This window comes from Sarcophilus harrisii, chromosome 1, assembly GCF_902635505.1.
Source record: "Sarcophilus harrisii chromosome 1, mSarHar1.11, whole genome shotgun sequence".
NCBI lineage: Eukaryota > Metazoa > Chordata > Mammalia > Dasyuromorphia > Dasyuridae > Sarcophilus > Sarcophilus harrisii.
Window position 1 is genome coordinate 667,044,542 of NC_045426.1, and position 71,699 is coordinate 667,116,240.

Below are 71,699 nucleotides of genomic sequence, written 5' to 3' on the forward strand. Positions count from 1 at the left end.
AGGGACCGGATCGGGAGAGAAGGGAGGAGCGGGCGGCGACCGGAGAAGCCGAGCAGAAAAAGTGACAAAGAAACTTTGGTCGAAACTTTGCAGTCCTCCCCCGCCTCCCGATCCAAAGTGGAGCGCTCTCTCTGGGCGGCCGCAGGGCGGAGCCCGAGCTACCTGAAGGGGAGGGGGGCGGTAAGGGGAAGAGAGCTCAGGGTGCGGACCCAGGAAACTTAAGGCTGAAGTCCAGGGGGCGGGGAAGGAGTGGGCAGCCGCCACCGCTCCCGCCCCCGCCGCCGCCGCACCTGCCTCGGTGCACTCCGGCTTTGTCTCAGCTGTGGCTCGCTCTGGGTTTCTCTCTCAGTGTCTGTGAGAACCTCTCCCTCTCTCCCACTTCTAAAACAAAGTATAGACCTAGGAAGGCTATTAGAGACCGTCTTCTAATCCAATCATTCCACTTTATAAATGGGGAAACTGAGGCTCAGAGGTGCGCAGGTCACGATCGCACAATTGGTAAGTCGCAGTCTCCTGGGTCTGAGAAAGCTAGGATCTTCCCTTATTTCTCTGTGTAGGCATCCATTTCTATCTCCACTCTGGTGTCTCTTCCTCCTCTCCCTCTCTTCTATCTTTGAGTGTTCTCTGTATCCTCCTCAGTATTTCTCCCTCTGCATTTGCTTGCTTTCTTTTTCTCTCTTTGAGTCTCTCCCTATGGCTCTTAGTCTTACTATCTCGGTCAGTGCCTTTGGGGAGAGTGGCTTTCCCTCTATCTCAGTGTCTCAGTCTGTATTTCCTACCTCTATCTGTCTCTTTGAATCTCTGTCTCTTTCATTCTGTATCTGTTTCTTCTATGTCTGCATAGGCCCCAGTTTTCAAGGATTTTTCGTCAAATACGGGAGCAGGGCATGGGGGTTGAAACTGAGAAAGTAAAAAAAAAGCAAAAAACCTGACCCAGTTTCATTGATGTTTCACCAGACATCTGCAAGCTCACATCTCACTCTCCAGCATTCTCCAGAGGGAGGGAGGCTATAGCAGTTGTGAAGTCAGAATATTAGCTCATGCTTGAGTGCCCAGTCCCCTAGGGAAGGAGGAACTCAAGACTTCTTTTGAAAATCAGATTAGATGCCCATCAGCTGAAGAATTACTAAGCAAAATTGTGATTCGTGAGGCTATTATGAGTATGATTGCTCCAGAGTAGCTTGGGAAGACTTAAATGGGCTGATACAATTTGAAGTAAACTGAGCCGGGGAAACAATGTACACAGATTACAAAAGTGGCAAATGAGTTAAAACAACCAAAAAACCACAAAAAGAAATTGAAAGCTCTGTAATTATGTCCAAGCCTGATTCCCGAAAAGAATGAGGAAATGCACCCCTCCTTTTCTTGAAAAAAAAAAGGGGGACTATAGCCATGAATCATGGTATGGCCAGATTCAAGATGATGGTTCCCCAGATGGTTTTTTCCTTCTTTTTTATTTTGTTGTATCAGATGGTTTGATAGGTAGGAGGGCAAGGAAAGCTTTATTTAGAATCAAGGTGATGAAAAAAATTAATATTTTAAAAATGAACCATCTGAGATTTTGCTTCCTATCTTGCAGAAGGAAAAAGATTAAAAATCACAAAACATTCAGTTCCCAAAGATGGGAACAGTCAGTGTGGTAGAACTGTGAGAAGTCAGGCTTCACTGGTGCATTGTTGGTGGAGCTGTGCAGTTATCCAATTGTTCTGGATTTTGATTTGGAAGTATGTTTATGCCCAGCAATCTTATTGGACATACACTTCAAGAAAGTCAATGAAAGAAACAAAAGACCAATATTTACCAAAATATAAATAGTATTCTTTGTAGTAACAAAATGAGTCAGTCATCACGTTTTAAAATTTTATTTTTATTTATTATTTTCAACATTCATTTTGGTGAGATTTTGAATTTCAAATTTTTCTTTTTCCCTTCCCTCACCCCTCCCCAAGATGGCAGTCAATCTGATATGGGTTATGCATGTACAATCATATTAAACATATTTCAGTATTAGTCATATGAATGAAAAATCAGAACAAAAGGGAAAAATCAGGAGAAAGAAAAAAAGTGAAAGTAGTATGCTTTGATCTGCATTCCGTCTCCATAGTTCGTTCTTTGGATTACATGGCATTTTTCATCACAAGTCTATTGGAATTGTCTTAGGTCACTGCATTCCTGAGAAGAACTAAGTCTATTAAATGTTGCTATTTCTGTGTAAAGTATTCTCTTCGTTCTGCTCAATTGACTCAGGATCAATTAATTCATGTAGGTTTTTTCAGGCTTTTCTGAAATCCTCCTGCTTATCATTTCTTATAGAGTAATAACATTCCATTACATTCAAGTATCATAATTTTCAACAAGCATTTATGAAACACATTCTGTATGCCAGGTACCATGCTTAGTGCTGGGGATCCAAAGAAAAGCTAGAAGCAATTCCTGTCCTCAAGAAGTTGGCACTCTAACGTAGGAGACAATGTGCTAAAAATTACACATACAAGGTGCAAAACAAAGGTACTAGTATGGGGGTGGAGTGAAGGAAATCTAGGAAAAGTCTCCTAAAAAATTAGGATTTGAGCTGAATTCTAGAGATAACCCAGAGGAAAGGAGGGAGAGTATTCTAGGTTTGGAGGCAGCCACAGAAAAGGCCCGAATCAGGAAATGGAGTGTAGTATGGGAAGAACAAGCCAAGATGCCAATGTCTCTGGAAGATAGAATACATAAAAGGAAGAAAAGTTTAAAAAGCCCGGGAAGGGCCAGGTTATTGTTCAGTTGTGTCCTATTCTTTAGGACCCCATTTGGGACTTTCCTAACAATGATACTAGAATGGCTTATTTTTTTTCTTTTCTGGCTCATTTTATAGGTGAAGAAATTAAAGCCAACAGGATGAAATGACTTGCCTAGAGTTACTCAAATAGTAAGTATCTGAGGTTTAGGACAGGTAGGATTCATTACTGGTAGGGACAGAAGTGCAGATGTCTCACATATACATACATACATACATACACATATACATGTGTGTGTATCTGGGACTCTCAGGGTTTCTGGACAAAACAGAAACAATGACTATTTACATTTTCTCTGAGCCAACCAGGGCCTGAACAATGACCAAAGGAGACTTGGCCTGGGATAATCAAGGACAGACAGACAGAGTGATTTGGGTTTAAGGCATCGTTCTAGCCTGCAAGTTGCAAGACATCTTTCAAGGTTTCATCAACCAAATTTGGGTAGAACACCTGAATGTAAGGGTATGATACCCTATTCTGGACAGAGGGAAGGGGAGGAAAAGAAAAAAGAGAAAGGAAAGGAAGACAAGACCAAGGGAAGGAAAGGGAAAAAAGGGAAGGGAAAGAAAAAGAAGGGAAAGGAAGGGATAGAAAGTCATGATTCTCCTCAAGAACAAAAAACAAAATCAAAATGTATTACCTTTAACTGAATGAAGTTGTCTGGATGTAGTTTGCATTTAACAGAGTACAAAGGGATTCTCACCTCCTTATTCTGAGACACTATGCCTCGATAATATTTCATTTTAATAAATTCAGTCCAAGATTCTGGCATACTGAGATCTTTTGGGATCCTTATTGTCATTCATTAGGTTAGCTATTCCTCCCAACTTTATGTCATCTGCAAATCCCATAAGTGTGCCATTTCCACTTTTACCCAAATAATTTACTTCAGAAATGTTATAACAGGGCCAGGCACAGATCCCTGGGGCCCACACTGGAGGGAGGCCTCATTCCAAACTGGCATCAAACTATTAATAACCACTCTGTGTTTGGTCATTCAACCGGTTCCAAATCCACCTCATCATTACTATTTATTGTCTAGCTTATCCCATACTACCTTTCCACCAAATAGCAAGATAGAATTTGCTAAAGACTTGCCCAAAATCTAGATTAAATGCTTTCTACAACATTCTCCCATTATCAGTCCATTATTTCAGTTAAAAAAAAAAAGGTGGAGGATGGGAAATAGTGTGATGTAACTTGTGAATAGTCCCTCTTTCTAAATATTCAGTAGCAGTCCTTTTAGAAATAATGGTCTAGAATTTTGCCTGGAATTTTGAAGTTATGTAGAAAGGCCTATCATATGCAAATCTCCTCTTATTCACCAAAGCCCCTGAGGTGCAATCCTCAGCAGCAGCAGCAGCACCAGGAGATTTTTAGGTATCTAAGAATCAATTTTCCCCCTTTCGATTTAGAAAAATAGATATGTTGTTCTATTGGATTGCTTGCCATTCTAGGGGAAGGGGTGGGAGAAAGGGGGGGGGATTGAAAAATTATCCACGCATATGTTTTGTAAATAAAAAGCTTTTAAAAATAGATATGTTGTATGATAAACAATAATAATCTCAACCAAACTAAATTCAGGGATTTGTGTGATTTGTTCATCAGTGTGAATGCTCCCTAGGAAAACAAAGACTGGAGTTTTTCTACATCTTGGTAGAGAGTCCTAGGCCTGGAGAGTAGCCCTGGCTGAAATTCATCACCCTGGTGAGGAGCTTCTCCCGATCTGTGAAAGAAACCTTGCCCGTCTCTTCTGGTAGGGGCCGGCTCCTTATCTGTCTTGGCAGCCCGAGCCCTGGCCGCGATCCCAGAGGAAGGCAGTTGGTCTTGGATGCTCCGGTAGGCAGTGCCCCCCACCCCGCCCCCATTTGCCCTCCCCACCTCCTCCCCTTCTTTTTGTGCTCTCTCTGGGCCAGACTTGGGGAGGGGGAGAAGAACGATCACAGACCGGATTCTAGGATCCGGAGGGTCTCGGATGGGCAGCTGGAGAGCCGGACTTGCCGCAGATGGGCAGCTCTGGGATAAGGGAGGGCCGGATTGGGAGGCATGAAGGCCCCAGTACAAGTCAGACCCCTACTAGCGGAGTGACCCTGGGCAAGGCAACTCATCCGCTCGTTCCTCAGTGTCCGGACGGGTTAAAAGAACGGATTGTTCTCCTGGACGTCCAGTGTTAGGAGAGGCAGAGTCGGGAAGGGGGGCGGGAGAATCGGGCCCCGACCCACTGTCTCGCCAGGGTCCCAAGGGGCGCCCCTGCCTTCGCGTGACCCTCCGCAGGCTGCCTCCGCTCTTCCCTCTCACGGTTCCTATGGAGACCCTGGCACAGGTCCGGAGGGAGGGCGGGGCACGGAGGAGAAGAGAGGGGCGGAGCCGGGGAGGCGGCCCCGCTGAGCGTCCTCCCCCGACTAGGACACCGGGAGGCGCTGCTTCACCGCGGATCTTCGGAGCGCTGGGAGGGCAGCCCAAAGCGGGATTGAAAAAATAAAACCCAGCTGCCCAGCGAAACTGCTCAGCGAGCCGGGGGCGGGGCTCATTGGCATATTATTTGCATGCCGGGATGCCGCCAGGTGCGCTGGAAAGAGGTCTGTACCTGAGGTTGTCCCACAATCACAGCGAGCCAGCATTGGAAGCCGGCGTGGAGGGGACCGAGATCTCGCGTCCTCAGAGCCTGGGCCGGCGCTTCTTCCTTCTAAGGCTCAGACCCCTTCTCCTCCGGAATCCTCGCTCGTTCCCTGGCAGCACGGAATGGGGGAGCGTGTCTCCCCCTCCCAGCTACCCCTCTGCGCCCGCTGTCTCCCACAGGGGGCCCTTATTTCGCATCCACTTTCCCTAAAGGCACCGTCGGCTGTTCCCTCGGCCCTTTTCCTCCCTGCCGAGGGCGTCGGGGCCAAGTTGTCCGTCCGTTTGTCAGGCGGCCTCCAAACGGCACCAGAGGGAACCCGAGCTCAGCAGAGGCGGCCCGGGAGGCCGGAGGATGGAGGACTGGGAATCTGGGAGACTGGGCAGAGTGGGAAGCTGAGGCAGGGAAGCTGGGGGGGGGGGGCTGAGAGATGTAGAGGCTAGGAGGCAGCCCCCCAGCACTCAGACCCGCAGCACAGACACAGTCACACAACCACAACGTAAAGACTCAGGGGGTTACATGGCTGTCATGCTTACAATCGCTCTGTCTCTCTCTCTCCCCCTTCCCTCCCTCTTTCCCTCCCTCTTTGTCTCTATCTCTCTCTGTCTGTCTATCTCTGTCTCTCTCTCTCTCTCCCCCTTCCCTCCCTCTTTTCCTCCCTCTTTGTCTCTATCTCTCTCTGTCTCTGTCTCTCTCTCTCTCTCTTCCCCTCCCTCCCTCCCTTCCTGTCTCTGTCCCTCTGTCTCTTTCTGTTTCTCTCCCCTCTGCCCCACCTCTCCCTCTCTCCTTTATGTTATTCTGAATGTATTGTGGATTTGTGCCCATGTTATATTTCACCCACACAAGACAATAGTCTCAATCCCACTAAAGTGTGAACATTCAAAGGAGACACTGAGACATCTAGCTACATGTCACGTCAGACACCACCGGATAAAGACATATAGAATCCCATATACAGAGTGTAATTATGCTGACACACATTTGGATAACACAGAGACAGTCATATAGACACATAAGGAATAGACAAGTCCCACATGAGCCAGATACAACCAGACAGATATAACAGAGATACAGGCAGACATCCAGTCAGATACACATACATACAGTCACCCATACATACACAAAGATATAACAAATGCCCAGGCAGATGGCAGGTACATAGGGGATAGGCAGCTGGGGCTTAATGGAAAATGCTGAAGTCGTCATCATAAAAATCTAAGTTCAAATTCAGATACTTTCTAGTTGTGTGGCTTTAGGTAAGTCACCTAATCTCTCAGCCTTGGTTTCCACATTTGTAAAACAGAAATGATATCATCTATCTCACAAGATGGTTGTGAGGATCAATAAGACGCAGGATGCATTTTGCAAACTTCGGAATGTTATAGTCACATATGGGGGGGGATATCTGGGAGCACTAAGATATTAAGTAAATTGGCCAAAGTCACATAGCCAGGTTATGTCAGAGATGGGATTGGAACCTGCTTCTTCCCTATCTAAGGTCAAATTGGATGCCCAAGGGCCACCTTCTTCTCTCTAAAATGTTGTTTAAAAGTTCATATGGAAAAACAAAAGGTCAAGAATTTCAAGGGAACTAATGGGAAAAAAAAATCGAATGAAGGTAGCCTAGCTGTACCAAATCTAAAATTATATTATAAAGCAGTGGTCACCAAAACCATTTGGTATTGGCTAAGAAATAGGCTAGTTGATCAGTGGAATAGCTTAGGTTTAAAGGACAAAACAGTCAATAACTTTAATAATCTAGTATTTGACAAACCCAAAGACCCCAGCTTTTGGGATAAGAACTCACTGTTTGACAAAAACTGCTGGGAAAATTGGAAATTAGTATGGCAGAAACTAGGCATTGATCCACACTTAACACCATATACCAAGATAAGGTCAAAATGGGTTCATGACCTAGGCATAAAGAATGAGATTATAAATAAATTAGAACATAGGATAGTTTACCTCTCAGACCTGTGGAAGAGGAAGGAATTTATGACCAAAGAAGAACTAGAGATCATTATAGATCACAAAATAGAAAATTTTTATTATATCAAATTGAAAAATTTTTGTACAAACAAAACTAATGCAGAGAAGATTAGAAGGGAAGCAACAAACTGGGAAAACATTTTTGCAGCCAAAGGTTCTGATAAAGGCCTCATTTCCAAAATATGTAGAGAATTGACTCTAATTTATAAAAAATCAAGCCATTCTCCAATTGATAAATGGTCACAGGATATGAACAGACAATTCTCAGATGAAGAAATTGCTAGCCATATGAAAAGATGCTCCAAGTCATTATTAATCAGAGAAATGCAAATTAAGAAAACTTAATTTTCTTAAGGGGGGAGATACCACTACACACTGGCCAGATTGGCTAGAATGACAGGGAAAGATAATGTTGGAGGGGATGTGGGAAAACTGGGATACTAATACATTGCTGGTGGAACTGTGAATACATCCAACTATTCTGGAGAGCGATTTGGAACTATGCTCAAAAAGTCATCAAATTGTGCATACCCTTTGACCCAGCAGTGTTACTACTGGGCTTATATCGCAAAGAGATTTTAAAGAAGGGAAAGGGACCTGTATGTGCAAGAATGTTTGTGGCAGGTATCTTTGTAGTGGCCAGAAACTGGAAACTGAGTGGATGCCCATCAATTGGAGAATGGCTGAATAAATTGTGGTATATGAATATTATGGAATATTATTGTTGTGTAAGAAATGACCAACAGAATGATTTCAGAAAGGCCTGGAGAGACTTACAGGAACTGATGCTGAGTGAAATGAGCAGGACCAGGAGATCATCATATACTTTAACAATAATACTATATGATGATCAATTCTGATGGACGTGATCCACTTCAACAAGGAGATGAACCAAATCAGTAATGAATTGAACCAGCTACACCCAGCAAAAGAACTCTGGGAAATGAGTGTGAACCACTACACAGAATTCCCAATCCCTCTATTTTTTGTCCGCCTGTATTTTTGATTTCCTTCACAGGCTAACTATACACTATTTCAAAGTCTGATTCTTTTTGTACAGCAAAATAACTGTATGGACAAATATATTGTATTTAACTTATACTTTAACATATTTAACATGTATTGATCAACCTGTCATCTGAGGGAGGGGATGAAGGGAAGGAGGGGAAAAATTGGAACAAAAGCTTTGGCAATTGTCAATGCTGTGAAATTACCCATGCATATAATTTGTAAATAAAAAGCTATAATTTAAAAAAAAAGAATGAGTAAAGATGAAAACAAAAAGTCTTTTACAACTGAAAAAAGAAACCATGTATTGGTCAACCTGCCATCTGGGAGAGGGGGTGGGGAGAAGGAGGGAAAAATTGGAACAAAAGGTTTTGCAAGGGTCAGTGCTGAAAAATTACCCATGCATATAACTTGTAAATAAAAAGCTTTAATAAAAAAAAATAAAATATTGTTTAAATGTCAGTTGTTACTTACACAGAGCAGCCAGGCGCTCTCCAATGTTTCATGTAAAACTTAACATTGAACATCTATAAAACCAACTAAAACTGCTTGGTAATAATTCACATCTAAATTAAATATAAATTAGAGAGAGAGTGCAAGAGAGAGCACACTCACTACTGTTGAGGGATCTTTTTCTTCTTCTACTCTTCTCTTCTCCTTTTCTTCTTCTCTTCTTCCCTTCATCTTTTTTTTTCTTGTCATAAAGTATAATTGTTATTCTTCTTCTTCTTCTTCTTCTTCTTTTTTTGATGAGGCAATTGAGATTGACTTGCCCAGAGTTACACAGCTAAGAAGTGCAGTATAATTTTTTTAGTAACTTTTACTGCATACTTTTCTATATTGCTTTCCAGAAAGACTATGATTATGATTTTACAAATTTGCCAGCAACTAAAAGTACTTATTTCTCCATCAGCAGGATCACATTGAGTTTCATAGGTATTAATTATTTTTTTTGCCAATTTAATAGATGAGAGGTGGTACCTCAAAATGGCTTAATTTGTATCTTTTTGTTTATTATTGGTGAAGTTGAGTCATTTTCCCAAGTGACTATTAAGAATTTATCTTTTCGTTCTTGAAAAATGTTGATTGATGCCCTTTGACCTTTTGTTGGTCATATGCCCCCACCCTGGGGGTCTGGTTTCCAGACCCATCCCCTTCTCTGGAGAGCATTTCTCCTGCATCCCCACAATTCTAAGTTTATCCCTCTCTGCTGGCCCTTATAACACCTGCCATTCATCCAATTTAGGTGAGTATGACTATCATCTCCCTGCAGGCTGTAAGGAATTCATTAAGGGCAGGAACTGGTTTCCATCCATTTACATCTCTCTGGATGGAATAACCCAGGACAGCCCCTTCCGACTCTGACACTTGGGGAGTCTGCATGAGTCACATTCTAGAAGACAGCTATCAGAACTAACTCTGAATAGGGAAGGGAGGAATGACTCCCTAGAAAGCCCATTCCATTTTTGGATAGCTTGGAAATGACCAAGTTTAGTTGCCGTAAGTAGCTGCCTCTGTCGCTAGTTGGTTCCTCCCAATCCTCCCCTCTGGGGCCAAGCAGAATATCCATGGAGATCCTATCAGTACTTGGAACCAGGTATCATGTGCCTTCTCTTCGGACTGAATCATCCCTTGTTCAGTTAATCCATCAACACAGGTTTTTGAAGAGCTTTTTATGTACATTTTAACAGAGTGCATGGAAGGTTATCTTAGAAGGAAAAGTTCTAGCAACCGAGGGGGACAGTATACCCAATTTTTGAATGGCACAAAAACACAGGCCTCTCTCTCAAAGGCACAATGATAAAATGGTTTTCTAAGATCTGTCCCAACTCTAAATAGTTTCATGATTTTATTAAGTGTTACTTGGATATTTCCTTATACACAAGACCTTTCTAGACCTCTCAGTTGCATTAGTGCTCTCCCACCTTTTCTCCCTCCTTCCATCCCTTCTCCTTCTCCTTCTTCTCTTCCTCTTCCTTCTCTCTCTCTGTCTCTGTTTCTCTTTTTTTCTCTGTCTTTTTCTCTCTTTCTCTCTCTGTCTCTGTCTCTATCTCTCTGTCTCTGTCTGTCCATCTCTCTCTTTGTCTCTCTTTCTCTGTCTCTCTATTTTTTTCTGTCTCTGTCTCTCTTTTTTGTCTCTCTCTGTCTCTCTTCATTTCTGTCTCTGTCTCTGTCTCTGTCTCTGTCTCTGTCTCTCTCTGTCTCTCTCTCTCTTTCACACACACACACACACACACACACACACACACACACCCCTGTATGCTCCTTGAGGACAGAGACTGTTTTGAGTTTTTATATCTTTAAAATCTAGTAGTGTAGTTGGCACATAAATTTTCTTCTTCCCTGTCTGATCTTTCTGTTTTGATTTCTTTTTCTGGACTATCTTCAAGTCATATCTATTAACTTTGGGTACCCTCTTTTCTTCTCCTAATATCTTCTTTCTTTTGATGATCTCATCAGCTTACAAAATTCATTCTCTCTCAGATCTTTATGTAGATCTTATGTAGAGTCGGACACAGATGCCTGTCTACTGGACGTGTCTAAAACAGAATTCAGAGTTCTTGATTTTCCCCCAAATCTCCTCTCTTCTTCCCAACTTCCCTGTTTCTTTGACTTTTCACTTACAGTCACAGAGTCTCTTCTCTCCTATGATGCTAATACTACCCTGAGACAGGCTCTCATCCCCTCACATCTGGATGATTGCAGTTGCCTTTTGGTTGGTCTCCCTGCTTAAAAACTTCCAATTCTAGTGTGTCCTCCATTCAGGTGTCAAATGTTCTTCCTAAAGCACAGATCACACTACCAACAAACTCTAGTGGCTCCCTATTATCTCCAGAATCAAATATAAAATCTTGTTTGGCTTTTAAAGCTCTTCCTACTTTTCCATCTTCTTACACCTCCCTCCCCTTTCAATAATCTGCCATTCAGTGATCCTGATCTCCTGCTATTTCTTAGGACAAGACACCCCATCCATTTTATTCTCATAGTCTGTTCACCATTCCTGGAATGTACCTCTCCTTTCTTATCTCTTCCATTTTGGCTTTCTTCTTAGAATTTTTTTAATCTTTATTTTTAAATGATTAAAATTATATTTGATTTCCTCCAGTTACATGTAAAGACAATTATTTAACATTCATTATATAGGTATACATATGTATGTGTGTGTGTATATATATATATATATATATATATATATATATATTTGTGTGTGTGTATATATATATATATATATATATATATATATATATATATATTTACTATCCAGCTTTCTTCAAGAATCCTCAAATCCCATTTTCTATCAGAAGTCTTTCCTGATCTTTCCCATTTCAAAAAAGAAAAAGAAAATCAACAATAATAAAACCTTCACTGCTAGTGATTTCTTTCTGAGATTATCTTCAATTTATCATGTGCATATTTTATCTACTTATTGTTGTTTGCCCATTGTCTCCTGGAAGTTCCTTGAGGACAGGGTCTGATTTTTGCCTTTTCCTGTATTTCCAGTGTCTGGCATATATTAAGTTTAGTCAGTAATATAATATTTAATATGTAATATATGCCTGGCATATAGGAAGCTGAATAAATACTAACCTAATAGTTATTCATATGTACTTATTGTGTTGAACTGAATTGAAATGTCAATAATAATAGAAGAGAAACAATAGAAGTAATATAATCATCATGCATATTTCCATGGGACCACAATTTATGAAGAACTTTTCCTTTTTGAACGAAAATTTATTTTATATCTATTTTATACATAAATATTGCATATAAATATATTTTATATATTTATATTCAAATGAAGATCTGCCTTTTGTCCTTCTCATTTCCCCTTCCAATTCCTCCCCTATTGTATAGTCCTGCATTGACCTTGTCCAAAAAAAATTGTTTCTAAAGCACTTTCTGAAGAATGACTATATTATTATCCCTACATCACAGATGACAAAATAGAAATCCAGAGGAGGGAAATGTCTTGTCCAGAGTCACGCAGAGGGTTACAATTAAGGCTCTTCCTTACGTCCTAATGTGATCTCCTATCATTCTATCTCTCTCTGTGGCTTTCCTCCATGCTTGGAACACTCTCCCTTTCCACCTCTGCCTTTAAAAATCCTTACTTTCCTTTAAGTCTCAAATTCAGTGCTTCTTTCCTGATTTCTCTAGCTGCTAGTGCTTCCCCACTGCCTCCAAAATGTTTTCTTATATTTGTTATATTGGTTAAATATATAAATTATGTAGCCTAGTAAATATATCGCTATTTTAATAGCTTATTTAATCTTATTTTTTATTTTTTAGTCTAAGGTCTATTTTAATTTTTTATCTATTTTAATAGCTTAAAATAAGGCTAAGACTTCTGGGACACCCATATATACCTGTGTCACTAAACTAGAATGTAAGTCACCTCAGAAGAAGAGAGTTTTCCCTTTTGTCTTCATACTCCCAGTATTTTGAATTGTCTGCCACATAGTAGATGCTTATTAATATTTATTGATTGACTAATCGATTGCCCTTCAGTCTAGGGCTCTTCCCACCTTTTCTAATAACAATAGTAAAAAAGAGCTGGTATTTATTTATATTAGGTTTAAGATATATGATGTTGTAAGACATTGCGCCATTTAATCCTTTTGGTAGCCCTATGAGGTAAGGTAGGAATAGGTACCATTAGCTTCATTTAACAGATGAAAAAACTATCTCAGAGGGATAAATAGATTCATGCAGAATTATATTTCTAGTAAATGTTAAAGATTGGATTTGAATCCTGATTTCTCTTGATCCTATGACCAGGGCTTTATGCATCCTGCTGTACCTCCTCTCAGTAATCCTAAACCAGGGAGGTCACAGGGTGGCTTTTGGTCTTCCCAACCCCATTAACCCAAGGGAACATCCTCGGGTCCTTAAATTCCTCTCCCTCTAACTTTTAAAACAAAGGCAATAGTTGACTCCAGATTTTCATCTGGGAACTGTCCTCTCTGGTTTATTTCACTGGTATGGAATTTCATCTCATTGGAGAGTTTGAGGGTCCTCCATCTTGAAGTCCACAAGGAAGAAAGGTCATGAAAAAGGACTGCCCCAGAAAATACTAAGAAAATTCAAAGGAACTCTTTGGCTCTGAGCCAAAAGGGCCACATCCCACTGTGCCTGGTGGGGAAAAGATTCCAGCCTGGGCTCTCTGGGGTCTAGAAGAGAGACCCTAAATCCCACTTCCATTTCCCTCCCCCTCCTTCTCCAGGGGCCAAATCAAGAGAAGAGGAGAAGAGAGAGGATTGGGGAGGAGGTTATGAGGGAAGAAAAAAGGCAGGGACAATAGGGCTAGAGGGCCCAGGAAGAAGGTAGAAGGAAAGAAGCTTGAGGAAGAAGATGGGAGCTTGGCTAAAAGAAGAAGAAGGGGGGAAGGGAAATAGGGAGAAATGAATGAAAAAAGAGGAAAGTGGGAGGAAGTTTGAAGGGAAAGAAAAAGAGAAAGAAGGACTAAAGTGAAAGGAATTGAGTGGAGTGACGTGGGAGTGAGGACAAAGAAGACTAGATAGAGCCATAACTAGCAAGGGACAAAAAGAGTTTAGTACCAGGATGCTGCTGGGGATTGGGGCTTGTTTCTTCCCTCTATTTATGAATGGTGCACAAGGTTTTTGAGGAGTCTGACCCACTCTGTACTTCAGGATTCCATTCTTGGGACAATCTTCTCCCAGATCCATCTTCACCATCCAAGTGGAAAAGGATAAAGGAGAAAAGGAAGCAGAACTGGGAAGGGGGAGGAAGAGTGGTAAAGGGGGAAGAAATAGAATTGGGAGCCTCCCTTTCCAATGAAGGCAGAAAAGACTTAGGGTAATGGGGTGATGGAGGGGTGAGGGACTGTAAGCAAAGTGGAGAATCTGTGCTGGGGCCTTTTTCCCTACCTGGCCCTTCACAATCAAGTCCCCCAGCTGGTCCCTGGGCCTCTCCATCTGCCGCCCTCATGTAACCAGAGCCTGTGGGTTGCATCAGAGCCCTGTGCTGTGGGAGGTAAACACCAGAGTTCCCTGGGGTCTGCACTCATTCCCCAGTCCCAACTCCAGCTCCAGCCAGCTTATCCTAACTCCCTCCGTTCTCCCTCCGCCCTCAGAATCAGAGATTCTCAGAGCCAGAGGTGACTCTCAGAGGTCATTCCTCCTCTGCAGGAATCCCCTCTCCAGCCTCTCTGACGGAGGGTCACCAGCCTCTGCTGGGCCAACTCCCTAAGGGTGACCTTATTCTCCATTATTGGAAGAGGTCAGGTCAAAAGCTAGAGGACCCCCTACAGAAAAACCATGAAGGGGATTCTTGCATGGATGGGGATGCTGACTACTGAGCTATCTTTCAGCTCTGAAGTCCTATGATTCTGGGGTGAGGGCACAGAGATTGGACACAGGTTATGCACAGATGGAGTTCTAGAAATGCTAGTGAAAACAAGAAGACAAGGAAAGGAAATTAAGGGGCTAAGCTTAGGCAAAGAAAAGACAAAATCATCTCTACTTGAAGACAATATCACAGTTTGTTTAAAGAATCCCAGAAATACATTTTGCTGATGAGGAAACAGCCTCAGAGAAATCAAGTGATTTGCCAAAGATCACATAGTTTATAAATTTTGAACCTAGATTGAGGAGAGAATGAAGTACTGAACTTGGCCTAGTTTGGTAGTTTTATCAGAAACTAGAATTAGAATTGGGTGGAAGGCAGTATAGGGGGAAAAATTAGACTAACAAGAAAACTGGGTTGGAGTGTTGGTTGTCATAAACTAGTTCCATGACCTTGGCTAAAGTCATTATAATATGGGAGCTAGGACTCCTCTCTATTCCAGTCCACTATCCTCCTCAAAGCTTCAATAACTGTCTAGGGCTCCTCCTTCTCCTGTTATTACAGCCCCTCTCCCTCCCCTTTGCTGTAATTAACCTCTAGTTAAATAGTGGTTAAATAATTTCACCTTTCTGAACCTCATTTTCCCAATCTGTAAAATACAGAAGGTCTTTCAAAGGTCTCATTCTAACCTTGATAATCTATATTTTAAGGCCATTCTCAACCCTTAATACAGAATTTAAGAAGAGCTGGAAGATCCCTGAGAGCAAAGAACACAGAATGTCAGAGATGGAAGAGACCTTAGAACTAATTTATTCCACCTTCTAATTTTTAGATGGAAAAATTAAACTCTCTTAAGGAGAAGTGATTTGTTCAAAGTCACAAAATAAAAGGCAGGATGAGGACATTCAGAATTAGCCTTTGATTGATTATATTTGTAATTAAGGTCAGGTCTTTGGGTAGAAGCAAGGTTAGAGTTAAGGTTGATTTTGATTTGATGACACTAAAACATTGAGTTTGACCCCAAAGTGAACTAGGTTAGGGTCAATTTTTTGAGGGGGGGATGGGGTTATTGTGGAATTTAGCTAGGGATTAGTATTAGGACTTGATATTAGCCCTGTATTATTTTTAGGATTCATTTTAGGATTTTATTTAAGCATAAAGTAACTGATAGGATTTATGTTTAGGATTAAAACCATCTTTTGGATTCAATTTCAATTTTACTAATAGAAGTAACAGGACTTGAGTAAGTGTTCAGTGGAGTTAGATTTAACTTTAGGGATAAGGACAGAGTTGCATTAGTGTTAATCCAATGGTTAGTGCTAGGGTGATAAAGAAAGTGAAAAGCCAGGGTTAAAATGAGGATAAGGGTCACATTTAGCTCAAGGAATAAGGTTGACGGTCAAGTTAGTTTTAGGTTTACTGACTAGTTATAGGAAAATTAAAGATTAAATTTAGAATTTAGGGTCAGTCTTTATGATGTGAGTCGTTTTAGGGCTGGCTTTAGGGATAAAGTCAGAGGTGTGTATAAGATTAGCCTTCAGGTCAGAATTAGCTGTAGAGCTAGTGTTTAAAATAGAGGTGAATTACAGTAAGGTGGGGGAAGGGGTGTAGTAGTGAGAGGGAGGAGTCCTAGACAGTTATTGAAGCTTTGAGGGGGATAGCGGACTGGTGCCTGGAAATCCCACTACGAGGTCTTTTCAGACTCTTTAAAAGGAAAAGGATGAGAAGAGGGTGAGAAGCCTATTTGGAAAAACTCCCTCAGAAAGGATGGGGAGAGCCTGGAGACAAGAGAGAGAAGAGAGACCAAGCGGCCTTGGTGGTGGAGGGGCGAGTGAGTGAAAGTGGGGAGAGGTCCCCAGAGGGGTCACCATGACGGTGCCGTTGTCGGAAGCAGCCTCCACTTTGGGCTTCAATGTCTTTATCCTTTAAGACAATAGATTCATAGAATAGATTCGAGATCTCCAAGTTCTCCCCTTTTCTAGCGGTTCGAAGGTCCCTTCCAGCTCTGATACCTTGGGATTTACAGCTGAATGGGACTTGTGTCAGCCCCTCCCCGTCTGTTTTACAGAGGAGGAAACTGAGGCCGGAGGGAGAAGTCTTGCCTAAGGTCACGCAGGAAGAAGTAGTGGATTTTGGCTTTGAACGTGCGTCCTTTGACGTGGAGGCCAGAGCTTCCTACTCCCGCCGGTCCCGGACCTGCTGGGCCCCTTTCTCCCTTTTGAATCTAAAGGGTTAACAGAATCCCTCAGCCCCGAGTCCGCTTCCTTCGCATCTCCGGGATCCCTTCCCGAAACTCCCCTTTCCCCTTAACTCCGAGCCCAGACGCCCGTCCTGCTTCACCTTTCCCAGCCTCCCGTTCTCTGATTCTGCGGCCCTGAGAGTCAGGGCCAGTTTTCCAGGCCAGGCTTCTGGCCGCCAGCCGTTCCCGGGGCCCTGGGGTCCTGCCCGAGTCCACCCCGGGACAGAGGCCAGGGCCCGGAGCGGCGATTTCGCAAACTCCGCCTCTTTAGAATGAGTGGGCGGTGGGAGGGCCGAGCTCCGCCCGGGAGCTGACCAACCGTAGGCCGGAGGAGTAACTCTTATGCAAATCAGACCCGGAGATCCGACCCAATCTGCGCCCGGAGGGGGTGTGGTCATGCAAATAGCGGCAGGCTGCTATGAATGCACCTGGCGGTGGCCGGCGCGGCTCCCGGAATCTGGATCGCCCCGAGACTTCGCTGAGCTCCCGGAGCCTTGACGCAGCCTCTGAGCCCTGGCCCCGGACCAGAGCCGCGTCCCCGGGAAGCCCCGTTCCCTGAGCCTGAAGCCGGGGAGTTTCCGGACCGGGCAGCGCCGAGCAGGTGCGTTTGTGTGTTGGGGGGCGCGCCGGTGTCTGCGTCTGTCTGAGAACACGTGCGCCCCGCCGGGTCGGGCTGGGAGCCGGGGGTCCGGACAAGGACTGGGGGGTCCCAGCCACGGGCAAGGGTCCGCGGGCTCCCGGGATGAGTGTGCTCCGAGTGCTTTAATTGGGAAAACCCCACACCTGCAGGCGCTGGTGAGACCACATGACACCTCCTACCCCACCCCAGCCCCAGTCCAGATGGCCTGAGAGGCTTCCGGCAGCCCCTGGGAGACTGAGGAAGGGGGTTCTTCCCCTCTGCAGCTCCGGGCCCCTTAGGAGGAGTCCGGAGAAGATGACGATAAGGGTCTAGGAGGAGGCAGCCCCGCCGGCACTCGGTCCGGGATGGAGAGACCGGGGTCCTCCAGGCGGGTGCGCAGGGACCGAGGCTGCAGTTGGTTCACAGCCTCCAGTAACTCGGGCCAAGCACAAAGTGGCCCGAGGGGGGACGGGATCCAAAGCCTGTGAGGGCAAGAACCCAGGAGGGGCTTCTCCTTGGCTGCTAATGCCAGGGTGTGGGTAGAGTACGGAGGAGCTCAGCGCGGCTGTGCCCTCCTGCCGCCAGGCTCGTGGTGGAGAAGTTGGGGCAAAGGGAGGGCCAGCTGGAGGCCAGGAGATTGCCTGGAGAAGGGGCAGAATCCCAGATCTGAGAAACTCGGAGTTGGGAGGCGCCTCCCTCCCGGGAGCAATGTTTGCACAAGAGTACACCCCCGGCAACCCAGACCTTGAGGACAGGCAGCCTCGGCCTGTGATCCCCCCAGCTCTGTGCCAGCCATTCCACTTCGGGCCACTTCTATGTGTGGAGAAGCTTTTGCTGGTATTGAACCAGAACCTACCCCTCTATAACTGATCACCCATCTGGGGCCAAGCAGAATACCCCCACTCTCTTTGTCTCACGAAGGCCCTTCAGAGACAGGGAAAGACAGCAACTATGTCAGTTTGGGCCTCTCCTATTCCCAAAGCCTCTACCCTTCAATCATCTGGGGAGCAGGTGGGACCTGGGTCCCCCAGTAAAGGGACATGGAATCGGGGTCGGGGCAGGGGACTTGGTCAATACGGAGGGAAGTAGAGCCTCAGCCCCTGGCCCAGGATTGAATAGAGTCAAATTAGACTTTTTCTTCTTAAGAAAAAGTGTATGTTCTTGAGATGTTGACAAGTGCTGTTGGGTAACAAGAAATTCAGAAGGCCTGGGGTCTGCTGTGACAATGGGCAGAGTCACTTCCCTAGCTTGGCCTCCATCCATAAGATAAAAAGTGTCATGCTAGATTCATCAATCATTTATTGAGTGCTTACTGTATGCATTGTCTTTTGCTGGGGCCCCGGGATACAAAGACAAAGATAAACTGTTCCATCCTCAAGGAGCTTCTATCTTTCCAAAAAAGTTATTTTATAGAGGGAGAAAACATTAATAATTTCAAGGATCAGAGAAAACTTCATGGAGGAGGTGGAAGCTGATCTTGAAGGAAGGAATGGATTCTGAGAGGTTGAGATTAGAAGGAAGGGCATCCTAGGCATTGAGACCAGCTTGTGCAAATGCCTGGAGGAGGGCATTTGCCAGATGGCACATCCTGTTCAGAAAATAGCTAATAGTCTGGTTTGGTTTGAACATGGAGTGCGTCAAGCAAGTAAGGTGAAATAGGAGTTTGGAGACAGAGTACGGAGAGCTTTGAATGCTAGGCTGAAGAGTGTATTTCGACCCACAACCAATAAGTGACCATTGAAAGTGCTTGAACAGGGGAGAAGCACGGCCAGGATTGGGCCTTGATAGCTGCACAAAGGAGGGGTTAGGAAGGCTCTGTGGAATGCAGTTACAAGGTGAACGCAGGCCAGGTGGGAAGCAAGAAGGGCTTTGTCTAGCAAAGGGCTTCTAAACATTTCCGCCTCTCCACTCTTTTCACCCCAGAAATTTTTACACAATCTCTGGTATATAAAATAAGTATACAAACCAAACATTTACTGATAATAAATCATGATTTTGTGGCCCCCAATTCAATTACATGACCCATATGGGTCACGATTCACAGTTTAAGAAGCTTTGACCTAGAGGAGCCGCTGGGAATATCTAGGAGATGGACTCAGAGCTGTTGTGTTGATGGAAGGCGTAAGACCTGGCAATTAATGGTTATGTTAGGGGGAAGGGGGAAGAGAGAAGGGAGAAGGGAGAAACCTTTCTAGGATAGCTAGAGTCTGTAACCTGGCTTTCTGGAAGTTTAGTCCTGCCCTCAGCAGACTAGAAAGTTGGGAAGAGGGAAGGATTTAGCAGAAAAGATGATGTTTTCCAATTTAGACACATTAAGTTTTAGAAGTCACTGATCTTTGAGGTCCTTTCAAGCTCTGACATCTCATGTTCTAAATTCCTTCCCAGTCCTGACATTCTCTATTATTAGGGTCCTCTCAGCATCCTGTGTGCAAAAGGCCCTCCCAGAACATTCTCTGTTCTAAGAGCTCTCCTAGCTCTGACATTCTGGGCTCTAAGAGCTCTCCTAGTTCTGACATCTTGTGGTTTTCAGTTTGGTGCAGAGTGCAAAAGACTGGGATAAGAACAGATTAAGAAAGGTGGGACTCCTTGTCCAACCCAAGGTTTCTGTCAATAGGAGAGGCTCCGGGTCAAGTCTGTGAGAGCCAACATTGTGGTCATTGTCACAGCGCACAGACTCTTGTAAAGGGACGCTTTTTCTGCCTCCAGCCAAAACCGTTATATAGATGAGATAAAGTGATAACAGAGGAAAGAGTCCTATTGGTGGAACAAGAGTACCATGGCTCCAGATCTAGTTCAGACACTTACTGGCCACTGACCACTGGTAGGTTACTTTGTCTCTGTGAGTCTCAGGGGCTTCACCTGTAAAATGGTCAGATATAATACCTATACCGACGATGTCCCAGGATTTTTGAGAGGAAATCAAATTGTAAATCATGAAAGGCTGTGGGAATGTGGTTCTGATGGGGTCAAAAGACTCAGGAAAAGGCAGAGAATGAAATCTTTAATGATGAGAGCTAATCAAAGAACATATCGAGGCAGAAGACAGAGCCATATGCAGGAATTAATCAGAGAATCATTAAATGCTAAAACATGTGGAGAGAGCTGGAGCCATTCCAGGAGGCCAGAGAACCACAGATCAGGACATTTAGAGCTGGAGGGACCCCTCATTTTATAGAGAAAGAAATGGAGGAGAGACAGCACTGTGTGTTGGAATGAACATAGGGGGCTTCCTGGAAGAAGAGGGAGTTGAAAGTTGGGTAGAACTATTTCAAAGTCCAATTCTTTTTGTACAGCAAAATAACTGTATGGACATGTATCCGTATATTGTACTTAACTTATACTTTAACTATTTAATATGTATTGGTCAACCTGCCATCTGGGAGATGGGGTGGGGGGAAGGAGGGGAAAAGTTGGAACAGAAGGCTTTGCAATTGTCAATGCTGAAAAATTACCCATGCGTATATCTTGTAAATAAAAAGCTATAAAAATAAAAAAATTTAAATTTAAATTAAAAAAAAAGTTGGATAGAAATTTGGAGAAGACAGGATCATACCTGCTGTTGTCAGTGACATAGGATCAACGATTCAGAGCTAGAAGGGATTTTACAGATGAGGAAACTGAGGCAAAATGAAGTAAGGTGACCTGCCCAAAGTCACACTTGGTGGCAGAATCAAAATGGGAACTTAAATCAAGTACTATTTCTACAAAGGCAGTGAAGAGCCCGGTTTATCGGGGAAGATCAAGAATGTTATAGGACATCAGAGCTGACAGAGACCTTAGGGAATCATCCAGTCCAGTTTGGCAGAGTCCAGTTAACGCTACAAAGGCAACTTTACAAAAAAGGAAACTGAGGCCGAGAGAAGGGAAAGAGCTTCCTCCAGGTCAGTGTCAGCTTCTGGATTAGAAGCCAGGGCTCTTGACTCATAGGGAAGGCTTTTTTGGACTATCCAATAGGACATAAGCTTCATGAGGTCAAAGCCAGCTTCATCTGTATCTTTGTAACCTGGGGACATCAAAAAGTAGCTGGTACACAGATGACATTTTTTGATTGAATGACTAATTCACTCTCTGTCCTGAGGGAAAAGAAGGCTAAAGTACAGAATTAGAAGGATAGGAAAAAATCAAAACCAGCATCAGCGACAGGGGGATGGACTTGATGACCCTCAGGGTCTAGTCCCAAATTTAGAGTGTGGAAGAAAGGTAGTCTCCTGTGAAAGGGAGAGCACGAGTGGGGACCTGATTTCCCTTCAGCTAGGAAGAAGTGGTCAGCAGCTAATCAGCCCTGAGACTCCAGCTAGAGCCCCAACAGGTCTGTTAATTTCTTCGGGTAGCAAGGTGAAGGAGACAGTCTAGGGATTAATTTCTCAGGTCCCACTGGGCTTCCTCTCCTGTCACCTGCAGGAGCTTTCTCTAGAACAAAGAGATAGGAGATGCTTGACCCAAACTGTTTTCCATAATTGACTCATCTGCCCAAAGTCAAATCCAGGGACATCGGGGCAGGGAGTTGCCTAGTGGATAGGTCGGTCATCTGCAGATTCCTTTTTCTTTGACCTGTGATTTTATCAGTGTGTGGAATTCCCAAGGTGAAAACTGACTCCATAGGTGCAAATTAGCACCTCTTCAGCAATTCAGAGTTTTAGAGAGTTGTCCAAGAACTGAGAATCAGTTAAATGACTTGCTTTGTTTCCACTATTAACATATGTCAGAGGCAAGAATTAATATACATTATATGTGAATATACACTATACAATAATACACTATGAAATACACTATACAATAGTATACCTGACCCTCCAGCAGATTCCCATAAGGATCTCCCTCCAAACACACACACATACACACACACACACGTTACCTCATGGATGTCCCATTGTACCATCTTAAATGAATACTTCCATGACTTTCTCACTACAGCTTCCTATAAGGAAGAGAATCATAAAAGTATTTCCAAACAAGAGAGAAGGAACCATTTACCATTCTTGGATGTGCCCAGGAGTGTGTGTGCATTGTGGGAGAGGTTTGTGTGACTTTTTGTGCCAGCTACTGGGCATGAGTCTACACATGCACGTACCAATCACTGTGAATGTAACTTTGCCCTTGGGGTAGAGATAAAGTGTAGGAGTGGAAGAAGGAGCCTCTGGTAGGAAGGGTCTTCTTCAGAAAGAAAAAGATGAGGTGGACAGGAGAGTGCCCACTCAGAGCCCATGGCCAAAGGTGGCATGAGAGAGAGAAAGGGGGTGAAAGAATGAGAGAAACGGAGAAACACACAGAGACCGAGAGAGAAAGGAGAAAGAGAGAGAGAGAGAGAGAGGAAGGGAAAAGAAAGAAAGGGGGAGAAGAGTCAGAGACAGAGAGAGAGAAGAGGAAATAATCTTCCTGGTGGGACCCCTGAAGATGTTGTTAGACAGGGGTTCCTAACCTGGGGTTCATGGAAGGGATGCTTAGATGGATTTCAGTAGTCTATGAATTTGATTTTTAAAAAATATTTTGAGAACTATATTTTAATATCATCAATTTCCTTTGTAATCTTATCTTTTACTTTGTGCATTAATAACATTATTCTGAGAACTGACTGCCCCCAAAATCCACAACCCAAGAAGGATATGTAAAATCTGTGATTCTAGTGCTGGGAGAGACCTTAGAACATAAACTATTAAAGCTGGAAGCACTTGAGGTCATGGGTCATATGTTCCAGTCCTTGCTGCCTGCTGGAGTCTGATGTTTAATATTTGTGTCCCTGAACTTGGATAAATCATTTCATTTCCGTGACTTTAGTCTCCTCATATATAAAGTGAGGTTGGACTGGATATTTTTCCAGAATTTTTCCAATTCTGAATCTACAGGCCTATGAGATCCTCTCCAGCAGCCCCTCAAATTCCACATTGAAAAGTGAATTTAGCTTCTTCTCCCTTTACGCTCTGCTGATCTTGTCCTTTCTCATCACTTCCCTGTTTCTGTTAATGACACCTTCATCTTCCCCACTGCTCTGGACTCAAAACTTTATTTTGGAGATATTTCCCTTTCCTTCATTTGCCACATTTGATCATTCCATGGATTTTGCCTTAATAGTACTTCTTGCATCCATTTCCTTTTGTTCATTCAGGTAAGTGCTCTCCTGGCTGGGCCTTCTCCCTTTCTGCTGGACTATTGGAATAGCCTCCTATGATGCTCATTCCTTTCTCTCAGCCATCCTTCACACATCTGCCAATATAAACACAAACCTACTGGTTCCAGCACAAGATACAATCTCCTAGGGATGGCACTAGAATGCCCTCTCCAGCCTTGTTTCATCCTGTGTCCTATTACTTATTCTACATTCCAGCCACTGTTCACATCCCACCCAACCAATCCAGCTGGGCCATCTTGCCAATGGCTCTTCTGCCATCTTCTCCCCAACTAGAGCTGCATCCTTCAAGAATCTTGTCTCCTACCCCCTGCCCCCACCACACACAGCCCACCAGCCTGAGCTAGCTTTCGTGGCCCTGACCTGGGATTGAATTGTCTCAACTGATGAGAACTCATCTAGTGCATTACGTTTACCTAATCCTAGATCAGTCCATGCTTCATTCATACCCTTCATATCCAGATATCCTTCCAGGGCCACACAGCATAGGGGATAATGCAGTAGACTTGGAATTAGGAAGAGAAGGGTTAAGATCCTGCCTCAGACAATTAGAGATCTTATGTAAGATACTTAGCTCCTCTGGACCTCAGTTTCCTTATCTGTAAAATGAGGAACTAGATGACCTGTAAAATTATTTCCAAAGGGTCAATATTAGAAAAATTATCCAGGCATATGCTTTATAAATAAAAAGTTTTTAATAAAAATAAAATAAATCCTTGCCAACTCTGAATTTATAATTCCAAGTAGAATGCTGGCTGCAATGTGCCAGCCTGCAGGCATGCAGAATAGTGGGATTTCTCCCCCTTGCTCACTTTCCCTCTCCCACTGCTCCTTTTTTGCCTAACTTAAAGCTTCCACCATCCCCTAACTGAGAGAGAACAGTATCTTTTGAAGGGACCACTTTACCCATCCCTGCTGGGATTCTGGGAAGTCAGAATCAAAGAACCTTTAGAATCTGAGGAGCTAAATGATTCAGCCCTTGCTCTCTGCAGCTCAGCGGCAGTTGGGAGGTGATGAAGAAGGCATTTATTTGCTCCGTGTTCATTTGGTTTCTAGGTCCTGATTCCCCCGACTCTACCAGTACCTAACTTGGTTCACATTAATCACTGACAAGGAATGCTGCCACTCTGTGGCTTCCCTAAGGAGATGAGTGAGATGGGCAGGCCTGAGACCCTGCCTGCAGCAAGCTCAAGGAGGCTGATTCAGATAGAAGATATTGAGTAGTAGGGATAAGGACCCTAACAAGGACAAACTCACTGTCTCTCCCTCTGATATGTCCTGCTCAGGCCTTCGGGGGTATCACCAAAAGCCGCCTTGGGTTAGTGGATAGAGTTTACAACTTGGAGCTAGGAGGACCTGGATTCAAATACCTATTAGCTGTATGACTCTATGAAAGTCCCTTTATCTCTCAGCCTCAGTTTCCCATCTGAAAAATGAATTAATTGGACTAGATGGCCTCTGAGTTCCTTCCAGCAATAAATCTAAGCCTCTGATCTTCCTAATGTCCAGCGTGGATCGCCCATTCTTCTTTTCAGAATTTCCAGTGGCTCTCCTTTGCCTACCAAAGTACAAATTCTTTCCCCTGGAATTCGGAGCCTTCCACATTGTAGTTCTAACCCACATAATAAAGGGAGTGCCATCTTATGCCATCCCTTCCATGTGCTCTACAGTGAAGCTGGCTCTGCTCTTTTGGGTTTCCTGTTTTAAGCTTGCTCCTTACCAGAGTTCACCCCCACTCCTAGAATGGATCTCCTTCCAAATTCTCCTCCTGCTAAATCCCAGGTACCAACCTTCTTTACATAGCCTTCCCTAATGGTGGAGCCCTTCCCTCCCCACCCCTCTTCACTGGGAAACTGCTCTTTTTCTCCTCCAATTTTTCATCACTCCTTTGTACCCCCCTACCTCTCCTCTGTAATATCCTTATTCATGTTATGTCTCATCTCTGTCCCATCAGGAGATGTTTGCGTCTTTGAGCATCTTTGTTTCTCCTCATCAAGGGGCACAAGGATTCGTGCTTTAATTGATGTTTATGGAATGAATGAATGAATTAGTAAGTGAATGAATGAATGAATGAACCATGGGGGAAATACAGAGAGGTATAACCATAATTGAGCTTTAGGAATTCCCCCAGCTCAAGACCCATATCCGTTGGCCAGTTTTGGACAGGAAGTGAGGGCAAAGCCTAGGGGAAGTACGTGCCACTATGAGGTCAGGATAGTGTGGGTGGAAAAGAATGGGGGAGTAAGGGAAAGTATGTGAATGTAGAGAAGCGGGGATTTGTAAGAGAAAATCTTTTGGCTCATCTTCCTAAGAACCTCATCTTTCTGAGTCAAGTGCCATCCATGTTGTCCTGGACGGAAAGTCTTAATTTCAAATGCTGGCGTTCAATACCCTCCCTGATCTGACTCTGATCTCTGTTTCTAGTCTTATATCCATTGAGCCCCCATCAAGGTCACCCAAACTAGGTGACTCCATGGAGCTGGATTTCCTCCTCCTGTTCCCTTATTCATGCTGTCTTCTTGCTTAAAAAATCCTCTTCTTTTCCTATTCACTAAGTCCTACTCTATCCCATCGTAGGAGTCCCCTCAAAAGCCTTCACTGGCCCCTCCAGCTGCCTATGATCCTTCCTTCCTTCCATTTAGATCCTATCCTTCAGTATGTGAACCTCTTTTATAGAAGGGGTATAATGTGAAAGAATATTTGAATTAAAGTTAGGAGATCTGGGTTCAAACTTCAGCTCTGCTAATCATTAGCCTTTCCGAGCTTCAGTTTTCTTAGTTGTAAAATGAGGAGATTAAGAGAGAGAGTCACGAAAATCCATTACAACTGTAAGTCTATGATTGTGGTATTTATTGAGTATCTGTTATATACTGGGCATCATGAGGCATCATGATTTGTGTAATCAGGAAAGAGACACAGTTTGATTTTCAGTAAGCATTTATTAAATACTCACTATTTGTCAAGCATCGGACTGAATGCTGGACTCAGGCATACATTAGATGTATCCTCATGGAGTTCATGATGTGGAAAGTGATAAGACAAACACAGATCTCAGGAATGCACAATATTACATAAAACATCAGAGAGGGGCAGAACAAGTGTGTTGTGTGAGATTCAAAGGGGCAGAGAGGTCCCCAATGTGGGACATCAGTGTAGCCTTCTTATAGGAAATAGCATTTCAGGTATTCTTTTTTAAAGCTAAAATAGGGAGGGAGAACATTCCAGGCACTGGGAAAAGCCTGAGCAAAGCCTAGGAGGTGGGGAGAGCACAGGGTGTGTATAGGAGGAAGAGTCCTTTATTTGAGAGAACCTCAAATACTAAGCAGATGACTCGGAACTTTGCTGAGGAAAATATAGGGAGGTATTGAAGATTTTTGAGTAGAGGATTTGATGTATCTAGATTTTTCTTAAGAATAGCGGATCCTAAGTTGGTGCAGTGGATAGAGCCCTGAAGTCAGTAGGTTCTGAATTCAAATTTGGCCTCAGACACTTAACACGTCCTGGCTGTGTGATTCTGGGAAAGTCACTTAACCCCAATTGCCACAAAAAAAAAAAAAAAAAAGAAAGCTGATCTGGCAGTGTGACAGATTGGGGGAAATTGGAGGGGGAAGAGAAAAGCAGAAGGAAGTCTGGTTGGGAAATTGTCACCCAAGCGAGGGTCTGGACTGCAGACTAGAGTGGACAGATGTAAAGAATGTCATTCCCGCTTCCACGGACTCTTCCAAATCTAAAGCTGTGTGCATTATGATCTCTCTCAGCTCTGATGTTCTATTTTCTAAGAATCTCCCCAGCTCTGACGTTTGGTTTCCTAAGGTGGTGGTAGTGGGGTTTCGGATCTAAGGTTCCATAGGGTTTCTAGGATTCTCTCAGGATGATATCCTAACAAAGACTGTGTGTGGTAAGATGAGGCAAGGAAAAGGTATGTGGCACAGTGGGAAAGTCACTAGATTGAAGTCAAAGGTCCTGAGTTCAAATTTTGCCTCTATTATGTACTACCTGGGTGATGCTGCACAGGCTTTTATCACTTTCCTGTATCTCAGTTTCCTCATTTGCAAAAATGAATGGGTTGGAGGAGCAGCTGTCTCTGAGCTGCTCTCAGAGCTTGAGGTCATGTATGGATTGGATGCCATCCCCTCCCCCTTCCCGGTACTCAGCGGGGCAGGAGGATGGGGGAGGAGACAACAGGGTACGGTTCGAACTCTAGGCAGAATGAAAGTGATGGAGAAAGAGTGGAAGGGAGAAAAAAAAGCAGAAGTGAGAGACAGGTTGACTGAGGCTTCTAGGGGAGGTTGGTAGGGGGAAGGCAAGCTCAAGACTGGCCTCCCGGGGGCCCTGGCTGAGGGTATGGGGGGTTAGCAGCCCCTCCCCCACTGCTACATCAGCGAATCAAGGTTGCAAGGCTGCCTCATGCAACTCACGCCCCAGTTTCATCAGCCGATCCCTGAGCTGCTCATTAGAGGAGACAGGAAGGGCCACCGGGCGGGACCCCCCTCCCCTGCCATTGCAGGGCTCCCTGAAGGGGGGAGGGACCCCAGCTGTTCGAGGCTGTCTCCCCTCCCTTCAGTGGTTGCTTCTTTCTGATCCTGTCTTCCAAAGAAGTCTCCCAGAAAGAGACTGAGAAAAGGGTGTTGGGGATGCAGAGGGAAGGGATGGGCCAGATGATTGTGATTGCAAATGATGCGATACTGATCCTAAATAGGATCAGAAAACCTAGAGCTGGGCGGTTCCTTGGAGATTTTCTCATTTAACCCCCTTCTTTTACAAATGAGCAAACCTGAGGTGCTGGCTCAGAAAGGACAAGCCATTTCCTCAAGTCACACACCGAGGAAAGCAACGGCTGGGATTGGAAGCCGGGATCTCCTGATTCCAAACGCATGGGTCTTTCCCTGGCTGCTCTACCTTTATAAGAGATGATCTTTGTAAAAACCACATGCTTCCCCAGGCGGCCTGGAACCACTATGCCCCAGGACCTCCAGCCCTTTAGCGATGTGGTTCAAGGTTGCTTGGCTGGCTCCCCCACAAGTCATCCCCATAGCTGGGATCTCTCCCCTTAACTTACCCTCTAGGGGCTGTAAGGTTACTTTGAAGTCTGTAAGGTTCCTTTCAGCTCAATGATCCTCTCTATATAACATCTCCTCCATCTCACACCTCCTGGGGCAACCAAGGTACAGACTTAAGGAAATGACTTGGCTTTGTTTCACACAGGAGAAAGTATCAAGACCCACATTCAAATCTGGACTTTCTCTGTCCAGTTTATTTTCTCCCTCCCCAGAATATTAGAAGGTTACAAGAAGAAGAAGAAGAAGGGAGAATTGCCCAGCTTGTGATCAGTAATAACTCATCATATCTTTCCCTTGATTCCCTCTCCCTGTGGTCCTTCCCCAACCCTTCATTCCTACTCCTGGTTCAGCTGCTTGGAGCAGCCCAGCCTTCCCCAGGGCAAGGGCCTGCTCTGGACCAATTAGGCAACAAAGAGGAAGTTTGCTTTCTCTGTTGGGAGAGAAATGACCCATAAACAGGTTGTGACCTTGTAGGGTAGGAAAAAAATACCTTATTTGAAGTCCCAGTGACCAAGATTCTGATCCTGGAGCTAAATCTACCTGTGGAACTTTGGACAAGTCCCTTCCTCTTTCTGGATTTAAGGCAAAATAAAGAGGATGGACTGGATCTCTTCTGAGGTCTGCACGCCCCTCGAATGATCCCCCAGGCCTCTGAAGGCAGACAGTTAAGCATGGAGTGGCTGGTAGACCCAGCTCTGTCTTAGCAGAACAGGAGATGCTGGCCCAGCCCAGATGATGGATCTCTGGGGGATGATAAGGAGCATAATTACCTCACTGGGTGGATTGAGGGCTCCAAGACAGAGTCAGGGAGAGCAATATGGTAGAAGGGGACAATAGAGAGTAGAAGGGAGTTGTGAGTCAATGAGAAAGATAACGGTATCATTAATTCGTTAATTGGAAGAATGTTCTAGAGGCCCAGCCTTTATACATGAAGAGAGGGAAATCCAGAAAGGCAATGATTTGTCACATTTTTAATAAGTAGAATTTGGATATCCAATTTTTCTAGAATCCAAGTGGGCCATTCTGTACACTATGCCCTATTTCAATTGACCTCTGAGAGAGCCAGGACAATCTCTCTGGGAAAGACTGGATTTGCCTGATCCAACCCTCTTATTTTACACTTGAGGATATTGAGGCCCAGGGAAATTAATTTTTGTGACTGAGATCCCACTGAATATCAGTCCAAATTTAACATTCTTTCCTCTATAAGATAATAAGTTCCTTGGGACAGATGAAGATGGGATGAGGGGGAAGAGGACTCCTAAAGGGATAGAAGATTGGGATAGGAAGGTGGTATCTGTTCCATGGGAAAAGAGACAGAAATCTAGGAATGGTCTAGTTTCCAATGGTGGAAGCCTGAAGCAGTTGCTTTGGGGTAGATAAAAATTAAGACCCAGGCTCATCAGCTTCTTCACTTTTCACTGACTTAACCTTTCCCCAAACTCCTCCCAGGTAAGGTTGCCACCTTCTCAGGACAGGCCATAATTGTTGGCCCTGACCTTTGAGGTTGATGATTTCCCAACCATGCCTTGGCCCTGACTTCTACCAAAGGTCAGAGCAGAGTTGGGGAGAGGGAAGAGAAAGAACAGCCTTAACTTTGAGGGGCCTGGGTACCTGTGGAGCCTCAATTCTTGGGCCTTCACAGTCCCCTCCCCCACCTTCTCCTGGGGCCCCTTTGGCACATGTGTGGGCAGAACAGGTCCAAAGCTGCCCCTGTCTGTGAGCACTAGCCTGCCAGACCCAGGTGACCCCATGGTTTGCATGAGGCTGGCTCTCGGATTTGCATATGTCTCTATAAAGAAGTACAGGCCTCCTGTGGCCTGTGGTCCTCGTTCCCCCACTGTCACACCTGGAGCCTCAAAGGGTTAACTCTATTGATTTGCATATGAAATTATTTCTGGTCAGAGGGGATGATGAGGCTGAGGTGAGTGCAGGAGAGCACTCATTCAACAAATTCTGCGGCTTTTATGCAGTACCTGGAGATGCAAAGGGCCCCAGACTAAACCAGGAGATATGGTCTTGACTCCCTTCTCGGACTCTGAGCAAGCGCATCATTTGTTGCTCTGTCCAAGTATTGAAGGCCTGTCATGTGGAAGAGGGAGGAGCTCCCTCTTGGTCCTCCTACCCATCTGTCCATTTATATCTCCTTGGATGCCTACCTCCTTGGATCATTCCTACCATGTTGCATCCTCTGTCCTGGGCTCTCTTCTCTTTCTCACTTGGTGATCTCATCACCGGTCCTAAGAGTTTAATTATCATCAGTAGGTTTCTGACACAGATCTATCCATCTATTTTCAGTCTTTCTCTTGAGTAATCACATCACCAACTGCCGACTGAGCATTTTGAATTGGATGGCTTATAGATATCTCAAATTCCACTTGGTCTGAACACAATTCATGGGCTTTCCTCCCCAAATCTCCTCCGGCCTTCTTTATTTCTTTCCAAGGCCTCCCAGTCACTCAGATTAGTAAATCCCCACCTCATCAGCCCATATATCCAATCGGACGCCGGATTTTGCCATCTCTACCTTCAAAAAACCTCTTGGATATGTCCCCTTCTCCCCGCTCATGCAGCCTCAACCATACAGGCTCTCATCATCCCCTTCCTGGATTTTTGCAATGGACTTCTAATTGGGCTACCAACTTCAAGTGTTTCCCTCCTCCCATCGATCTGCCTGCCACCTTTCTGACAAGGGGATTTTCTTTAAGCACAGTTCCTACCCATATCACTTTCTTACTCAATAACCTCCAGTGACTTCCTGTTACTCTTGGGATCAAATAGGAAGCCCATTATATAACCTGCCTCCATCCTACTTTTCCAGACTTATTACACATTATTTCCCTTCAGGCATACTATGTTTCAACCAAACAATTCCACCCCCTCAACCTCACACAGGTATGCAACTCTCTCTCTCTCTCTCTCTCTCTCTCTCTCTCTCTCTCTCTCTCTCTCTGTCTCTGTCTCTGTCTCTCTCTCCACATTGGCTGTTACTTGTATTTAAAATGGTCACTTTCCTCATCTTCAGTCCTTAGAAGCCAGTTTCTTTTCACATGAAGCTTTTCCCGATCTTCCCAGGTGCCAATGCTTCCCCATCTTCTTCCCAAATCTTCTTGTATTTATTTTGTATGAATATGTGTATATACACATAGCTTACAATCCAGTTAGAGAAACAAGGTATATGTATATTACATATGTAATTATATATTATCTGTACATATACTATGTATGTATATATATGTATACACACACACATATATACGTGTATATATACACACAGGGAGATATGATATAGACATCCCTGAGGATAGGCTTACTTCCACATTTGTCCTTGTATTTCCATGCCTGGTATATAGGAATAAGGGAATAAGGATCAGATTGTGATTTTACTGGTTTAGTTTACCAGTTTACTCAAAGATAAGGAGACTTCTATCCCTATAAGTGAGCACCTTCTCTGTAGCTGGGAGTCTAGAGCATTAAGAATAACTTGCTCATGATCAGAATTTAAACATAGATTTCCTTAGCTTGGCTTTGAAACCATCTCTCTCTCTGTTACTCCATGCTGCCTCTTAATCAGCACATAGTTGGCATTTAATAAATGCTTGTTTCCTTTCTTTCTTCATAATAACAATGAGCATTCATATGGAATTTTAAGATTTGTAAAGCACTTTACAAATATTATCTCATTTGATCCTCAGAAGTATTTCGAGATATGTGCTAATACTATGCCCATTTTACAGATGAGGAAACTGAGGCAGACAGAGGCTAAGGCTATATGGCTGGTAACTATCCAAGACCAGACTAGAACTCAGATCTTCTTGGCTCTAGAGCCAGTATTCTATCCAGTGTGCTACTTAGATCCTTACTGATGAACTGAAATGGTGGAATACTAAAGAATAATCCTGAGTTTCAAGACCTGAAGCTTCCTTTGGGATCCTGAAGCTGGTGTGTGTGTGTGTGTGTGTGTGTGTGTGTGTGTGCTGCATTAGTTGGGGGACTGGGATTGTGTCAGGATGAAAGGTCCAACCTAGGGCCCCTGCCTCAGCATTTTTGGCCAGAGCCTCAGACTTCCCTTCTGGATCCTAATAGATGAGAAAGATTCCAAGATCAGGCCCCGTCTTCAGGCCTCCCCTTGTGAGCCTCAATTCTTGAAACACAATGGCTCTGACACCGATTTTCTCCCTCAGCAGCAGCCAGGGCTCTAAGGAAGGAGAGTTTGGTGCCACTGGACCTGAAAGCCCCACTATCTCCCTTCCTGGTCCCTCTCCCCTTGGAGAACCAGAATCCTAAAGTCAGAAGAGCAGGATCCCTAGTAAGGGAATCATGTCACCTCTTGTGTAGGTACCATAGCTTCCTCCTCATCTACCTGTAAAATGAGGGGATGGTTCAGGTGACCTCCGGAGGCCTTTCCAGTCCTGGAGGCTGGTGAGTGGCCCAAAGACCAGGCCATTCACTGATGACCAAAAGAAGCTCAGGATGTAGAACCGGGATAAGTTAAGGCTGAGGGAAAGGGCCTTTTATTCTGCTTGGACCCAGACATCAGGGCAAAGGACAAGGGCCATAGGAGCAAATCACCAAAGATTTCACATCAAAGAAAATCTGTAGAAAGTCACAGATCTAAAACTGGAAGGGATCATCCAAGTGAACTAAGCCATCCCCTCAGTTTATACATGGGAAAACTGAGGTAATTAGGAAGGGAAGCCATTTGCCCAAGGGCATGAGAGAAGAAAATGGCAGAACCAGTGAATGCCTCTCTTCCCTATGAGAGATGGACCTAGGTGGTGCATTGGATAGAACACTGGCCCTAGAGCCAGGAAGGCCAAGTTCCAGTCTGGCCTCTGATAGTTACTAGCTGTATAACTCTAGCCTCTGTCTACCTCAGTTTTCTCATCTGTAAAATGGGGCTGATAATAATAGCACTTATCTCAGAAGGGGAATGGTCTACCTGGGGAAGCAGGATAACCGCTTGTGGCAGACTTCTTGGAAGAGATCCAGCTTGAACAAGTTGCCTCCAACCTCCCCTTTCCCATTTCTGAAATTAGTTAAGCAGCCCTGAAAAGGGCTCAGCAAGCTCTCCTACCAGAGTGCTAGTCCTCCCTGAACACCTCAAGAAGCAAAGCCATTCACTGAATCCTGAGCCATCACCAAATACATTCACTCTTGTCTTGCTCTGGACTTCCATGACTTGGGGAGAGAGCATGGAGGCTGACAACTTTGTGCAACTCTGCCTCACGTAAATCTAATTTACTGGTACATCAACATACCACCCTGCGATGACATTGGTCTTCCCTGAAAACAAGGGGGAACAGAGGGCCCCATCCCCCTTTGCTAGAGCTCCTCTCCATGACTGGGGGTGATGGGCCCTCGTGGAGGACGGGGTCCAGCTGGGAAGCAGGACTGGCACTTTCCCTTGGGAAGGCAGGGGGCATAGCTCCCCATGTCACCAGGCGCCCCTGGGGGCTAGGCGGGGGTGGAGGGATGAGGCCCGGGCCGTGGGAACACTGCGGTTTCCGTCCAGAATTAAAATTAGCCCTGATGTTAAATTTAGCCCCAGCCCCAGAATTGAGACTGGACTCCAGCCTTGTCCCTCCCCCCTTCGGGCCCTTGGCTCCCCAGGCAGTTTGAAGAGACCTGGGCTTGGGAACAGGAGATCCGGGTTCAAATCACAGCTCCGTTACTTATTTCCTCATTCATGTTATACTCATCCCCAACTGGAGACTTTTGGTGATGGGCAGCTCACGGTTCTGATTCAGGTCATTCCACAAGAAGGTCTCAGGTATCTTCCAACTTTGGGACACCTGAGTGATCCTAATAAGGGTCTATGAATTTGTTTTCTCATCTTTAAAATGAGGGGGTTTGGACCAGATGACCCCAAAGTTCCTCCCCAACTCTGGTGTTCTATGGCTCTCTAGCAGGTGGATGGGACATGCTGGAGCCTAAGGAGCTCCCTTGGTCTATGCCCCCCAGAAGCTCTTTCCCATTCTTCAAGGCCTCTGGCCTTCTCCTAAACAAAGGGTCTACAAATCCTATCTGAGGCAGCCCTTCTTTCCCACAATACCCAGATATACCCCAGCCAGCTGATTCCCAAGGTGGCTAATGCTTGGTGAGGAGATGCCCTCTCCTGCCACCCCCACTGCTTCTCTCACGCTACCAAATGACTCCATTTAGATACTGTGGGGCCTGGGCCTGGTTCTGTTTCCGGAGTCTGCCCATAGATTTAGCTTCATGCGTGGGAGTTGAGGCGGGAAAGGAAGTAAAAAAGTATTGGCCCTCCAACCCAAACATCCTCAAGAATTTTCCCCTATTTTATTGGGTACGTAATCTTAGGTAAGTCACTTCCACACATTCAGGAAACTAAAACTGGAGGGTGCCTCAAAATCCAGTCCCCCCCAAAACAGACAACCAGTCTTCATCTACCAAAGCAGTCCATTCTATTTGGGGAATCTTAGCAAAGATAATGCAGTGGTCTGTCATTTCCTTCTCCAACTCACTTTATAGAGGAGGAAACTGAGGCAAACTGAAGGTTAAGTGATTTGCTGCAGTCATATTGCTGAGGTCATACTGGAACTCAGGTCTTCCTGATTCCAACCCAGGGATCCATGCACCACACTATCTAGCTAACTCTCCATGAGCAGAATGTCACTTTTGTATGTAGTTTTTTTTTTATTTAATAGCCTTTTATTTACAGGATATATGCATGGGTAACTTTACATCATTAACAATTGCCAAACCTCTTGTTCCATTTTTCACCTCTTACCCCCCACCCCCTCCCCCAGATGGCAGGATGACCAGTAGATGTTAAGTACATTAAAATATTGTATGTAGTTTTAAGTTCTGTCTTGTGGGGTTAAGGCTAACTGTCTCTTCAAACAACAGTCCTTCAAATACTTAAAAACAATCATCATTCACCATTCTGATTCTGATGGACGTGGCTCTTTTCAACATTGAGTTGATTCAGACCAGTTGCAATGGTCTTGTGGTGGAGAGAACATCTAGACCTAGAGAGAGAACTGTGGGGACTAAGTGTGGATCACAACATAGTATTTTCACTTTTTTGCTATTTGTTTGCTTTTTGGTTTTTTTCTTTTTAATCTGATTTTTCTTGTGCAGCATGATAATTGTGGAAATATGTATAGAAGAATTGCCCAAGTTTAGCATATATTGAATTACTTGCTGTCTAGGGGAGGGGGTGAGAGGAAGGGAGAGAGAAAAAAATTTGGAACACATTGTTTTGCAAGGGTGAATGTTGAAAACTATGCATATGTTTTGAAAATAAAAAGCTTTAAATTTAAAAAAAAATTATCATTCCCTACCCCTCCAAGTTTTCTTTTTCCAAAGCATCCTTAGTTCCTTTCACTAATTACCCTATAACAAGGTTTCTGATTGCCCCTTTCTCCAATATTCACCAGTTCGACAATGTCCTTCCTAAATTGTGACTCCCTGAGCTGAACACAATATTCCAGATAAGGACTGGCCAGGGTAGAAGGCAGTAGATCTCACCCCTCTCCTTCTGGGCTCTGGGCTTTTCTAAATGCAGCTTAGTATGGATATGGCACACTTTAGACTCACATCAAACTGGCCATCTGACAAAACCTGCAAGCCTTTTCATCACAAGAACAGGCTGACTTCATCGTTTAAAATCAAAGAGTTGGACTCTGAGTTTGAAAATCTTTCTCTTCTCTGATGTTCTATGTTCCACGCTTTGAGAACTCTCTTGGGTGACGTTCTTTGTTCCACTTTTTTTTTAGAGAGGTGTGTGTGTGTGTGTGTGTGTGTGTGTGTGTGTGTGTGACAGACAGACAAGTTTTTTGGATGACTTTGCTAAGCAGATAATAAGAAAAAATTGGGGGCAGGGATGGATCCTAGGTAGATCAGTATAGTTTCTGGAAATACGTTTAGACCAACACCTTACACCATACATCACCTAATAAGTTCAAAATGGACACATAACTTGAATATAAAGTCATGTCATATTTTTAATAGAGGAAAAGAGAAGGAAGTACCTTTCAGTTTTGCTTAGCAGACAGCCACATTGTATGGTAGTGAATGGATTGAATGGCCAGTTTACTGAGTCTTCTCTTTTTCCCTCTGCAGCCTGTGCCCAGTCCACACCATGGGAAGAAAAAAAATCCAGATCTCCAGAATTCTAGATCAACGGAACCGTCAGGTGAGATGGTGGAAGGAAGGCCAGAGTTCTCAGCCTCCCCATTACACGGAGGGCTTGTTCACTATACACTAGCCCTAGGAGGGAGACAGTGGAAGGATGCTAAGTAGAAAAGGAAAGGGATTTTTGGAGAGAGATAGGGAAAGGATGCTAAGTAGAAAAGGAAAGGGATTTTTCCAAGACCTTGATGCAAGTCATTAAAATCTAGATCTCATTCATTACTCCTGGGCCAGCCTCCCTCCCTGTTACAACCCAGCCTGTCCTGCCTTTCAAAGCAGTCTGGGTCTCATGGAGACACAAAAATGGCACTTAGGTGCTGGGGGTTTTTAAGGAGATCCAGGATAACATCCCTTCCCTCCATCTTTCCTGAGAGGATAAGAAATTAGATATGTTATATATGTACAATTATGTAAAACATGTCAATATTAGCCATTTTAAACAAGAAGACTTAGATAAAAGAAAAAAAGTGAAAAATAGTGTGCTTCAGTCTGTATTCAAATGCTATCAGTTCTTTCTCTGGAGGTGGATAATTAGTCCTTTGGGTTTGTCTTGTATTGCTGAGAATAGCTAAATCAGTCACAGTTCTTTCTGTTATTGTGCACAACATTCTCCTGTTTCTGTTCGTTTCACTACGTATCAATTCACAGAAGTCTTTCCAGGTTTTTCTGAAGTCATCCTGCTTGTCGTTTCTTATAACACAATATGAAATCACAATTATATATCACAGCTGGTTTAGCCATTAGATGTCCCTTCAATTTCTAGTTCTTAGCCACTGGGGGAAAAAAAAGCTGGAACAGCCTTTTTATTCCATTAAGATGAGAGCCTCTATGACAAGTCCTTCTCCCAGTCCTAGTAGAGTAAAACTGATTCTAGAAAGTGAGGGGGACTCTGAGGCTTCCAGATACAGGTGGGACCCCACTGAGCAGGTGAAATGAGCCACCCAGGAGTGAGCCGGGACGGGGAGGGGGTGCCCCACCCTTTCTCCCTGCCTTCCTTTCCTCATCCGTGCCTTGGGTCCCAGGTAACTTTCACCAAGCGGAAGTTCGGGCTGATGAAGAAGGCCTATGAGCTGAGTGTTCTCTGTGACTGCGAGATTGCCCTCATCATCTTCAACAGCGCCAACCGCCTGTTCCAGTACGCCAGCACCGATATGGACCGAGTACTGCTCAAGTACACGGAGTACAGTGAGCCCCACGAGAGCCGCACCAACACAGACATCCTCGAGGTGAGACCCCCGCCCCTGGGAAGCGGGGAGGCCTTCAGGCCCCGGCGGTGCAGGCCCTGTGCCCCTTCTCAGCGTGAACGCTGTGCTGAGGTTCCTCTCAGCTCTGATATCCTCCATTCTAAGGTCACTTCCTGCCTTCTGGGACATAGAATCTCGTTCAGTACCACCATTCTCCATGCTAAGATCCCTCCTGATTCCTACAGCCCAGGTTCTAAGTGCCTTCTCAGCTTTGACAATTTCTGTTCTCCTTCTGTGACATTTTACATCCAAAGTCTCTCCCAGCTCTGATAGTCTCCATTCTAAGCTCTCCCCCAACTCTGACATTTTGTCAGTGTTTAAAGGCCCCTTCCAAGCTCTAGTTCTAGGAGTTTTTGAGTCATCTGGGCTATTTACTGTCCATGCAGGTCCTCGACTGCCACATCTTTCTCCTTATGGGCCCAGAACTCTTCCTTCAGAGCAGGGATATCTCAGGCAGGAGCTGTGTCTTCCCCTTCAGTCCCAAAGCTTCCAGACCCATTTTCCCAGTAAGGGATACTCTCTTAAGGGCGAGACAGGCTCTGATGAAACTCTGAGTCCAGGGGAGCCTCGGATTGGGAGGATTGGGATCTCCCCTACCAATGGGGACATAGCCTACTGAATCTTCTCTCCCCAGACACTGAAGCGGAAGGGGCTTGGCTTAGAGAGCCAGGAGCTGGAGCTGGACGAGGGCCTGGTGGAGCCAGGAGAGAAGCTACGGCGTCTTGGGGGGGATGGAGCTGATATAGCCCTGGTTCGACCCAAGTTTTATGTGAGTGTCTTCTCCTACTTTCTCTAAATCCTGCTCCCCTTCGTTATATCTAGATTCCCCTTCTCTCTCATTCCTATAAGTGAGGAAGGGGGAAAAGAAGGATGGCTTGGAATGTGAAAAACTGTGTCCAAATGTCCGGTTTACCCCTTACTAGCTGTGGGAGTCTGGACAAGCCATTTTATGTCTCATATTGTAGAACAGGTTCTTACACTTTATCGTGACCAATGATTCCTCTCTCCCCTTGGCCCTACAGTCGGCGACTCCTGCTCTGCCCAGCCCTGACCTGGCCTATGGGGCAGTACCTCCCCCAGGGTCTGGGCCTGAGCCATGTGGGCTAGGTGAGGCTACCCCCGGCCAGGGCCGGCCGTCCCCCTTCCGTCCTGCTGCATCCAAGGCTGGTCCCCCAGCAGGCCGTTCCCCGGGGCCGCTGCCCCCAGGTGAGAGTCATAGGTGGGTGGGCTCCCCCAGCAAAGGATGGAAGTGGGCATCAGGAGTGGGCAGAAGACTGGGGGAAGGGGCTTCAGTGGGGGCTGGGCTGGGGTTCCCAGCACTCTCAGAGTGTGAGACTAGGAAGGTAGCTAATGCTCCCTCATATGTTCCCTCCTCTGCTTTTCTCGCCTCTCAGTAGGTCTAGGCCCCCAGCTTTTCTCCCCAGGCAGCCTTCCCCGGGCACTGGCCAACAAGACCCCTCCCCCTCTATATCTGGCAGCTGATGGACGGAGGCCAGATCTGCCTAGTAACCTGACAGGGCCCAGGGCAGGCCTGGGTGCCACGGTGAGTGGGTGAGGGCGGGGCTCCAGCAAGAAGAGAGGAGGCAGGGGTGGTGGGAGAGACAGGGGGTGCAACGGCTCCTCCCTCCTTCCCACAGAGAACTCTCTACGGAAGCCTCCAGAATCCCAGCCCCATCTCAGCCCCTGGCAGTGGTGGTCTCTCCAGTCATGGACTGGGGGCCTTTCCCTTCCTTTCCTCAAGCCAGGCAGGTAAGGCCTCCTTACACACACACACACACACACTTACACACACCCACTCACATACACACTCACAGACACTTACACACACACTCACATGCACACTCACAGACACTCACACGCACACTCACACACTCACACACTCACACACTCTCTGTCCTGAGCACCCTGCTTGGGAGCTGGGTCACAGAACACCCACACTTCCAATCAGTCCCCCATTTACTGAACTCTATGCCCAAAAGCTCAGCTTCCCCCAGGGCTCAGAGCAGAGGCGATGAGGGAGGCAGCGAATGCCACGTAGGGGGGAGAAGGGGACGATCCCTGCATGGTCTTGGGTCCCAGGGACTGAGACTAGAGCTGAGCTGGAATCAGTTTGTCCCAGGCTTACCTTCCTCCTCCTGTCTTCCTTCCCTCAGTCCAGAGCCTCCCCCTGGAACACACGGTTCCAGCTGACTTTATCCCCACTCCCTACAGACTATGGTCATGGAGACCCTCCCCCTCACCCGGGCCTCCTCCAGCCCATGGCCCTGGTCCCTTGGCAGCCCCCAAGGGGGGACAGGTCCCCCGGCTCCCAGTCACACCTTAGGTGAGTACCTCGGCCCCAGTGACTCGCCATCGCCCCCCTCATTCTCCTACCCCTCTCACACTTCATCCTCAGCCCCGCCCACCCCCACCCCTCCACACCCCCCCACCCCGATCCGGGAGAGGGAGGGGGGACGCAGGAACTTGGGCGCGGCCGCGGGTCACCCGCGGGACCCTGGGCAGCGGCTCCGGCCGCCGCGAGGTGCCTTCCCGCTCTCGGGCTCTGCAGAGACCCCGGAGGCTGGAGGGGAGGCCTCCGGCTGGGGACGCCCCGGGGGTCCGGGCCGGGCCTCACTCGCTTTTTTCTCTCTGGGCTCCGCAGTGTCCGCCCCGGCTCCGCCCCCGGGCCCGGCGAGGAGACTCCGGCGGCCCCGGGAAGCTCTCCGCCGGCGCTCAGCATCAAGTCCGAGCGCGTGTCCCCGGGAGTTGCGCCCCCCTCGGAGCGCCCACCGTCCCGGGACGGCTTCCCCAAGAGCTACCCCTACCCCGCAGCGGGGCTGGCCCGGCCCGGCCAGCCCCTCCGACGGCTCCACGTGGCCGACGGCTGGCCCAGATAGGAAACGGGCCGGCTCCTCCGGCCCAGGGCGACGCCCCCCTCCCCGCCACCTCTTCGTGTGCCCCCCACCCCTCGGGACTCTGCCTCTCTGTGCGTCTGTCTCTCCCGGAAGGGGCAACACGGAGAAACCTTGCCTCGGGGACCCCTCACCCTTCCCATGGAAAGGCGTGGTCCATTCCAGCGCAGCCCTGGGCTGAAAGGAAGGAGGGGGGAAGGTGGGAAGGGCAGGCGGTGAAGGTCGGCCGGGGGATCCCTCGGGCGTTTCACTGATTCCCCCGTGGAAATTCAGGGCAGCGCTGATTGGAAACTGGGGGGATCCAGAATCGGGGCTCAGCTCGATGGCATCCCTGTTTCCCTCATAATTTGTGGACCGCCGGGGGCAGTCCCAAACTGTCCCCTCTATCCTTACTGCCGACCGGACGGACCCCTGTTGGTGTCCCACTTGCCGGGGGCCCCATCCCCTGTTCCTTCCTGGGGCTGATGGAGCTCCCCTCTTGTAACCAATAAAAAATGCTTGGGAATAGCCGCTGTCCCAATCCCCTGTTCCCAGGCCCCAGTCTCCTCTGGGAGCCCGGATCTCTTGGAGGTGGCCAGTTCAGGCATCAAAGAGTAAAGAGCCCCCGGGGAACAGGGACTTCTGGGAGCTGCTCTCAGGGGAGGGCCCGTTAAACCCCAAACCTCTTCTCTCCGGAGTAGAATCCCGACTCTGCTACCCATTAACCAAGACCCTGGTGACGTCATTTCTCTTTAGGCTGAAATTTCTTCCTCTATGAAATGAGGGAGGGTTACGGTGTGTTGGATTGTGCCTACTCTAAGCTACTCAAACCCCCAGACCCATATCTCTCAATCCTCCCTCATTTCAACCCCCTCAGAAGCTCATCTCAGGCTCCACACCTGCCCCTGTGATTAATGACCCTCACCTTCAAGTCCAGATCAATTAGAAATCTTTAAATGTGCGCACAGGGCCCCGTGCTGGGAAATACCTTTAGGGAGGCTCCAAGTTTTAACAAGATTCGTTCTTTGGCCCCCAGAGCTCACAGGAGACTAATAAAGAGGGTAATTATATAATCCATGAGCCTCGGTGCAGTGGAGAGGTACAGAATATGTGAGGTGTGAGAAATAGTCTTTGCCCATGGAGAGGAATCAGGGAAGGCTTTCAGTAGGAGGTGGCGTTTGAACGAAGTACTAAAGGACAGCAAGGAAGAATTCAGCAGATTAACAACATATACCAGGACACAGAGGCAGGAAGAGCAGGGCATATTTGGGCGATAGAGGGTCATCCTGTCTGACTCCGACTGGGAGTTAAAAAAATGAGGGCAACAGTGAGATAAGGTTAGAAATTGAGAGAGGAGAGATGAGAGAGATCCTGGAATGCCAGACACAATCGTTTGAATTTCTTTTACTCATGAAACAAAAGAGTCCCAGAAGATTTTTTGACCAGAGCAGTAGAACAACCAGATCTATGCCTAAGGACAATTATTTTGGCAACAACATGGAAGATGGATCGAGAGGGGGAGTGAGCATGGAGGCAAGAAAAGAGGAAAATACCAGAATAGTCTAGCAGGGTGTTGATGAGGGTTTGTTGGAACAATTTTTCTATTCGTAAGCGTTATTGAGTATCATCTCAAAGAGTTTTTATGTGAATTATAGATTCAACTTAGAGTAGAATCAATACAGAAATGAAGATATCTCAGTATTATTATGAACATAGTTTGGACCTTGTGCACTCCTTGAAAGGGTCTCAGTCCTGTAGATGTTCCCAGAGCACCCTGGTAGGATGGTGGGCATGGGAATAGAGAAGAGAGGAAGAATGCAAGAGAGATTGTGAGCAGAGGTGTAACGAGAGGGAGATCACTAAAGCCTTGTCCAAGACACTGATTTTAAAGGGGGCAAATTTACTACCCACAATGGCCTTCAGGGAAAAAGGAGGGCAGAGGAAATAACTCATGGACTCAGTGGGTTCAACTTGATCTAATGAGGAGACTGGTACATTGAGGTTCAGTGAAGAGATATTGATCCTTCACACCAGGTCCTGCTTGAGCAAGAAAGAAAGTCCAATTCTCAGGAAATCTGGGGATGGTCGATGGAGTGTGAAGCAGTTTTCTTCTATAATCCATCAGGAGAGAACAAGCATGTCAGGACCCAGGGCTGGGCTATTTACTGGGAGACAGTTGAGTTCTCCAGAAAATCTTTTTCCAAATGAGGGTATACTCTTCCGAGGCTTTGCAGCACACTCTACTGGGAGAGAAAGGACATTTCAAGGCCAGAGCCCTCCAAGGAAGAAGAACCAACTCCTTCACTGGCACTTCCAGTGTCTCCCCTCTATCTCTTTCTGCAGAAGGATTTCTCTACCTCATTTATTCTCAGATTCCCCTGGCACTCCTCTGAAGTCTATGGAACCCTTCTCAGGATGTTTTAAATCCCAAAACATAAATACATAGTGTTACAAGGGAAACCAATTACATTTAAATTAGTTATCAAAATACATTTTAAAATCCCAAACTCATGGACCTCACGTAAAGATCCCTGCTCCAGAGACACCATCCCAAAGCTCAATCCTGATAGATTCCCTTACCCCACTTTCCGTGGCTCCCCATTGTCCACAGAAAAAAGAACAACTTTCTCACATTGACATCAAAAGCTTTCCTCCATCTAACCCTAGCTTCCCTCTCCAGATTTATTCTCTCAGTGCTCTTCTTCATGGACCTTACAACGGATGACTTTGTTCACTGGACCAGCCTGAAAGGAAAACTGAGGGCCAGAAAAAGTGACTTCCCAAAATCATATTACAAGTTATTGTCATGATTAGACTTACAACTCAGATCACCTGCCTCAGGGGGCAACTGAATCAGACCAGAAATCAAGGAGAAATGGCCAAAACCTTAGAATTAAGAGGGAAACTAGTGAAAGCCATCCATTTCATCTCCCAGTAGATAGCACAGTGGATAGAGCTGTGTGACTCTGGGCTAATCACTTGAATTTCTCCAGGCCTTAGTTTCCTTATCTGTAAAATGAGCTGGAGAAGGAAATGGCAAACCTCCAGTAACTTTGCCAAGAAAACCCCAAATGAGGTCATGAAAAGTTAGACATGACAACAATCACCAACCTTCTCATTTTACAAATGAGGAAACTGAGGCAAACAGGATGAAGTGGTTTATCTGAGGTTACATAATAAATGTCTGAGGTCAGATTTGAATTTAGGAAGATGGTTAGGAGAGCTCTAACTCTTGAACTACCTATTGAGAGATCAGCATCACCTAGCTGCCCTGAAAAGTGAAAACCATTCTGGTAGCAGAGGATGGTTGGATTCTGGTTCCAGGGTCCCTTCCAACTGACTCTTTGAGCTTATGATCCATCTCATCTCTAATGGGGAGTGGGTTAGAGAAAGGACTCCTGAGAGATGGGACATGGAGAGGGGGAGGTTGAAATAGATCCAACCAAAAGAATTTGATCAGCATTTTATGAACCTTAGACTGAGATCCAATCTAAGGACTTGGGTCCAGTGAAGATCTCAAGATTTAAGAAATCAACTTCCATTCTTACAGATCACAATGGACAACACATTTCCCTTAAACGTCTTCTCTTCCTCCTTTTATCTCTTTGTGCCTTCGGAAGCCTGGCTCCCCCACCAGCAGAAGACATTGGATCCCTCTCCAGAAATTAAATATACCTTATTTCATGCTCCATAACACATTGGATCAAGAAGAGACGAACTCACTCACTACCACTTTCAAACACTGATTCCATCACTCAGCACACTTCCCTCCATTGAGACTGTCACCATCCAGATATGTTGCTCTGTCCCGAGTCTGCTGTCTGTTATCCATTAGTCCTTTTCTTTTTGTTTTCCCTCCTGACTTAGTCTTCCTCTTCATCCTCATCTCTGCCCTTAAACTCCCTGGCTTAAATATACTGAGTCTATGGCTCCCCAAGCACTCTGGCTTCTCAGTTTACCTACCTCTAATGCTCCCTGAATCCAAACCTTGATTCCACTCCAGTCACTAAGTTACTTCCTTAATCTCTCCACCACTCTTAGGTATACTGGTTCCATGGTCAAGAAACCTAATTCCTCGATCTGGCCATAATTTATCTTTCCATCATTTCCTGTTCCTTGAGCCTAAACTTCTTCATCTTCACTGTACCCTACTGTCCTTTCACTCCTCGATATTTGACCCTAGACCAAGAGTTTTTAACCTTTTTTGTATGTTCTGGACTCTTTAGTAGGGAGTCCGGGGAAGCCTGTGGACTCCTTCTCAGAATAATAAATAAATATATAGGATTACAAAGGAAAATATTGAACTGCAGTTATGCTGCAATACAATTATCAAAATATTTTTGAAACTTCATAAATCTTCAGGTTAAGAACAATTCAGCTATGTACTATCCTTAACTCTTGAATCCCCAGCTTGTTTGTCCTCTTCCTGTTCATGCCTCATCAAATCCCAAAGCCCCACCATCTACTGTTACTTCTCCTCCGTGCTATTGAATGTAACTGAAAAAAAGTTATATTACTAAACCATGAATTATTTTATCTAATCCCAATGGAGCTCTCAGTGCTACAAACTTATCACTCTCTCCTTAATTGATTCCTATCTCTACTCTCTACAGCTATCAACCAAACTTCCCACAATGCTTCCTTGCCTCCAACTATACTTCCCTGGGAAGAACAAAGCCATTTTCTTTTCTTCATTATTCTATACCTAAAACCCCCTTCACACCATCCCTTATTTTCTTTGCTGTGCTGCCCTTTCCCTCAGCAAGACCAATCCCTCTGTTTGTATACTCCATCCCATCCTCTCAATTTTCTTTCAGCCAATTACCCCTTCAATTATACCCTCTGTCCCTCTCATGTTTATTCTTTCCCTATATCTCATTCTCTGCTACCTACACACATGTCCACATTTCCATAATCCTTAAAAACTCTCCCCTGATCCCAGCCACCTATTGTCTTCCCTTTCACAGCCAGACTCCTAAAAGAAGCATAAACACTTATTACTTTTACTTCCTCATCTTCTCTTCAGCCTTTTGGGGTCTGTATTCTCTCTTGTCACTCAACCAAAACCATTCTTTCTGTGGTTATCCAGTGAGCCTTTTCTCATTTCTTTTTTTTTTTTTTTTTTAATTTCCCTGTAACATGATTCTATTGATAATCCTTTCCCCTCACTGGGATGTTGAGAGATATTCTTTTAGTTCTCTTGTATCTGCCAAATCATTCCATTCCAGTCTTCTTTTTCTACATCATCATCTGTGTCCCTCCTTTAAAGTTTGAGGGTTCCTCAAGGCTCTGATCTGGGACCTTTTTTTCTCTCTATGGGCTTCCTCGATGATTTCATCAACCCCATCCTGGATTCAATTATTGTTTCTATGTAGGTGACTCCTACATTTCTATGTCCAACCCTGAGTCTCCCTCTTAAAAGGCATCAGAATTGACTTTGGGACTTTTTCTTCTGAGTGTCCTGTAGACATCTTCAACATAGCATGTCCAAAACTGAACTGAATACTCTTATCTTCTGTTCTAAGCCCACCCACTCACCTACTTCCACTGAGAGCATCTCCAAGCTGGAAAAATGGAGTCATTCTTGATTCTTCCTTCTCTTTCACCATATTTCCTATCCTCATACCCAATCAAATGTCAAATTTTGCCAATTCTTTCTTTTTTCTTTCTTTTTCTATTTCTCTCTTTTTCATTTTTTTCTTCCTTTCTTCCATCTTTCCTTCCTTCCTTCTTCCTTTCCTTCCTCCTTCTCTCCCTCCCTCCCTTCCTTCTTTCCTTTCTTCCAGGAACTGAATTAAATGACTTGCCAGAATCACACAGCTAGTAAATGTCTGAGGCTGGTTTTGAACTCAAGTCCTCCTGACTCCAGGGCAGGTGAACAATATTTCTCACACAGCTACTTATCACTTAGTTTGGGCCCTCATCTTCTCCCACCCAGAATATTACAAAAACTACCTAATTAGTCTCCCTTCCTCGAGTTTCTCCCTTCTCCAAGCCATTTTCCATATAGCTGCCAAATTAATATTCCTAAAACTCATGCCCCTCCCCTGTTCAAAAAGCTTTCAAGGCTCCCAATTACTCCTAGGTTAAAATATTCTTCTGCCTGACATTCAAAATGCTTTGCCATTCTATTTTAAAAAATATTTTATTCATGTTCTTTTCCTTTTTTTATTTACTCTCACTGCTCTCCCTTGTAACAATAAATATAATAAAACAAAACAAAGTAACACATTAGCCACTCATAATCTGAAAATGCATGTCTCATTCATCACCCCAGAATATCATCTCTCTGGCAAGATCAAACTTCCAAATTTATTCAATATTGTTTTCCTTAAAATAATTGTGGGATTGCATAAATTATTCTGTTTATTTTCTTATTTTGCTCTCTATTTATACAAGTCTTCTCATTTCTTAACAGTGCAATGATATTCTGTTAAAATATCATTGCCACTCATAAGCTACTCATCAACCACTTCCCAACAGTTAAACACCTACTTTCTTTCCAATTCTTTGCTAATATAAAAAAATATTGCTATGAATATTTTTGTACCTATGAGGCCTTCCCCTCTGTCTTTGATTCTCTAAATTGTATGCTTAGTACTGATAGTGCAGAGTTAAAAGTTTAGTAACTTTTTGAGTATAATTTCCAGATTGTTTTCCAGAACACTTGTAGCTGTTCACAACTCCGCCAACAATGTACTAGTGTGCCTATCTTTCCATAGTTCCTTCACTGTATTTTTACCCTTAGTCATCTTCACCAAACTAATAAGCATGAAATAAAATCTCAGAGTTGGTTTAATTTGCATATCTTTTATTATTAGGATTTGGAACATTCTTTTACATGGTTGGAATAGCTTTCATTTCTTCTTTTGGAAATTGCCTATTCATATCTTTTGACCACTTCTTTTTTTAACATTTCTTATTTATGTATTTATCTATTTTGGTTGTCAGATTGATTGCCTATATCTGTGCAAAAGAGCTCCTAAATATATTTTTTTAATAATAATAGCCTTTTATGTTTCAGAATACATACAAAACCTTATGTTCCAAAATTTTCTCCTGCCTTCCTCACCTTCCCCTCCACTAGACAGCAAGAAATCCAATATAGGTTAAAATGCAATTCTTCTAAACATATTTCCACATTTATCATGCTGCATGAGAAGAAATTAGATCCAAGGGGGGAAATGGGAAAAAAAACACAAGCAAGCAAATACAACAAAAAAGGTGAAAATGTTGTGATCCACACTCATTGTCACTTGTTACTGGACAATGTATAAACTACCTTTCCAGGATTTGTGCCTCTCACTTGCTTTCCCCTCACTACATATTCCAGCCCAAATGTCCTAACTGCTGTTCCCTAAACGCAATATTCCACCTCCTACCACTGTAACTTTACGATCCCCTGGAACTCCCCAGTGCCTCCTAAGAATCCCCAGCTTACCCCAGTGCTCAGCTCAGGTGCTACTTCCTATGGGAAGGTATTCCAGTATGATACAGAAAGAGAACTGAATCTGTTTCCAAATCTCGCTTCTGTCGCTCCCTGTGTAATCTCAGGCAAGTCACTTAACTTCCCTGGGACTCAGTTTACTCATCTGCAAAATGAAATCATTGAATCAGATGTTCTCTGAGATCTTTTTCTGCACTACAGTAAATCTCAATCTCCCTGGCATTCTTCTCCATTCAGACCCTCTTTTCCAAGTTCTCCCCTGTGAAAACCTTGGCCTCCAACCCTGGAACCAACCTGGACTCAGACTGGTGAGACTTCCATCATTCTGTACCCTTCACTTTCCGGTTCCCTCATTGGAATGGAAGTTCTTTGAGAGTGAAAACAATCATCCTTGCAATGCATACATAATAAATGCTTTATAAATATTGTAGTGTTGTCTTGATCTAATTTAAGTTGTCATATTATATATTATTCTCTAGCTTTTTGCATCTTTACCCCAGATAGAATATATTAACATAATATATTATAAAATAATACAAAATTAATAATAACATATAAATAGAATAATCCAATATAATATAAGCTCCTTAAGGACTGGGGTTTTTGCTTGCTTGTTTAGTTAGTCTTTGCAGAAAATAGTCTCTTGCTTGATTTTTTTCAAAGTGGGCAGTTATAATGAATGTATGTCAGTGTGGCTTAGATTGGATGAGACTGATGTGAGCGTAGGAACTCGGGTATTTATTCGAATGCATTTTCCCAGAGTCACTTTGGGCAGGTGATTTCATCCGCTGGGCTGCTTCCTTCTGTGGGACAGCTTTAAATCCTCTGACTGATTTCCCCCATCCCCAAAAGAGAACTGAGAGGACACTGAGTTCCCAGATCTGGTCGCTAGGTGTCAGTCTCTTGCTTTTTTTCTGTCTTTAATGTGTCCCTTTCCCTTAGAGGGGCAACCCCTTTCTGCAGTTCTCCTCTCCACCCCTCCCATCCCCTCCCTCCCAGCACCTTGACCTTAATCATTCCGTCCGCTTCCCTGATGCGCAGCCTGGCTTCTTACTCCGGCTCACTCCGCGTAGCCCGGTTTTTGTTGCCAGGTCACACAATGACTGTTCTAGAGTCCGCCTGTGAGCCTGAGAAGTTTAATAACTGGCGCAAAACCATCCCCTTTGTGAGAGGGCTTTAACTCCCGTCCTCCTTGGTCAGTATGTTCTCGTTCTGAAAGAATTTAGCTTTAAAAAGGCCAAGGTCTCCCACTGCATCCAGAGCCATCTCCAGTCATTCTGCTCTATCTGGTCACTGGCTCCAGATGACTGGAAGGGAAAGTGAGGCAGGTGACCTTGCACCGCCCTTCCTCACTTAAATTCAATTCAAATCAGGAGGACCTGAGTTCAAATTCGACTTCAGACATTTAACACTTCCTGGCTGTGTGATCCTGGGCAAGTCACTTAACCCCAACTGCCTCAGCAAAAACAAACAAATAAATTCAATTCACTTGCATGCTATGACATCATGGTTCTCTTTGAGAACAAAGGACGAAAAAACAGCTCTCATCACTCTGCTACTAAAGATTTACAAAATGTTTTCCTTACAATAGTTCTGTTTGTACCAGTGGGAACCAGAGTTAAGGATCCTATTCTACAGAGATGGAGCAGAATGTAGTGGATAAGCATAGTTGGACTTGGGCTCAGAAAACCTGAATTCAAATCCTGCCTTCAACATTTACCAGCAAATCGCTTACCTTCCCTGAACTTCAGTTTCCTCAGCTGTAAATTAGGTTACACCTTCTTCACTTCACCTGGTTATTGTGAAACTCAAATGAAAATATATGTAATTGAAAGTTATATTACAGATGAGAAAACAGGTTCAGAGGTTCTTTAAATGGGAGGTTCTGGGTGAGGAGACTACCTGGAGCTGCCGGCTCAGGTTGTTGATATGTCTCTGAATGCATGACACCTCTTATATTTCTTGTTGATTCTTTTTTTTTTTTTTTTTAAGCAATTGGGATTAACTGACTTGCTCAGGTTCCCACAGCTAGTAAGTTTGTTAAATGTCTGGGGCTGGATCTGAACTCAGGTTCTCCTGACTCTATCCACTGTGCCATCTAACTGCTCCTCTAACGCTTATTCTTTTTTGGTCTAGAGTGAATATATTCTTGAGATGAGAGTGCCAATGTCGGGGTCAAGAGAGACCCCAAAAGATTGGGGTTCCAGACAGTGTCACAAGATGTCTCAAAAGAATTTGCAGGCTCCGGCCCACCTCCAATTCAAAGGGGCAAAGTTTATTGTAATTGTAACGCCAATTATAGCAGGCTAAGTTCCAAAAGAATTTAGCACAGAACCAGGAGCAAGAAGATACATTTATAGGGAAAAATTAGCAAGACCAAGTGCTTCATGTTACTTATATTCTAATTTTATGATTTACAGGTGGATTTGAGGAGTGTCTGGTATGTGCCTCATTATTGCCTCAGAAACTTTGTTATCACTGACCGACAGATGGTTATCTGACAGCCAGCAATATTATAGAACTACAGCACTCCCAAGGCCAAAGGACCTTAGAGTTATTAACCAACAGATTGTTATCTGACAGCCAGCAATAAAACTATAGCACTCCCAAGGCCAGGGGACTTTAGGGTTATTGCTACAACTCCTGTTGAATCTGCACTCCATCATCCAGGAGACTTTGGGAGATCCTTAGATCCTATCAGAAGCAACTAGAGTTATAGCAGAGTCCACTGGACCCTGTTCAGGTGGGCTGGGTCAAGCAGGTCACTTCAACTACTACCCTTAGGTCTCTCAGAGCTTGTAGAGCCCCCAAGATTACGTGCCTGGGGACATCCTTGTTTATCTCCAGGTTTGCTGATCTTGGAGGTAGATCACTCCAAGCCTTTTGTGAGTTTTAGAGTGTCCCGGGTCCTGAGAAGTCAGGGAAGCAGACTTTGCAGGGATAGAAATAGCCCCATGAGGCTGGAAGAGTCCATGGTATCAGGCCATCTGTCTGACATGGTTAGAAAGGAGCTTCTGAAGTTCTGCTTGTTGGATTGGAACCAGACAACTGATGGCTGGGTAGAAACCACTAGGAAAGCTGGTATTTATACTTTTAGAAAGTTCTTTCTTATGGGATATTCTGTAGGAGGCAAGATTGATTTTGCAGGGAGGGGCTCTGGTTTCTCTGTCTCTGTCTCTGTCTCTCTCTCTCTGTCTGTCTCTCTTTCTCTCTCTCTCTCTTTCTTTCATACACACACACACACACACACACACACACACACACATATTTGCACACAGTCCAGCCCCACCCCACTTGATCTCCCTAAAGTTCTCTTGTTCTGAGGACTTGAACTTGATGCTTACCCTGATGGGTTCATGACACAACCTCAAACCTCCACCATCAGCACCTAGAATGGAAGATGGGATTATCCATCTGCTTTTGCCTTTCTTTTGAATTCCCAATACTCAGCACAGTGCCTGCACATACTAGGTGCTTAAGAAATGCTTGTTGATTTGTCTACTCTTTTTTTGACATTATCATTCACATTAACTTTCTAAAATATGTGACTTTGTCACTCAAAGGACCTTCAGTAGTTTCCTATTGCCTCAAGGTTCAAAAATAAAGTCTTCAGCTTGCCAGTTAAAACCCTTCAAGTTTTGTCTCCCACTCCATCATTCTAAGCTAATTTGATATTGTATCTTTTCCTGTGCCCTGTATTCTAACCATGCTGAATTTTAGTTCCATCTCTTGACTTTGTGCTCTGTGAATAAGGCTATCCCTCATGCCTGGAATGTATTCCCTCTTTATTCCTACTTCTTAAAATCCTTTACTTCCTTTATGATTTAGCTCAAGTAAGGAGCTTTTCCTGATTTTCTTGGTTGTTAGTGTTTATCTCTCCCTTCTCAGTTCATTAAACATGTTCTCTGCTATTATTAGATCGTAAGCTCCTTGAGGACAGGAACTAGGAGTTTGTTTTGTCTTTGGAGTTCCAGAAACTATCGCAAAGTTTCACATGCAGCAGACACTTAATAAATACATTTTTTATTAGAACAGATTTAGTCTGAATGAAAAACTATGAAATGATTTGCTGAGGTGAGCTTCTCTCTTCTCCTTTGAACCAGTGTCTTTAGATCTCTGTCTTTCCCTCTTCAACTGAGTGACTTTCCTGTCTCTCAAACCTGAGCAACAACTCCAAGTTAGGGGTCTGCTAGAGTCCATTTCATAAGAGAAAGAGCTGGGAATCCTTGAAAGAAGAAGGCTGAGGGAGTGGTCAGCCCCAAATTGATAGCTGTCCAAGTACTCTGAAAGCTGTTGTGGGGAAGAAGGATTAATTTTATTTAGATGTATTGGGCAGAATTTTGACTTGTGAGACAATGAGTTGCAGTGGATAGAGCACTGGGCTTGGAATCAGAAAGTGAGTTCAAATCTGACCTTAGATCATTACTAGTTAAGCTAATCACTTAATCAAATGAAGGAATTGGATTTGACCCCTGAGATAAGATGCCTTTTTCTTAAATATTTTGTGCTCAAAGCTAAGGTAGCATCAAGTGATGGTGCCTAGAGTCAAAAGCCTCAGATTTAGGAGGAAAGCTTTGTTATTTGTGACTTTTTTAGTGTGTGTGTGTGTGTGTGTGTGTGTGTGTGTGTGTGTGTGTATGTGTGTCCCTATAGCATGGATATGGGGAAGAGGTGATACAGAACTACCTGAGTTTAGATTGTATTGTGAGTCAACAACTTTTATTCTTGATCATCATCCTCACCTTCTCACGGGAATCCTGAACTCTGCTTGGAACCATCCTGGGTTCTGAGAGATGAGTTTTTGTTTTTGTTTCCCAAAATCAGGTCTCTGTGTTTCTTTCTTTTTTGCTGAGACAATTGGGATTAAGTGACTTGCCCAGGGTCACACAGTTAGGAAGTGTTAAGTGTCTGAGGACATATTTGAACTCAGTCCTCCTGACTTCAGGGCTGGTGCTCTGCCACTGCACCATCTTGATGTCCCTTTATGTTTCTTTCCTACCTATGGCCCCTCTTCCAGTCATCTTTCTTTTCTCTCTCCCATGGAAACACTGCCTCCTCAGTTTTCCAACTCTTCTATGAGTGCTATTTCCCCCCACTCAATTGTAAGCTCTCTGAGAGTAGGGACTTTGTTTATATTTGCATTCCCACCATTTAGCACAGTATCTGTTACATAGTAAGCACTTTCTCTAAATAAAAATTTTACCTAATAGTATGATATAGCAGCTGATAAATCAAATGCAATCTTAAGCTGCTTTCAGAAAGACAGAGTGTTGAGGAATAGGGAAAAGATAATTCCTCTGCCCTATGTTTTGGTCACATCAGATATGGAATATTAGGTTCAGTTCTGAGTACTGTACTGAGGAAGGATGTTGATAAAGTGAAGAATGTTCATAGAAGAGTGACAAGGATGATGAAGGATCTCAAGTTCTTGATATATCACGATCATATTCATCATATCTGGCATTTATATGGAGCTTTAAATTTTATAAAGTGCTTTACAAATGTTATTTCCATCTTATTCTTTTTCTTTTTCTTTTTTTTTTTTTTTGGTGAGGCAATGGGGTTTAAGGGACTTGCCCAGGGTCACACAGCTAGTAAGTATTAAATGTCTGAGATAAGATTTGAACTCAGGGCCACCTAACTTCAAGGCTGGTGCTCTATCCACTGTGCTAGTTAGCTGTCCCTATCTCATTTTATTTTTACAACTGCTTGGAGAGGGGGTAAATGAGGAAAAAGTGCCAATGTCAGTCAATCCCTACTATGTACCAGATACTATATTAAGTATTGGTGATACAAAAAGAAACAAAAGATAGTATATGTACTGCTAGGGTGGTGTGTGCAGACCTATGGAAAGCTTCTTCCCTGTTCATCCCCTCTTCCCCATTTCTGAGTTCAGACCCTCTTCTCTGCTCACTTGGACTATTGCAGTGACCTCCTAATGGGTCTCCCTGTGTCCAGTCACTCCTCTGTCAATCCATCATCTGCGGAATCGTGATTTCTAAATCTGATCCTGCTATTCTGCTCCACAAGAAATTCAAAACTTCCTATTGATGCTAAGATAAAATACAAACTCCTTTGCTTGGTTTTTCATGCCTTCCCAATTTGGCTCCAACAAATCTATTTAGACTGCTTTCGTGCTTGTCTTCTTGCTCTTCCTCCTACTCCTTCTGATAAATTCTATTCCAGCAAAACTGACCTGCTTTATACTTCCTGCACTTGTCATTTCAACACCTCCACGGGTGCCTCTGTACAAGCTGCCTCACATCTTCCCAGGGAAAACTCTTCCTTTTCACTTCTGCCTCTCAGGAATCCTTTGTTCCCTTTTATGCCCAGTTCAGGAGCCATCTCCGGTTTGAAGCCTTTCCTGATCCCCACCCTCACAATGTCCCCAAATTACTTTCTATTTACTTTCTGTATATTTCACATTTGCTTATATGTAAACCAAACAAAAACAAACCAAAAAAAGCTGTCCATTTAGGACAGAGAAGATGATTTCTTTTTTTGTCTTTGGATATCCATGAATTAGCACAGTACCCGGCACCTAATAGGGGCTTAATTGGATTGAATGGAGTGTGTAGCTTTTTTGACTGCTGTGCTCTGCTAGGAGCCTTCCTGTCAATCCTGACATCCCTTGCACTCCCTCCAAAGGCAGCCACCATGTCTTAGCCTTGAGGAGCCAGACATTCTCAGAGCCTAGAAAAGCAGCTCAGATATTAGTTTTTATGGTGATTGTGAGTCTCAATATTAAACTTGAACTTGAAAACCTCTTTCTGATCCAGGGAAGAGGGATGGCCTTTGTGGACGTACTTCCTCTCTTGAAAAGAAGGATGAAAATAGTAGGGGGACAGAGACAGATACATATACACATACACACAGACAAAGGCAAAGATGGAGTCAGAGATAGATGTGGGAAAGGGAAGAAAGAAAAGAAATAGGGGGCAGCAAGAGCAGAAGGAACAGAGAGAGTGAAAAGGAAATACAAAATGTCCTCTGTTCTCTTACGAATCTCACTCAAATTAAGTTTTCTCATTTGTGAGAAGTGGAGGTTAGACTAGATTTCTGAGGCTTCTTCCAAGTCTCAATCTTATAAAATAAGATAAAGAGGACAGAAGCAAGATCCTTACAAAAGGAATAAAGAAATCTAGCTGCTGGCTATGGAGCTGAATATGCCTGGGGCACAATGGGTTAGCGTTCCCTGGGCATGTCGGAAGAACAGGCAGATGGGGCTATGAGTTGGGAGCTGCTTCAAATGGTATAGAACAGTGAAGAGGTTTGAAGAATCTCTGACCATGGTGCTGAACGGGGGTGGTGGTGGCACTAAATGGTGGTCAAAGACCACAGCCCCAAATAAATTAATGAGCTATATAGTAGGGACCTTCTAGCCATGGTGCTGATCAGGTGAGAAAAGGATTGAGGTCCACGGCAATGAAGAGTTGGAGTGAAATATGTATGGAAACTGTCTATGTTTCTGTGTATAAAGAATTACAGACTCTAGTTTGCTGGACATGCTACTAGACAGGACTAGGCAGCTACGTGAGGAACACCTGAATTTTAATCCTGCCTCAGACATTAATTTCTGAGTCTCAGTTTACTGATCTGTAAAATGGGGATAATAATTTCATCTTTCTGTTCATAGGATAGCTATAAGTACAAGGTGTTCAGAGAGGACATAGCACCACTGATGTAAAGGTTGCTATTCATCCACTCTTGGTATCCAACTTCACCCAACCATCACCAACTGCAGCTCTAAGAAGCTGCAGCAGGTACAGTGGTCACACCCCAGTAAAACCCTCATGGAAGAGGTAAATCTGGTTGAGGATAACTAACTAACAGGCCCAGCCACCAGTGAGTTTGGGGTGGGGTGTCTGCCTCAAACACATGAAGGCTTTCTCTGGTGTAATGGCCAGATGAGAATAATTTGTTCCAAAGGCCAAAAGCTGTTGAGGCAGGTGCTGTGGAATCCTTAGATTTTGGTCAAATATCAAATATACCAAGATCATCCGCTGCATTTGGGGCTATTACAGTTATCCTGACTTCCAGACTTCCAGACTCTGATGGCTCTGGTAGAGAGAGTGAAGCTGATGACTTGATGTGACTCATTGAAATACAATTAGTCAGAAGTCAAGACATCACCCTATATGAAGAAAGAACTACAAACCACACTTTTGTGACACTAAGAAATCCATTCCCCTCTATTTCACTATTTGTAATAGGGAAGTAACAGTCTTCATGTTTCTAGTGTCATAGAGTTGGTGTGATGGTCAATAAAATAAATTATTAAAGCAATAGAGACATGAGTCTCAGTCTGTAAATTTTTATTAAGTACATTTTTATTAAGCAGCTAAATGCCAAACTCATTTTCCTCAGTTCAAATCTGTCAGATACCAACTAGCTGTGTGACCCTGGGCAAGTCACTTAACCCTATTTGCCTCAGCTTCCTCATCTACAAAATGAGCTGGATAAAAAAATGGTAAATTAACTCAGTATTTTTGCCAAGAAAAACACAAATGGAGTCACAAAGAATTAGACATAACTGAAAAATGATTCAACAACAACAAAAATAACAGGTACTAGACTAGGGACTAGAGATACAAATACAAAGTAGAAATATTGCTCAGAGAGCTTATATTCTATTTACAACCAGGTTCCCCTTCATATGGAATAGAGGAGGGGAGATCTGGTGCTGTATGTAGAGTGATAAGATTCTTGTTCACTAGAGAGGATGCTGAACTCTACTTTGTACCCACATAAGGAATTTAGTGAACTGGCTTTAGAGTATCTTGGGGAAAATATATGTGGACAGAGGATGTTCCGGGGAAGAAAGAGAATGATTTTAGAATAGCAGACATATATAGGAAACCAGTTCCCTCATGTATCTGAACTTACTTGAAATTCTAGAGATACTATAATGAACATCTTTTGGGTGAGAACATTCATTCTCTTTTCTGATCTGAGCTGAGATCTCTTCACTCCTAGCTAAAGAGCTCATTTCCATATGTGTATTTTTTTTTTAGTATAATCTAATCTGTATAATGTTTCCAATTTCTGTTTGCTTGGATAAATGGATTTCTTCACTATCCACCATTTGTGATTTTTTTTTTTATGTAACCAGTATCTGGTGGAAAGGAGTTAAATTGGTGAAAGTAAACTAAGGGCTACATTCCCTCTTGTGTGACTAGGAATAGTGCATCTTTTGTCCCCTCATACCTCTAGACTAGTGAAATATTGGGTGTGTAGATAGTCACAAAAATAATAGCTAATGCATATATAATACTTGCTATGTGCCAAGCAGTGCTTTACAAATATTTTATCTCATTTGACCCTCACAACACTCCTGGGAGGTAGCTGGTATCTTCATTTTACAGATAAGAAAACTGAGACAGAGAGAGGTTAAGTGTCTTGCTCATTCAGATTTGAGATCAGACTTGAATTCAGATCTTCCTGACTTCAGGGCTAGCAGACTATACACTATAACACCCAACTGTCCCTGATAGATATAATTAGATAACTATGATTCTACTTCAGTAGCCCTTTTTGGAGTCTGGAGTCTTAGTCCCGATGTAGCTCCTGGGACCTACCTGACCCTTATTCCCCAACTAACTTTGCTGGTGGTTCAGCTTTGGTCTCCTCCTTTCTTCAGAGGCAAGTCAACTCTCAAATCAGTAATACATGAGTCTCATTTGGACAATGTAGGCCAATGTATCTCCTCCCTCCTTTCTCTCTTTCTGTCTCTCTGTCTCTGACTCTCTTTCTCTGTATATATGTTATATAATATTTAATATTATATATAATACATTATATGTTAAATAACAAAAATAACATTCAATATAAATATATATAATTGTATGTATATATGTTTTGTATATAAAAATCATATCTGGTCTTCATGGAGGCTCTGCAATGGAAGAATGGGAATTCGTCTCCTTTTTTGACAGATGAGAAAACTGAGGACCAGAAAAAGGAAATAACTTGTCCAAGTTTTCACAGTCAGTCAGGATAAGAGCCAATAGTAGAACCTCAGTCTCCCATTGTTTTTTCTTCCCTCCAGGCTGATCCTGATAGCTCTGGGAAGTCAGACTAGGAAGGAGTGATGGGAAGAGTGATCTCTCCAATAACCTGACAAGGGGAAAGGTTTCCCAGGAGCTGAATGTTTCCAAAGGCACTTAAGTGCCTCTCTGGGGAGAGGGGAAGGAGGGAGAAAATTCCAGGGAAGTGGAGGCACCCAAAATGTACATATTTTCTTTGTGTAACAGCTTTGTGTAACTTTATGTAACAGGATGGTGGAGGTATGGAGAGCCAGGAAAGTCTGAAGGAAGACTGAGCTGAGAATGAACCTCCCTGGAGGCTGGTAGGCAGTGGTGAATTTGTGTATTCTCAGAGACCCGCATATATTCCCTGTGTGAAGCTGAGGATCCCTGAGAGTGTTCCTAGGGGGAGAAGCTCCAGCCCTGGACCATAAAGGGCTTCCTGAGCAGGGAAGCGCCATGGTCAAGAATGGTATTATAGGAATGGGACTGAGCACCTCAATGGAGAGTTGTCTTGGGAGAGGTTGGAGAGAAGTTGAGCAAGCTGTGAGGACAGAAAATCCCTCGGACCCAGGAAGAAACCGCTAGCATCGTCCCCCACCCGAGGTCTTCACTTCCCGTCTCTCAGAGTGCGTGCCCATTTAGCTACCCCCATACATTTGTGCATCCCAATGTGTGCGCGTCTACATTTGTGCATCTGTGTCTGCGTGTGCGCAAGGAGCCAGTGCGCAGAAACGGGGAGGGAGGGAGGGAGCTCTAGAGTCGGGGACAAGAGCACACAGAGACAGGGGCAGCGTCTGTGTGTGGCCCGTGCAAAGGGGCTGTCCGGGGCGGGTGGGGGTGGGGAGAATACGAGAGAAATCGTGCGTCTCGTCCCGGGCAGCCCCGGGCAGGGAGCCCGATGGGACCGGAAGCAGCAGCGCGCCGCGGGACAGAGGAGATGGTTTGGGGTGTGCACACGCGTGTGTGCGAGGTCCACACCACGGTACGTGAGTCTGGGGGTCTCTGGGGCGCGTGCCCTTTAGAAATGTTATGTGTGGAGGCGTTGCGTGAGTCTCGTGAAAGTGCTTCGTCTAGAAGGCTTCCCCGAAGTGGGAGCCGGCTGCTGTGCTAGCGTCGGGGTCCTGTATCCCAGCGCTGTGAGCAAGGGGTTCTCTCACGGACAGGGACAGGGGGTAGCGGAGTGGGAGGAGGATGCCTGTGTGCTCTGGAAGTTTGCCCGGCCTTCCTTTCCCCCCTCCACTCCCCCAGCCCGTCCTCTTTTCCCAGGCAGCGAGAGAAATCTTCGCGCCCTCCTAGCCGCTTCCAGACCTCCCTGAGAAACCAGTGGAAGCTCCTAGGAACTGTCCAAGTTCAAGTTCATCCCCAAGCTCATCTGCTTGGGACAGTGGCGCTCGAAAGAAGGAAATTATTCGGATATTTCTAATAAGTCCCAGCTTAGGGGGAATACATGATAGGGTTGGGTTTTTTTGTTTGTTTGTTTGGTTGGTTGGTTGGTTGTTTGGTTGTTTGGTTGGTTTTGTTTGGTTATTGCGTGGAAGTGGATCCTTGGAGCCAGTGATGCCGAGGGACTTCAACTTGGGTGTAACGCGTCGGGTATTTGCTCACCAACTCTGCATCTGTGTAGACACTAAACAAGGTTCGGAGGCCTTGGAGACAAGGACTATGGAGGAGAGAACAAGGAGAGACCTACTTCAAGGGGTGTGTGGGGAAGGCAGTCCACCCTTGTACCCCCCCAGGACCCAGTTGGGTTTCTGTCTGCTCAGTCCAGACAGATAGAAGCAGAGCGAGGTAGCTCCGGTTTCGCCAGTCTATTTCTCTGGCTGTCTCTCTGTGTGTATCTCTCCCACGCCCTCTCTCCCTCCCTCTCTCCCTCCGTTTCTGTCTCTGTCTCTCTTTCCGTTGCTTTCTGTCTGTCTCTGTCTTTCTCAGTTTGTATGTCTCTCTGTCTGTCTCTCTGTATGTGTCTTTCTCTGTCTCTGTCTTTCTTAGTCTCTCTACCTCTCTGCTTCTATGTCTGTCTGTGTCTGTCTTTCTGTCTCTCTCAATCTCTCTGCCTCTGTGTCTCTTTCTGTCTCTCTGTCTGTCTCTTTATCTTTCTCTCTGTCTCTGTCTGTCTGTCTCTCTCTTCCTCCCTCTATATCTCGGTTTCTGTATCTCTGTCTCTGTGCTGGTCGTTGTCTAACTGGTGTATTGCAGCCTGTATTTGAGGCTGGTGAGAGATGACAGATTTAACACCAATAGCATTCCCACCTCCACTTCCTGGACACACACAAGGCAGACAGTGATGGGATGTGAGAGATACTGAGGAGGCTGGTGCTGCTGAATGGGTTTCTGCAGGATTCTCTGCTCTGTTCTTTCTACAAGTATAGGGTGTCCACACACTTGGGTATGTGAGAAAGAAGGGCAGAGTCGTGGGTCTCTAAGTTGAAAAGCTCCAGAGTGGTGAGGAACCCTATAGACAGAGCCTAACCTCCTTGTTCACAAAACAGGTGAGGAAACAAGCCCAGAGAGGGTTATGATATATATACCTAACATCACAGAGTGAGTCATGGCAGAATATGGACTAGAACTCCAGGTTTCCTGACTCCAGCACCAGGGAGCTGGGTTCTAGAACCCTGTGAAAGATCTGGGTACTAGAGTCATGGGCTAGAAGCTGGAGTCCCTCTTTAAGGAAAATTACAGAAACCTCTCATTGGGGAGTTTCAAGTTCACAATGGATTCCTATCTTCACCCCCATGCTCAGGTAAGGTAGAGGGGTTCCTATGACATTTTGGGCTGTAGAGGATTCTGTGTTGAAATCTCTGTGCCATGGTTTGTGTGTAGGACTGTCTCTTGAGTGTGTGATCATTTACTTGAGAGTGTATAAATTACTGCCTGGGTTATAGCTGTGTTGGTTTTTCAGTTTGACCACTAGTTTTATGTATAGGACTGTGACTAAGTGAATTGATAATGATGTGTGCTTTTGTGAGAGTTGTGTGTCACATAACTGTGATTGTGTGAGTCCAGTGAGTGGGGGGGGGGGGGGGTTGTGTGTAATGTGATTGTGCCTGAGGATGTTGTGTCTGGCCCTGGAATTTATGTAGGTGGTAGTGTGGCTATGTGGTAATAATGGTATGAGTCGTGTATAACTGTTCTATCTGGTGATGGTTATGGGTTGTGTGATGGTGACTGTGAATTGTGGACACATGGGATTTTGTGATTTTCTATGTACAGTGGCGATAACTGCATGTAACTTGTATTTGACTGTGACTCTGACTGTGCAGGGTTCTATGTCTAAGCAGAGGGCCTGAATCTTCATGTACGTATTTTCACATGTCCTCAACTGCATTCCCTTGCCCCTGCATGGGCAATAGCTGAAACCAGGCTCCCAGATCTGCCCCACTACACCCATTCCTCAGCCACCCTTTCCGCATCCTTTCCTCATCTGTCCCCACTGTTGGCTGAGCCAGTCCTAGGAGAGAAGCAACCAATGAAGAATGTTGTCTGCCTATTCTTTTCATATGGGGAACCAAGCAGGGAATATTGTATTGGGAGAATCTGGGAAGGGGGTGGAGAGGGACTGGCAGGCTCTCTCCCACCCAATCCTTGGAACTGACCCCTCTTCACCCCACCCCCAACACAGCAGTCAATCTGAAGAAAGTGAGAAAAAGCAAGACAGGACTATGGGTAGGATGGGGAGTGAGAGGCAGGAAGATGTGTCGGGGTCATGAAGGGGGCCGGCTGCCATGAGCTGGTTTTGATCTTTGGTTTCCTAGCTGTGTGAGTGTCTCTGAATCATAAAGCTGGAGAACCGAATGTGGAAACCAGCTGCTCCTGCACAGCCTGGCCAGCTCTGAGCATCAAACTCTGTGTGTGAGCCCTGCTCTTGCATATCTTTATATCTGTGTGTGTTTCTTCATGTATAGTTAGGTACTGGGGAATGTTGACTCTAAGTGTATTCTGCTCTGTATGTGTTCAGGGTTGTGCCTCAGCCCAGATTTCTCTCTCTCTCTCTGTGTTTCTCTCTGTGTCTCTCTCTTTGTCTCTGTCTCTGTCTGTGTGTGTATGTGTGTGTATGTGTGTGTGTGTACCTATGTGGCTGGGCATTGGGAAGGAACATATTTAAGTGTGTTTGGGTTTTTTTTGGGGGAGGGTAACCCAAAGTCTTAGTGTATATATATTTGGAAGGTGGGAAGGGTGTTTTTCTGTACGATGGTGTCTCTGGGAGTATGTCTGTTTGTCTATGTAGAGGATTAAGAAACTTGAAGATCTAGCTCTCTCCAGAAATGATGAAGATAAAGAGAGGCTGCCTTATGGCATTAACAAAGGGGTATCTTTGGAAATGCATACATATATATATATATACATATGTATACACACACATATATATTTGGAAATGCATATATACACACACACACACACATATATATGTTAATAGCTTGCCTTTCTATGTAGCTCTTTGTTATTGTCATTTTTCAGTTGTCTTTGACTCTTTGAGACCCCATTTGAAGTTTTCTTGGCAAAGATATGAGAGCAGTTTGTTATTTCCTTCTCCAGATATTTTACAGATGAGGAAATTGAGGCACATAACTTGTAAGTTTCTGAGGATGGATTTGTACTCCTCTCCCTGACTCCAGGTCCAATGCTTTATCCACTGCACCCTGTTGTACCTAACCTTTAGGGTTTGCTAATAATCTCGATCTATATCTGGCTACTGGACCCAGATGGCTCTTGAGGGTAAAGTGAGGCAGGTGGCCTTCACAGCCCCTTCTTCACTTCAACCCAATTCACTTGCAAGTCATGGTGTCACCTCACTGATGTCATTGTCCTCTTCAGGAACAAAGGACAAACAACAACCTCTGGTTGATATTGTAAACATTTTACAAAGCCTCCTTCTATCGAGGGAGAAACAGGGGTTCTGAGAATTTACATGATCAGATGGTTAATAAGTGATTGAGCTAGACCTAACCCCAGATCTCCTGATTGTAAATCAAACCTGAGAATTAGGAAACCCAGGTTTGAATCTTGGTTCTGACACTAGCTTGGTATCCTTTTCCCAATTCAGGCTTCAACTTCTGCCAAACAGCTAACATCTATTGTTCCTATTTTGATAGTATTGAGAGCATAAATCTCTTTATCCCCATTTTATAAATGTGGAAAATAAAGACACAAAGAAGTGACTTGTACAAAAGGTCTCAGCTTTGGAAGTGACAGGGCCAAAATGAACAAATGTTTTCTCTCAGTTGAGGGTTCTTTTCTACCCATTTTGACTAAATGAGTTCTAGGTGCCCTCCCAGCTTTGACATCCTGGGTTCTAAGGCCCCCTCAGCTAAAACATCCTATGTTCTAGGGCCCTGTCATTCTGTCATTCTGTATTCTAAAGATCCTTCCAACTCTGACATTGTGATCTCTAAGAGCCCTCCCAGTTCTGATATTCTCGGTCCTAAGATTCCATTCTGTGATCCTGTGTTCTAAGAATTCTTCCAGGTGACAGTTTTCACTCTTTGTTCCAGGTAGCCCTTTCCAACATGACAATGAGATCATCTTCAAGTCTCTGTAGAGGTCTCCCTGAGAGTCCTGGGCAAGCCTTTCCATAGGGGTTTGAGGTGGGGGGATGATTAGATAGCTGAGAGTTGCTGTGGCTTCAGAGAAATATCCCGAAGAGTGGGGAGGGGAAAGGGGGAGTTAGAACATTACTGTAAGCTTTCATCTGACCTCCACCTTTTGTTTCTTTCCACAGCAGGAGATTTCCCCAATGAATATTCCCTTTTCTTCTCATAGTGAGGACTCAGAGAGCAGAAATGGGGCTTGGGAACTGAGAGCAATGGCCCCAGGGGCAGGGCATCCGCATGAACCTTTGCCCTAACTGTCCCTTTCCTTATACCAAATAGAAGCTGAGTCCCCACCCTAGAATCAGTTTAGACATGAACCCACATGCACACAGACATACTCCCAGAGACACTAACACAGAGAGAGAAACACCCTTCCCCACCGTCCAATTCTGAGCTGCAGAGACTGGTTTAGACTCTATGTGAAGAGAAGCTTTCTACCAAGCAGAACTGTCCCCAAAAAGTATGGGCTGCCTCCCAGGAATGTAAACCTTCTTGGAGCTCTTGGAGCTCATCCTATCCTTGATAGGATGATGACCTATATAAGTTATAAGAAGGAATCCTTTCTGCAAGGCAATGTTATATAGCAGCAAGGACACTGGCTTTGGAGTGTAGAGGACCGGGTTCCTCTCAGACATTTACCAAGTGACTCTGGGCAAGTCATTTATTTAATCTTTGAAGACTTCCATCTCCTCATCTATAAAAGGAAAATAATCATAGCACAATCTTTTGCATAGCTAAGTGGCTCAGCAGGGACTTGGAGTCAGAAAGATCTGTTTAGAGTCTTCCTTGAAAATTTTTGCTAACTTGGAAATTCCTGGACTAGTCATTTAATTTCTGTTAGGCAGTTTGTTCATCTGCAGAATGCCTACCTGAGAGAGTCATTGTGAGAATGAAATGGATTAATATCAAGTCAATTGCAATCCTGAAACATTATACAAATTCAAACCAATATTGCTATTATTATATGAGATGATGAAATTAAATGCATTATAAATTCTAAGGCACTAGATAAATGTTAGCACTAGATGTTCACTAGGGTCACTTTCAAGTACAGAATTCTGTGGCTCCAGGAAAGGCCTACTATGTGCCAGCCAGAAGTCTGTTTCCCTAGCACTTAGCACAAAGTCCTAGCACATAGTAAGCTCTTTCCAGAAACCCAGAATTTCAGAGTTGGAAAAAAGCTCTATGGTGATCTAGTTCAACCCATGCTCCCAAGGGAAGTTCAACTATATCTAATAAGATCTCGGTACTCAAAATTGGATGTTAGGGACAAAAGGGACTTGAGGATGCAGAACCCAGGGTGGAAAGAACCTCAGAATATGGAATCTCAGAAGTGTAACGGACTTTAGAACACAGAACATTTAGTGCAGAATATAGAATGTTAAGGCTGGAAAGGACTTTAGGTTTAGGGGACCCCCCCCTCTCCTTTGTTTTCCAGGTGGCCTAGGAAAAGGACATGCTAATAGACTTCTACTTGTGCTTTCTTTCCCCTCCTTTCTCTTTGGGAGGGCAGTGGGTGAGGTTGAGGGACAGGAAGACCTGAGAGTCCCTCAGCCTGCCACTGGCTCAAGTGGTAAAAGAGAGGTGTCCCCCAGTGAATCTTTCTTAGACTGGGCACTGTCCCCTATCTCCCTCCCCCAACAACATGTGCTGTGTCCTTCAGAATACTTGGCACATCTCTGGGAAGGGAGGGAGGGAATGGCCTACAGCCATGGAGCAGCTGGCTGCTTCCTCTTTATTTCACTCACTGTACCTCTTTTTCCCAGGGTCAGTGCCAGTTGTGTTTTGGGCATCCCATGAGGGCTCTCTGCGAATGTATTTGCCTGAGAGCCTTTGCCTAAGGAAGCACCCGAAGCCTTTCAAGACCATTAAGGGGAGGGAAGGCAAGGGTACCTCCCTATTAAATTCTCCCAGGGCCCCAGTTGGGGGATGTACCCTCGGCGTTTCCCAGGAGCCTGGCACAGGTGCCGAGATGGGAGAGCTTTGGGCAGGGCAGATGGCAAGTGGAGAGTCAGTGTGGCTTTCTCCAACCCACTCAGCCTGGCACACAGCAGGAGTGACCCACCTCCTCAGGGCCTTCCAGATGGCAGGGAGCCAGTGCCCCCTGGCATAAGTCAGAACTCTTCCCTAGCAGGCAGGAGACATATCCAGACCAGGGAAGGGCAAAACAAATGTTTACGTACAAATATTAAGACTGAGGCGGTTTAGGGGGAGGCAAACGATTTTGAAGCGTGATAAAACACTCGGTGCTGGGCACTGTGCTAAGTTCGGAAGGCACCTGGGCTCGGCACTAAAGAGCGAGTCTCAGTTCCTGTCATTTAATAGCTATATGTGACCTCGCGCAGCTTTATCCCTCTGAGGCCTCGGCATTGTGTCCTAGGACCTTCCTGTGGTACCCACAGAGTTGGGAGGAACAGCAGCCAGCTTGGGAAGCCGCGCGCCCTCTGTCCTGGGTGATGGAGGACAGGAGATGGGACCTGCAGAGGGAGCGCTCTGAAGGATGCCCCTGAGACCTCAGCTGCTCTGGGTCGGGCCGAAGGGCGGACCGTCCCTCCCCCAAGAGCTCTGCGTTAAGTCGCGTGCGCTAGCTCACTGGGGCGGGGGGGCGGGCGCAGAAATCCTCCCCTGCCCCCACTTCCTAAAGGATGAGAGAGCGGACTGGTTAAGAGGCCAGGAGGGAAGGGGCCCCTTTCTCCTCCCCCAGGACAGTCTGGGTCGGTACCCCTCCCTTCCCCCTCACCCCCAGCAGCTGAGTCTCAGCCTCCTGCACAGGCTGCCCCAGACAGTCCCAGGGGGCTTGGCAGGGGAGCAGGCCACCCATATTTGCATAAGTCAAGCAGGTGGGGCTTCCATCACCCGACCCGCCGGGCGCGAGTCTGGCGGCATAATAAGGGGGGAGGGGAGGGGCGGGGCGGGGCGGGGCCTGGAAGAAGAGGAACTTCTGCGACACAGCGAGAAGGGGCCCAGGAGCCGAGGCGGCAGACCTTCGCCAACTTGGGTGGGAGGAGTGTGGAAAGACGCTTGGACTGGGAGGCAGGACTCCTGACCTCTCGTCCTGCTTTTGCCATTGACTGTCTATGGGATCATGGGAACCTCCCTTACCTCTGAGCCTTACTTTCCCCATCTGTGAAAAAGTGGGGAGTGGGGTCGTAGCAGATGATCGCTAACGGAAGTTAATACTACGTTCTGAGGTCTCTCCCCTTCCGACCCTGATATTCTGTGTCAGGGTCCTCAGGATCCCTCATCAGAAGTCCCTCCCAGCCTGATATTCCACATCAGAAAAGTGACTAGCCCAAGGTCAGCTCTGTAGTAATGACAACTGGCATTTGACACAGGTCCCCTGATTCCAAATTCTGGGCTCCTTCAACTGCACCTCGCAAATTAGGAGGCGGGGATATCTGTCCTCCGAATACAGGGAGAAATTGCTCCGATGATACAAAGTAACTTCAGTGAGCTTGTTTTAAGTGTGGCTTCTTCATAACAAAGGATGTGACAGGCAGGAAATTCTTCCTAAATCCTAAAATATTTTATAACTTCAGACACAAAGAATGAGCTGCAGTTCGCCCAGAGTCTTTAATGAGGCAAGTCTCGACCCCACTGCCCAGATGCCCTCTTGACCAGTCATTGCTCAGCCCAAACCTTTTTTATATCCTCTTAGACTTCTCAGTCCTAGATATCCCACCCTCACTTCCCAGCCATGACTGCCTCCCAAATCTTCCATTTCCTCTATTCATTGCCATTACCCTTCCCTAAACCCTCATTTTTTCTATCACCCCCAAGCTGCTTCTCAAGTCTGAATCCTTCCATGTCCACGTCGGAAGAATTCCCTTCCTAGGTGAAAAAAGGGAAAGCTAATGACATAAAGTTTAAGGGAACATTGAGAGGAGCCACTATTTTTATGGCACTCTGGTATTTTAGAAAACCCACTGGCAAATAAAGTACTTTATTTCTGGGAGGGAACACACATAGGAATGATCAGACCTCAGCTATCTCTCATCCACTCCCTACTCTTAATAAATGTACTCAAAGTCCTCAGAATAAATACCTGGATTCAACTCCCAATATGACAACTGCCTTCAAATATTGGGGGAAAGTCCTGATCTGGAAAAGGCTTTAGTTATATTTTGATGACCTGGGGAGAAGTGAGGAAGCTGCAAAGCTTGACCTGAGCTGGAACTTCCCAACACTGAGATCTGACCAAAAGTGGAGTGGGAGGTCTCATAAGACCATGATCTATCTTCCCTGGAGATCTAAAATGGAAGGCTGGAGGATCACTTACCAATGGTGTCTTGAAAGGAATACTCAAGCATGGGTCAGACTAGATGGCCTTCCAGTTCTGGACCACATGTGATCTCTAAGGTTCTTTCCAGATTTCAGTCTGGATTCCATATCAGAAAAGTGACTAGCCCAAGATCAGCTCTGTAGTAATAACAACTGATTTCAGTCTTGAGAGGAAGAATCAGGTAGTAGTTAAAAGTCTTGGACATAGAATCAGGGACACATTAATTTTGTAACTCTAGGCCTTTTTGAGTCTCAGTTTTCGCATCTGTAAAATGGAGATAGTCATCGTACTCAGTTTAAAGGATTGTTGGGAGGATCCATTGAGAAAATGAGATAAAAATGTTGCAAATCTTACAGCACTCTGTGAATGTGAGTGAGCAGTGCATTGCAGTGAGCAGAATGAAAGCGAGATTTGAAGTCAAGGGTTGACATTCAAATCCTAACCGCCCCTTACTACACATATAACCTTGACAAATCATAGTCTCTCTGGGACTCAGCTTTTTCAATTGCAAAATGAGGGGGTTGGACTAGAAAGCTTCCAAGGGCCCCTCCAAAGATGACTATTATCTGCTGTGACACACACACACCATATATTCAGTGGCCCAGTCTCACGAGGTTAGTCTCACCCACAAAGTAGAGAATGAGGTGAATAAGCGTTTCTTTGGGATTTAATATATCAGGCACTATGCTAAGCACATTGAAAATATCATCTCAGTTGATCCTCTCCCCAACCCTGGGATGTTGATACTGTTACTTTTACAAATTTTACAAATGAGGGAACTGAGGCAAACAGGGTTGCCTAGTGACATACAGCAGGTAAATGGCTGAGCCTAGGTTTGAACGCAGGTCTTCCTAACTCTAGTTTCAGTATTCTATCCATGGTCCATTAGTTGTTCAGGCAAACAGATTACAGTCCAGAGCCTGTACAGTCACTGGGGATTTCTCATTCACTGTCATGTTCAGTTATAAATAAGCAAACAAACAAAAACAACCTCATAGCTAAGCCTACTTACAGCTTCATACTCATGCACATACCAAGAGACAGTCAGAATAACTTAATTTGAAACCTTCTTCAAATGTTTTCCTCACTTAATCTCCCCTAGTCTCAGTTACCTCATCTTTGAAATGATGGAGTTCAGACTGGATGATTTCTGAGATCTCTTTCCATTTGATAGCCATGTTCTATGACCCTGCCCTTGCCAGCATTCAGAGTTAGTTGGTTACTACCCCCCACTCCTTGCAGTGGGAAGCCCAAACAGCTGTCAGTTACCCCATCCCCCATTGAAAAATGACCAAGCCAGATGGCCCTGAAGGGAGAGTCTGGGCTGCCCAAACTGTGGAGGGGAGGGGAGAGCAGCTGCCTCCTTCTGGCAATGGTATGGGTTCCTCTCTGGGACTCAGGGACAGTCCCTGGGGCAAGTACCCAGCTGGAGTGAGGACAACACAAAGCATTTGGGATGCCCTGTCTGGCTCATGGGCCATTTACAGCCTGTCTCCCTCTCTCTCAGCTGAGGAATGATGGGAGAAACTGAAAAGGGATGGATGCTGGAGACAGGATTCCATTGATCTAAGAATAGCTGACCTGGGGAGGGCAAACGCAAGGGTGAACTGATACCCACCTATCACCCACAGAGAGAGCAGACTCCAAGACATATATGGTCATGCACTCACAGAGACGTGCACACACACACACACACACACACACACACACACACACACAGATTAGCAGACATGTGAAGAAATCCATCGGGATGCAGAGTTTCCTTGGCTACTCATCATATTTGCCACTTAAATAGTCATTAAAGTTTGCAAAGCCCTGTGGTAGTACAGCATTGTTTTACTAAGGATACTGGAATAGGATACTGATAAGGAATACTGAGGTTTGAGAAGCCTTGCTCTAGGTCACAAAACTTGGAAGTCAAGACCGTAAAGAGCCCTGGATTTGGAATCCAAGCCCCAGATCCATTCCTTACTGCCAGAAAGAACTGGAGAAGTTAATTTTTTGTCCTCTCTATACCTCATTCCTTCCATCTATTAAATAGGAAGGTTTAAATAGCTGAATTCGAAGATTTCTTCCAGCTTTAGAGTTATTGGTCTGAATCTCTTACTGTCCCATCTGTAAAATTAAATGATTGGACATGTTGATCTCTAAAATCTCTTTGGATTATATCTTCTCAGATCTTTACATGACACCATATTCCCTCCCTGTAGTAAAAAGGGCTGGGCAGAGATCTTAGAGAAGTTCTATATATAGTAACCCCAGTCCCCCTCATTTCGTAGAGGAGTAAACTGAAGCCTGTGGAATGTTCCTGATTTGTCCCAAATCACACAATCACACTTAGTGACAGAGCCTAGCCTCACACTCAGACCTGGGGGCAGAATTTTTTTTCTCTCTCAATAGTATTCTATTTTTCCAACTATATGTAAAGATAGTTTTCAACATTTACTTTTTAAAATTAAAATAAAAATGGGGGGGGCAGGGCAATTGGAGTTAAGTGACTTGCCCAAAGTCACACAACTAGTAAGTGTTAAATGTCTGAAGCCAAATTTGAACCCAAGTTCTGCTGATTCCAGGATGACAGCTCCATTTAGCTATCCTTCATCATTCATTTTTGTAAGTTTTTGACTTCCAAATTTTTTTCTTTCTTCCTCTCTTACCTTCTTAAGATAGCAAGCAATCTTACATAGGTTATACATGTACATATTTCCATATTAGTCATCTTGTAAAAGAAAATCAGAACAAAAGGGGAAAATCAGGAGAAAGAAAAAGTAAATAAAAAAGGTGTGTGTGTATGTGTGTGTATGTGTGTGTGTGTGTGTGTGTGTGTGTGTATATGTTACAATCCAAATTCAATCTCTACAATTCTCTCTCGGGATGCAGATGACATTTTTCATTGGAATTATTTTAGATCAAGTCTATCATAGTTAATTATCACACAATCTTGCTGTTACTGTATACAATGATCTGGTTCTGCTCACTTCACTCAATATCAGTTCATGTAAATCTTTTCAGGCTTTTCTGAAATCTGCCTGCTCATCATTTCTCATAGAACAATAATATTCCATTACATTCATATATATATGAATATACATTCATATATTCAGCCATTCTCCAGATGATGGACATCCACTCAATTTCCAGTTCCTTGCAACACAAAAGCAAACATGATTTTTTTCCTCTCCCTCAGCATAGTAAATGTTTGCTGGTTTTATTTATCAGGTTACTGGTTCCAGAGTTCCTAGCTGAATTATGGGAAGCACCCATCCTACTACGAGGCAGACAGAGTGACTGTAAAAGGTTGCCATGAGTTCCTCCCACTGGAGCCCTTTGTC

General features: G+C 44.7%; 2 protein-coding genes across 3 annotated transcripts in view; one reads left to right on the forward strand and one right to left on the reverse strand.

The window, feature by feature from the left end:
- TMEM221 (transmembrane protein 221) overlaps positions 1–162 on the reverse strand; it is a 20,680-nt gene extending 20,518 nt beyond the window's left edge. Inside the window, exon 1 of the mRNA XM_031948150.1 lies at positions 1–162. This exon is cut by the window's left edge and continues 841 nt beyond it. The gene's annotated coding sequence lies outside the window, so the exon portion shown is untranslated.
- A 17,199-nt stretch (positions 163–17,361) lies between these two features.
- Positions 17,362–41,542, forward strand: MEF2B (myocyte enhancer factor 2B). 2 transcript variants are annotated; one of them, XM_031948151.1, is made up of 9 exons: positions 17,362–17,543; positions 36,837–36,909; positions 37,928–38,131; positions 38,784–38,918; positions 39,172–39,355; positions 39,544–39,692; positions 39,787–39,898; positions 40,361–40,472; positions 40,791–41,542. In XM_031948151.1, exons 2-9 carry the CDS (start codon positions 36,856–36,858, stop codon positions 41,023–41,025), a joined length of 1,185 nt encoding a protein of 394 aa, XP_031804011.1. In that variant the 5' UTR covers positions 17,362–17,543; positions 36,837–36,855; the 3' UTR covers positions 41,026–41,542. The 2 variants fall into 2 exon arrangements, with proteins under 2 accessions (XP_031804011.1, XP_031804012.1); XM_031948152.1 differs by having other exon boundaries at positions 39,547–39,692.
- The last annotated feature ends 30,157 nt before the right edge of the window (positions 41,543–71,699 follow it).

Coding starts and splice junctions, on each gene's coding strand:
- MEF2B (XM_031948151.1), top strand. CDS start 36,856: ATGGGAAGAAAAAAAATCCAGATCTCCAGAATTCTAGATCAACGGAAC. Junction 36,910..37,927: donor TAGATCAACGGAACCGTCAG/GTGAGATGGTGG, acceptor CTTGGGTCCCAG/GTAACTTTCACCAAGCGGAA. Junction 38,919..39,171: donor TGGTTCGACCCAAGTTTTAT/GTGAGTGTCTTC, acceptor TTGGCCCTACAG/TCGGCGACTCCTGCTCTGCC.